General features: G+C 37.3%; 2 protein-coding genes across 2 annotated transcripts; one reads left to right on the top strand and one right to left on the bottom strand.

Moving 5' to 3' along the window:
• The first annotated feature begins 394 nt into the window (after positions 1-394).
• On the top strand, positions 395-4,958 carry LOC104160932 (centrosomal protein of 95 kDa-like). Its single transcript, XM_009699191.1, has 7 exons — positions 395-540; positions 1,699-1,859; positions 2,377-2,451; positions 2,984-3,136; positions 4,217-4,363; positions 4,459-4,530; positions 4,599-4,958. Exons 1-7 carry the CDS (start codon positions 432-434, stop codon positions 4,773-4,775), a joined length of 894 nt encoding a protein of 297 aa, XP_009697493.1. The 5' UTR covers positions 395-431; the 3' UTR covers positions 4,776-4,958.
• A 5,712-nt stretch (positions 4,959-10,670) lies between these two features.
• SMURF2 (SMAD specific E3 ubiquitin protein ligase 2) lies at positions 10,671-51,047 on the bottom strand. Its single transcript, XM_009699190.1, has 19 exons — positions 50,882-51,047; positions 45,330-45,368; positions 43,614-43,722; positions 35,388-35,521; positions 34,123-34,188; positions 30,226-30,310; positions 28,824-28,907; positions 27,232-27,434; positions 26,974-27,058; positions 24,062-24,220; positions 19,539-19,749; positions 17,907-18,010; positions 16,283-16,397; positions 15,638-15,816; positions 15,024-15,161; positions 14,672-14,792; positions 13,022-13,223; positions 11,081-11,156; positions 10,671-10,770 (listed from the first exon to the last, which is right to left on the bottom strand). Exons 1-19 carry the CDS (start codon positions 50,892-50,894, stop codon positions 10,671-10,673), a joined length of 2,223 nt encoding a protein of 740 aa, XP_009697492.1. The 5' UTR covers positions 50,895-51,047.
• Positions 51,048-71,319: the final 20,272 nt, after the last annotated feature.

Below are 71,319 nucleotides of genomic sequence, written 5' to 3'. Positions count from 1 at the left end.
TTTAACTACTCTAAAAGTTGGGTTTGTGTAAGTATCATTCTCTAATGTTATGAATATGGCAAAGGGTTTGTTGTTCTCTCAAATACTAGTGGAACAGCAAAGAACCTAAGCTCAAAAGCTCTGTCATACCATGTAGGCTGTCCATAGGCTGCTGCAGTAGTGTTAAGTGCTGCAAAACAGCTGAAGTTAGGCAACAGTGAGATTTAACCTTTATTTGAACCCTGACCTGCCTTTGGTAAATTCTGGCCTTCTAGAGAATCCAATGCACTATGTCCAAACTCTCATTCTAAAGTTTCAAAGACATTTAAGTTCTGATATCCAAACTATGTGATCTATCAGTCTTTCCCTTCTCATACCTGTTCTCCATCTGTTTTACATCTGCTCCTAAGGAACAAGAATACAAAGAAAACATCTTTAAAGAACCTCCAAAAATGCCTCAGCCAGTGAAAGTTTATTCTAGAAAAACCACACCTCGGAATCCCAAATACAGCCAGTGGATTCCAAAACGAGGGACTGTGAAGCCAAAGAAAGCATCTCCAAGTAAGAACTGCAAAACTATACTTGGTGGAAAACTGGCATCTTTTGAAAGCATGTGTTGAACTCCAAGAACAAAGGCATCAGTCCAACATATACCAGTCAGCTGTAGCATTTTCCCCTTCTTATGACCTCTATATGTCTGGATTTTTGTTAGGGAAGATAATGCTTTAAGTAAATGTAAACCACCAATGCACAATCAAAACTGTGACCCATTTGCTACCTCTTTAAAGTCCCTTGGATTATTTTCAAGGCTTATTTCCATTACTGCTACTCCTATGCTTGCTCTACTATAGTCTGAGCTCAGTCTTTTTTTTTCTGAGCATGTATCAGATTTAAAATTGGGCCTTTAGCTTGAGTGGGTAGGCACTGAGCCATGTACATGTAGTCGAGCAGAACCTGTCAGTTGCTATCGCCTTCCTTTCAAGGCCCTGCCATTGTGATGTTAACACTGCCATTAGTTTTGCTGAGCAAGTGATGCTCCAACAACAGCCAACGTGCAAATCGCAGGCTCAGGTTTGGTAAACAGCATTGTGCATCCTCATGTATAAGATCATGGTATAATCCCCTACATATCTGAATGTTGCTCAGGTATACTGCTTTTTAATTTTTTTTCAGTGTTTAAAGGGCATATACTTGGTTAACACCCATTTGTTTCATCTCCCCATCATCTCTTCCTGCCAGAAAGCCAAAGATATAATGGGAATGAGCTGATTGCAAACCAGTTTATTTTACACCCATTTACTTGACCTGGATCTGTCATTGCTACGGCTGTATTAGCATTATTTTAAGTTGCTGCAACCAGTGAGAGAGACAGATAAAGACATCACTGATTAGTGATGGGCAGAACCATTTGGAGAAAGCAGAGACTACCTGCTTTAATTGGATGTGGTAGTGGGAGGGAAATAATGCCTGAGCTATGAAAGTACTTCAGCAGAAAAAAAAAGACCCACCCAACAAAAACTTGGGATTACTTTCTCTGCTGCTGTACTGAGTGATGTTATGTCCTGCTAGGTTTAGCCTGACATCATAACAACAGCATGGTAGTTTCATATAGTGTTCAGTCTGAAGTATTTCATAACTTAGGCTGACACTGTCTGGAAGAGTTTACCACTAAATGTATTCTCCCAGAATTTATTGCTTACATCTTTCTTTACCTTGTAGTGAAAGTGAGAGATGATGACCTCCTATTTCAGCTACTGGAAGAGTTTCCCCACCTGCATATTTCCCACCATACTATGAATAAAATGTGGCAGAAGCAGCTTGCACATACTGAACAACTTAAGGCAGCTTCTGGCAGAACCAGACCAAAACTCCAAAATGAAGTAAGCATTCTTATTCTTACCTTCTAGGTATCAGCAGGGATAGTACCTCTGACAGAACAGTTAGCAGTCATCAGTGTGTATTGTGTAATAAAATAATAAAAAAATCATCCTGACTCTTTGTATGCAGCATAGATAGGGGACATGCACATCCAAAGCACAATATGAAAGGATGTATATCTGAGGTTGGTTAGTTAAACAGGGATGTACATATCTAGATATGTGGGTTCAACTTTTTAACAGCCCCTTGAATATAATGTTCATTTTTTACACTAGTTTATCTAGTACTGTCTAGGATTGCTATTGCTTTTTTAAAAGCATTTAATAGTTTTGAGTGCTAGTTCTGAACAGTCCTTTAGTTTAAAAGTTAGCTATGAGACACAAAAGTTGAATAACTTATGCATGGTAACTCTCAACATAAAAACCCCAAAACATAGCAGAGGGGCAATGTTTAAAACTCCTACACACAACTGCCTGTCCTGCAGAATGATGGAAGTAATTAGCTTTTTTAAACCTCCAGGTTCAACAAGCCCTGAAGAAGCATGAGCTTCTTGTTGCAATTATTAAAAAAGATCAAGACCATAACAAGAGACTGGTATGTTCCTTCAAGGATATTTGTTACACAATACAAAAATTTCGTGTTGAGCTACCTAGAATGCATATTCCCTGGTCCACAAAAGTTGCTTTTTATTTTATCACAATTTTATGCCTCGTGAGTAGCCATGGTCTCAAATGCCTGTGGTCCCAAACGCCATGTAATCTGTTTGCTGTGTGGCTACTGAGGTCATGGGAATAGAATATTAGTATTACACTGCACTGTTGCTTTAAAAGTGCAAACAAATTCTAAGAATGTGGAAGGAGGAGAAACTTCAGGCTCCTGGTGTTGATGGTAAAAACACCAGCTACCACAGCAATGCTGACTCCTTAATTATATGCACTCTGGATGGCACCACTTTGCTAAATCAGTGGTGACTAAAGCTTTAAACCATAATTGCAGTGTAAAATTGGGGTAGGAAGAAGGTCCTTAATGAAAGGGGCTCGCTTATATAGCAATGATTAACAAAGCTTTGCCTGCAGCAATATCTATTGGAAGCTCGGTGGTCTTACAGCTACTGTTCTCCATTTAGCAAGAATTTAAGCAACGTATCTGCCGACAGAAATGGGCTCAGAATAAAGTGAGAGAGAAACGCCAGCAAGTTGCTCGAGCCAAGAAATATTATGAAGATTACCGGGTTCAGTTGCGTGCCAAGATGATGCGGGCTAGGACACGGGAAGAAAGGGTAAGATGTTTTGCTCTGCAAGTGTGGAATTCCTTTTTTGTTTGGATCCCAGTGCTGAGGACCCACAGTATGGTAGTTCAAATAATGGTACACAAGTAGACAGAGAGCAGGTTAAGTGAACAAAGCATAGGAGCCAGGATTAAATGGTTGGTCAGTCAAGGCCACAGATGAAAAGGTTCCTTCTTTGGAAACACTGATACAATTTAGGGCAAACTGCTGTAAAACAAGAAAGGATGCTCTATGGGGTTAAGAGAAGGAGAGAAAGGGTGAAGTATCAGTATGGAAAAACAGGGCTGGTAACATGAGAAATTGGGGAAATGAGTTTTCAGAAACAGTAGGATTAAGAAGTTGTTCCTACAGTTACCATCCAAAGAAAACAATTACATCTTCAGTTAAGGAAATGGATCAAAAAGACAGCTTTTGTTATTCAGTTATGTTTGTTAAACAAAGTGGACTTTTTGACAGATATGATCTCTAATTAGAGCTGGACATCAGAGCTAAGGAAAGCAAGTAGAGTTATTACACTTGCAAGAGTCAATATGCGATTCTCACCTTTTAAAATAAAAGGCTAGAAGTTTAGTGCATAATCCACTATTAGTGATTTGAGAACTGTTTGCTTCAAGCTGCACTGTAGCTGGTAAGTGTTCTTTTGTATAAATGGAAAGCCTGAGTACAGGCTGGATTTCCTGCTGTTGGAAATCTGGATGAAGGTCCTGAAGTTAGACAACAGAATGCAGGGTGGGCTGTAAATTACAGTGCACATTCAAAGACCCTGGCTTACACTGTTGGGTTGTCTGAACTGATTTTTAAAATGTATATTACATTTGCTGTTCTAGCCCCTTCCTTAGTCATATGACTAAATTGATGTGAAAAATTTATTTTATCTATCAATTTAATACAAATACAGCTTAACTGTAACTGTACCACCATTACTTGATACATAACTGTACTTTTTCATGGGTAATGACTTGTCTTCATGTGATCACCATTCTGTCAGAAGATAAAGCAGCTGAAAAATGTAAATGTATACTTAAAAGTTTTTGGGAAACTTTTGTGTTTGCTTCTTTTAATTGATGGCAGATATTTAAAAACTTATTTGAAGAAGGCCTAGAAATTCAGAAGCAAAGACTGAAGGACATGAGAGCATATGCTCAAGAGAAGCGTGCTGAGCAAAGGAGAGAACATCAAAATGAATTGGAGTCTATGGAGAACTATTACAAAGATCAGGTAAAGCTTAATCTGCATCAAAGAGTTAATATTTTTTTACACTAGAAGTCTTTCCTTCCTTTAATTGGTTCAACTCAAACATGTGTTATGCTTAGTTTTCCATGCTAGCAGAAGCTTTATCTCAAGAACGCCAAGAAATCCAAACCAGAGAGAAAGCACAAGCACAAGTAAGTATTTAATTTTGTGTATGTCTTTTCTTTTTATTTGCTGTGTCTAATGTCTGTATTTGCTTTAGATGCTGCAGAAAACAAAAAAGGAATTGAGATCAAGGATGGAAAAGGAAATACAGCAACTGCAAGCAGCAATAATGCAAAGTGATGATGACACCTTTTTTCAAGAACTAGAAGCAGACAGACTAAAATCTAGGCTTCAGATGGCTTCCTTTCAGTATAGCAAAAGCTGTTTCTTGTAAGACTTAGGGTAAGCATCACTGCAGTTTTCTCTGGCTAAGACGATGAGAATCTTTGAAAGCTGCTAAAACAGGAAGATGGTGTGTGGCTGTTTCTCTCTAAAATATCTGGTCTGTCATTTTGACAGGTCAGAGGTGTAGCTGCTCTACAGCACTCTTATGATCACCAGTAAAGTTTCTGAACTACTTTATACCTTGCCAGCAAGGCTGAGATAATGTCAAGCTCCACATGAAGGAAGTGGGATCAAGTCAGTGTGCTTTAGTGAAGCTACCTCAGTCAAATAGTTGAATGTTAAGCCTCCTCTACGCCTGTGCTGGTTCTGTTGCTGAAGTGGAAAAGCCACACTGACACCATTAGCCAGAAATTACAGGATGGGAAAGCTCACAAAGAACAAGACGATCTTTAAAAGCACAGCAGTGGTTCAAGTTTCCTGTGAGAAGACAAGTTAGAGAATGCCTGCAATAAACCTGACATAAAAATCAGTAATTTTAAATATATTAACATGGGAGGGCTACTTATTCTACACAATGCTATATTTGAAATTCTGGTGTTGCTGGCTTGTTAATGGCAAAGCATATAAAGTACTACTTCCTATGGTACAAATGTATTGGAAAAAGTAGTTTGAAATAAAGAAAACAATAAATTATTCTAAAGCAGCAAAATATAAGCTTCTGCAGGAAATGTAGCCTGGGGAGCATTCCTAATTGTTTTCAACCGGAGTATACCAATAGGTGTATGCTCTGTAGGGATGTCAGTTGTTGGATCTCACATGGGGTTTTCAAAAGTATCAGCCCAGATGTAAACAACCAAAGTTTTGTTTCAATTGATCTGTTTCAGAAGGGAGTCATAGTAATGCTATATACAAATGGACAAGCAATAACAATCATGTTTGCTCTTAGAAGCAGGTTATTTGGACAGCAGTTTTGCAAGGGTACTTGTATATATATACACCCTGTTTTTTTAGGGAAAAGCAGAATAGTTCTAGTTCTGTTGGTGCGAAGCTAGCATAAACAGTGATTAAAAACTTCATCATTCAGCTTTTATCTTCAGGTTGTAAGGTCTGCTTCTAGGCAGAGCAGGAGCAGTCAATAGGCACTACACCTATCTTTGTAGAATCATCATGTGCTATAAACAATACACTGTTTACTAAATTCAAGTTTCAGCAGCCATGCAATATGGGCCCTATGAGATGTAAACACAGAGGGATGAATACTTAAACTGAGAACAGATTACATTAAACCAAGCTGATAATTAGTGAAGCCCACTACTGATATATTCTCTGCTGCTTGACAAAACTGCAATTTTTAAATAGTTTATCTTTGTAATGAGGATGAACTAAAGTGTAATTTTAAACAGGCTCTAGTAGAAGAGTTCTTGCTTAAAACTGCACGTGAGAAGTGACATAAAAAATAATGGAATTAATTGCATTGTATATACAATGTTTGAAGCTTGCCATGAGATGGTGTCTCTTATAGAATAGAAGTACACTCAGTGGATTAAGACTCATGCACTGGGAAGGAAAGCAAGCCCCTTTTTGAGGGAGGAGATGCTTCCTTTACAGATTGAACAAAACCGCTAGCAGTTACAGCATGATATACCTCACTTAAAAAAAAACTAAATCAAACCCCAAAAGTCTCCACAAAAACAGAAACCCACACCCTGACTTTCTTAACAACTATTTCCAGGAAGTTACTATAAGCCAGGCTAGTTTGAAGTCTTTATCTAAGGGACAATATTTATCGGCTAAGTTGATCAAATTTAACAAGTATTTACCAAGTTTATTTACCTTTTTTCCCCCTTAAGGAAGATGGTTTAGCTCTCGTGAATTTTGAAAGGAGACATCTGTTCACCAGTGCTGAGGTAAAGTCCTTGCCATGACACGTGTATGCCATTACATGAAAGCCAAAAGACCTTTTTTGTTTGACTGGAACATTTAGCACAATCCTTATTGTAGGTAACAGCATGTAGAAAGACACCAAGTTTTAAGTATTTTTGCCTGAAACAAAGTTGAGTTACTTAATTAAAAACAATAGGTATATTTTAAAGTAAATATTTAAGAAAAACTTAAAACTTTTAAAACCATTGATGCTGTGACAGTGCAAACAGCATACAATTTATTGCTCAACTTCTGCATGGGTACATACATTAAGTACTTAAAAACCATTTTATACAGATTTTTTTTTTTGTTAAAGCTCATGTAACAGCTGGGTGAAAATACAATGATACCAATGCTAAAACACTCTGTAATAAATACAAAGGAAATGATAAACTAAGAACTCTCAGTTTGTGGAGGAGTAATTACACTTGTATAAACTAATTACAACTACGGACAAAGCTCTGAGGTTGTGGTAGAGCCAGAAACCTACTACATAGTGTAAAGTACAACAAATGGCACCTGTTAACTATATGGTGCTGTTTAAAATCTGAAGCAATTGGAGCATGCTACATTAAGCTGTATGATGCATACTTATGATGTAGAAGCAAAGCTTTTACTTCCATCAATGCAGCCAGTTTAAACGCACCAGAAGTTCAATACAGATGTAGTGTTGTAGAACAAGAATTTAAAAACAGCTTGTGTGCTCTGGACTTTAGTACAACACAAAAATTTGGTACAAATAAATCAGTTTAGGGAAACTGAAACTATGTGCAAAAAAATTAGAATACATACTGTACAAAGCACCATTACAAAACTCTTTACACCAAGAAATTAAATCCTCTGAAACTCAACTGTGGACTGTATATTTGAAATCTACAAAAGTCACTGTTCATAATTAAACATTCATAATGAAAAGCAACAGCATAAAACCATGATGTGACATCTCTCTAAAACAACTAAAGACTGGATAAAGTAAAACCCAGTAAGAGGGACACATTGAAATAAATATTCACATTACTCATGGGGTGAAAGTCTAAGGTTAAAATGCAATATTAGGCTTAGCACCTTTTTGACGGGAAAGTGGCTGACATGATCTTGAAAAAAATTTTGCAAAGGAATCAACCCTTTAAACATTTTCAGATAAGCATCTGACTAGGTGATGAGGTGCTTTAGTTAAAGCTCTCAGTCATTATGAAGGTAGAAAGGCACTAAAAATACTTGGTATATTCATCCTCTTCTGTCAGCTATGGAAAGTCAAATGTAGATTTGTCTAGTTTTGCCTATAATATATTAAATTTACAATATTTATCTGTGGCAGTTAAAAAAAATTCTCTATGCCATACCAAAATGTTTGGTAGAACAAACAGATGTACTGCTAAGGCTGCTGTGAAAGTGAATGGTATTTATCAGCTGACCTAGAGTCTATATTCTGCAGAGCTCATCTCCTCCCTCCTTAAAAATGCTTTTATGACGTAAGGGTGGCCATAACTATGCATTCAATAAATTTACCAGCCTAAGTGGTCTGACAGGGAGAAGGTTCCTGGGAGGTGGGTGTAGATGATGTGGTCAGGAGACACTACAGAGACAGTCTTTAAATAGTGCTGAGGTGAGCTGTTTGGTGCAAAGGGAACAGCAGCATACCTTCCCCCTTGAATCACCTAACAGAGTCCTAACTTCTCCCTAAAGCTGGATCAAACTGGATTTTACACTTTTCATGTTTCATAACCAGGGAAGCTGCAGCCATAGCCTGAGCAAGAGCAGGGGGGGAGAAGGGAGAAGGAAAAAAAAAAAAGATCACTTACACAACACTGGAGTATCTAATCCTGTGAACAGTGGTTAAAAGAACCTGTCTCTGTAAAGTCTCTGTAAAGAGTAATTCACATCATACCTCATGACTTGCAGGGGGGTGAGAAGAGGTCTTTGGGAGTGTCTAAAGCAGTGGTCCCCAACCACAGGCAGCAGTACTGAGTAAGAAACACACTGGGCAACAACCTACTTTGCTCTCCCAAGCAACCTGGACAGATGTAGTGGTAGCTTCTCTGGTAACTGTTTTACCTGAAAGCTGTGAATTAGGGAACCCAACTGTAGATGCAAAAGTACCAGCCATTTTACATGAGTGCAATAATCCCTTGAAATGAAGAAACAAAGGGTCTGACACATTTCAAACCTGGCTGTCAAAGCAAGTTTCTTGGCTTTATGTTTACATCCCTAAGTAGCCTCATCTCTGCAGCCAGCCCAGAATGGGAAGCAAATCTCTTAGAACAAACCTTCCAGCAACAGCTGTACAAAAAAAAAAAAATAATCAAATGAACATGTGGATTTGGCTCACCAGATTCTTACCACAATTCTACAAAAGTAGTCCATTGCCCACTATTCTAATACACAACATCCAGTAGTAGTTTACTCAGTGTGGCAGTCAGATTTGGCAGAACAAAATTAAGTTCAAGCTCCGTAGAACAGACAGAAAGTTAGCTAGTTCACTGTGTGACTTACACTGCAAAAATCAAACAGCTGTTTACATCCCATTCTTTTAGCATTTTCAATACCCTTGACTTTCTTCTCATTGGCAGTGTAAAAATAGTGCAGATTTGATGATTAATTGTAACCGAAGTTACAAAAACACAACACTGATTAGAAAAAAACCACTACTTATTCCAAATATTCTCACTGCTGAGAGGAGAATGCCACCATCTTTTAAGCAGACTGATTTAGCTACACACCACAAGCAGGTCATACAGATCTTAACTGAGAATTTCCAGACTAACTTCAAAGTTCAGTTCCCTCTACTGGTAGTGCATTTTATTCCCCTTTGAAGAGATCAACCCATGTTATAATTCATATATATACTTACTTCCATCCCTACAATCAATAAATTATGTGCTTTTAAAACCTCATTTTCAAAGCACATTACACATATTTCAGTTAATACACCATTCTTCCTTAGTTGTAACTTAAACCCACATGTCATGAGCAGCTAGACAAAGATTACAACATGCTTTACCTGATAAATCTTTAGCATCAACAAATATATAATGTGGTTTGGCTGCATTCAAACAAACTTTGGTTGACTGGACAGGATGGGTTCTGAAACGAACTGCCGACAGGCTTCTGCTGTCAAGTATCACCTCATCAGCATGCTTAAAAAGTTAAAAAATGCATTGTTTAAATTTAAAGTCAAAAGCAACAAAAAATACTCTTGACAGACTTGTTAGAAAAATGCTGTTTTAAAAAATCAAAATGTCTACTGTTCATTAAAAAAGGTCTATTCCACATGTTAACACAAGTACTGCACCGAATACAGTGTATGTCACTCGCACTAGAAATTTTGTTTAAGGAATCTGACAAGTGATATAAATAGGACCCCAAAACATCGTATTTGTAATTCATGCTTGAAAAATATAAAAAAGCCCCCTGTGGTAACATTTACGTTTGAATTTACATTGCAGAATATAATGTTTTACTATAAGAAAATGCAGTTAACATGTAAGTGGCTTTAATTAAAAAGATTAAGGATTCTTTCAGCCAATTTTAGGCAAAGTTAGAATAATCCAAAATATTTTTTCCAAAAATAGCAGGTATAGATGCTGTTCAGTATCAGATATTTAAAACAGGCTGAAACGTGACTTGTACCGACTGCTGAAGTTGTGTCTTGGTATCTGAGAACAGAAATCAGGTAGGCAAATATAATAGATTACCTTTTACAAAAATAGTAGTAGTCTTTAAGTATAGAATACTGCTTAACTGTTGAAATGTAGGAAAAGTCAGCATTCTGTATGTTCAAGATATTAGTTTTTAATAGCAGCTGAATGATCCTGTGGCAGGAACCACAGAACCTATTTTCTTGAAAATAATAAAAAAAACCCAAATAAAAAAAATTCCAAAGTTGTCCTTTCCCTCCCAGTGTCCTAGTGTAGAAAAGGGAAAGTTTCCTGTATTTCAAGCATTTCTTGAGTCTTGGCTGAGGGAAGGGCTTTCTGGCTGACAGGAGTATAAATAGAGTCTCAGGTAAGCCTGTGAAGGGTCATTCCACAGCAAACCCGCATGTTTCTTCAATGGCAGTTAGCAGCTTCTCGTATAGCTTGTCATAGCTTTCGTAAGGAGGAATGTCTATTCGGTTAAAGCTGTGGAGAGAAGGCAGAAAAGTTTCAGCTATCTGGAACTTCACACATCAGCTAGCAACTGTTACACTTCATTTAACATACTTGAAACAATGACAAAGCAATACTTCATAAGGCCAACAGAAGCAACCAAGCAACAGTTTTCACACCTTTACTACTCTCTAATGGATAGCATTTATGATGTCAGAAAAGGAGGGCAAGGGAAAAAAAAAAACAAACAAAAAACACACCACACTGCTCAAAAGCTCAAAATACAGAGACAGCAAATTGGTCTTAATCTATATATCACAACAGACACCTGAAAAAGTCTTACCAGGTATGAGCTTTCGGCAAATTATTAGTGCTGGCATCAATCTGGTGTATTGTAAATAGTCGTGGGCCTGCAGCACCTGAAAATCCAGAAAAGATCTCTACTACTACAGTATTGCAACAATAGGAAATTCCTTTGTTGCACTGCAACAAAAAAGTAACTAAAACCACAAAAAAAAGAGAAGCTATGCACAAAACAAAATTGAAATCATAAACAGGCAGGGGAAAAAAACCCAAACTTAAACAAAACTCACACTGCCTATCAGACAGATTCCTCCCCTCCACCCACCCACGATAATCATGCAGTTATTTAAACCACTGAGAGATAAACAAGAACAAAGCACTGATAAAGGAGAATATAAAATACCTGTTTTACACAGTGCACTATATAACGCTAACAGTTTTTAATTTAACTTCTCTCACCCTTCCTAGAGAATGAAACTTAGGCAGCTGTATCCGTCCTCATTTCATAACAGGTCCTGAGTAGTGGCCAATTCCAATCAAATTCAATAAAGAAGTCACAATACCAACTTCTTATAATTTTGTTTAATTTATCTGACTATATAGAGATCCCCTTAATCTCTCTGCTAAAGAAAGAAGACTGCAGCACAGCACTCTCTTAGACTTGGTATACACTGAAGATTTCACAAAGGACAGAAGAGGTTACAAACACCCTAACCTTAGCAGAACTGGAATTCTTGCCTGAGTAGGCAGACAGTAAGGAATATAACCCACAAGGTCAGTCCTTCTCACGGGGACTCTTTGCTGTTAATAAGAATGTGAGCCTGTTGTGCTGTGTTCGTGCAACTCTGTCTAAAACCTGACAACCTTCATGTTTAAATCTGTAGGAAAGCAGGCTTCATTTGCTCACAAAAATATTTGGTTTACTAGTATAATCATACTAAAACTTGCAGTGCAGATGATGTTAAACTAGTTATTACTTCCATGACCATTCTCCAAATAGCTCACCCCACTACAGTAACAGCATGCACATCAATCATAGGGTTAATATTACTTGTAACTATGCTCATGGGGTTAACAGTTACAGTTTGCCACAAGCCCCTCCACCCTCTGCAATGTTATTCAAACACTTATCACTTAAAGTAACTAGGGTTTTAAAAATCTCAATATTCCTGAGCTTCTCGAGCTCCTGAACGTTTTGGAGCTCAGGACAGAGGAAAAAGAAAATGAGTACTTGTATCTGATAATGAAGGGTAAATGAAGAAGAAACAGATTTCTAGAGCAACTGGCTTTTGTCCGTGGAAGCTGTTACCATGGTATTTGTGTTCTGATGGAATCTTCTACCTGTTAAAATGGTTTATGATTGATGTTTCCCCCGGGCAGTTTTCTCTCATCTTGCGGGAGGGTAAAATAGGGTAACCATTGTGTTAAGAGAGCAGCATGGGCTGCAGCCAGAGCTGCTACAACAGAGACCCAGAGCTTCGACAGAAGTTCAGAAGACAGGCTGGTAACTAAGGTGATCCTTTCCGAGGCCTGGGCTGTGCCTGCGATTATGTCACTCTTACAATGAAAGCAGTCAGCACTACGAAGTGCCTCTGCTGTCAGAAGGGCAAGAACACTGCATGTTGGTGTTTTCTGCTCCCAGAGCTGTACAGGTGATGAGGGCTTGTAAAAGAAATTAAATAACACGCTTCTAGAAAAAACATAAGGAGAACCCCACTAAGATCTCCGCTGATCAGAACTTCTTGCCAGAGAAGGAAGTGCATAATTGAAACAAAAGCGCCATTTACAGCTGAATAACAAGGTAGTAAACAAACCCACCAAAAAGACTATTTGTGATTGTTATTCATCAGACCATTAAGAATCGCTCTTAAAGTCACAAAATCGCCAACCGGCCTCATTGTCAGCTAATGTTTCTGTGATGTGTCCTATTGCTTCCTCCAAGTACAGGCATTTGCAGTTACTTCTGGAGAAACCTCGTTACCTTGTAATGCCTTGAAGCCCTGCAGAGGCACTCGGGATGAGCCAGTCACAAACTGGAGAAGTCGCGCTCTCCTCTCTTCATCAAAAAACTCCACAGCTTTCCAGAACCATTTCACGATGTTGCTGTCTGGGGTACAGTGTTTTAACCTTGTATTTGCCTTCCAGTCATTAACATCAATTTTTCCCAGTCCACAAATGATGAGCTGTAAATTTAAAATATAATTAAATATTTAATCACTGATCAATGTAAGAAGGGGTTTGGAGCTAGCCAAATAATGAATAACTGATTTTGAAAAATCGACAGATTTTATACCAAAAGGCAAATTATAACCTCTCACTAATCTTAAGCAATGCAGAAATATAACTCTGCCTTTTTTTTTTAATCTTACCTTTGTACACAATCCATTTTTCAAATGGCCTCAATTCAAATTTAAAAGAAGAAATCAACCATTTCATAAGCTTACACAAAAGTGTCTTGACCTGTCAATTAAATAACAGAAGCACAGACTCCACCCATGTGTGAAAGTGCATGCCTAATTCACATTTGAACTCAGTTTTTCTGGAGCATAGCTAAGGGTGTACTTTGGCTGGTCCAACTCCAGACTCCCCAAAAGTAATCTTGTTCTTGTCATACCATACCGGTAATACAAAACAGACTTCTTTCCTGACAAAGGGCTTTCAGTGCTTCTAAAATGGAGATCCACAATGAATCAGTGTAAGCTCTATAGGGATATGATTATGAAGACATTTTCTTGTGACTAAGAACATTGGACCTTCCCCTTTCTTACTGTGCATCTGCAAAATGATTCTGGGTTAACAGTATGTCTGGCTTAGTGTTGCTGAATGAGAATATTCAGGATAAAACAACAGTTATCACTGACATTCTAGTACAGTGAACAGAAGAAAGCATGAATAATTTACCTTGTGCCATTTTATGTGGCAAAAACGTCAGCTCCACAGCTAACAGACTGTATATTAGATTTCAGTTTTAAAACTAGCTCGGGATCTATGGGATTTGCCTTGAGAGGATATTGTTTGGATGCTGATCTTGATGTTCTGTACCACATTTGTCGGTGACAGCACCAGACTGCACCTTTCTTTACACTGTATTTACAGGGCCAATTTAGTCTGGCATAACTCAGCTCTGCAAAACCACATAGCTGCCTGACACCAAAGTCAGTGCAGTGCTCTGGAAGGGCTGGGAGCAAATGGTGGGAGGTGGAAGGGAGTGACAGACTATTTTCCTGGCAGCACTGAATTTAATATTGTGAAACTAGACCGTGAGAAATATGCACCACCACCTCTGCCGGAGTAGCGCTCTCCGAAACAGTCTGAGATCACTGCAGATACTTCTCAGCAGGTTCAGCTGGGTTTTCAGGTACAGGAGAGGGTCTCCTCTTCTACCACTTCTGCAGTCGTTATGAAATGTCGCCTTGAGAAACACTCTCATAGCTCTCAGTGGGAAGGTATACGCAGTCTCAGTGACTGCCTGACCTGGTAACCTCTTATGCTAACTGTATTTCATGTGCTAGCGCACCTGCAAACCCCTGAAGCACTGGGGATACAACTTTGCACGTTACTCAGTCTCAGAAGAATGCCTCAGGCTTTTATTGTTACACTTGATGACATAACGTAACATTAGTGGACTGACCTCTAACTCTTTCTCATCAAATGTCTTCAGCAGATGTTGTGGGATTACTTCATTAAATCCCTTCTGTAGAGCCAGAAACTGAGCTTCAATTCCTCGTAAAAATCGCCAGTTTACATAAAGTCTGCAAGCAAGTGCAAATTGGTTTTGTGAAAGATGTATTCAAATACAATAAACCTGCAATTTATCCAGCCAAAAAAAAAAGGCCTTACTGACAGGAATACACACACCACCACCACTGCACTACAACTTCAAAAAAAAGCCAACAACGTAACACCGTCAATTACTTCAAATAAGTAAAAGTTCCTCTGCACCACAGAAAATACAAAAAACTTTGGAACAGATACTGATGTACCTGACATATTCCTTTTTGTTTTCTTCTGTCACGGGGATGCTTTTGCCATTTGGTTTCAGTTCATGTTGAATAATTTCCCCGTATGCATTGTGTTCCACACAAAATGTATGGTCCAAGACTCCTGTGATATCATTCTCACTGGTGGAAAGAAATAAGCGATTCAGTGAAAACATATTCTGCAACTATATTACAGCCATAATATATCTGACAGACATCACAATTTGGTTTTTCAATAGCATTTCAAATTACTGCTTGGAAGCAAAATGTGAACGTACATTTTTACTATGTTTATATTTTAAAACCATTACCAAAGTTTTAATGTTATATTTTAATAACACATTACTAATAGGCTAAATAAATAAATTAAGATTTATGAACTGAGCACTTTACAGCTCAGTAATCATTTATCTCCCCTCCGCCCTCCCAAATTTGAATACCTTGAGCACGTTAAGCCTTAAAGGAGCTGAATTGTGCAAGAAAGATGTTTCTTAAGTCTCCCTGAACAGAAGATCAAAATACACTTAATTTCTTTTCAAATGGATTTAGGAATATTATCACAGATGTTAGCCGAGACAGAATTCTAACACTGTCAAGATATAATACACAGTACATACAGTATCCAGACTAAGCTGTTATGGAGATCAGGGTCAACCAATTCCATATCATCCAAAGTAATTGGCTTCCCTAGTAACTGCTTATAGAAAGGCAACGTGAAGCCCCCATCAATATAGTGTCCGTGAAACACAGCCATCCCCATTATCCGGCCAACAAAATGGAAATATGATAAGTGTTCCTAGAATAGAAAGAAGAGACTAAGCCATTCAGCTAAATAAGACCTCCAGGTTATATCTGCTGAATATGAAATAAAATTTCAAAACAAAGAAAAGAAAAAACCCAAACAAACCAGAACAAAAACCACCAAAACAACCCCCCAAAACATATCCAGAGTTTTTTGTTTTGTTTTTATACACAGCACATTGAGTATATTGCTTCTAGTCCAGAAGTCTTACTACTAAGAATCAAAATAAACTTAATTTCTCCCAAAGGAAACATAAATCGACATCTTACAGAAAATTAAGAACACATTTGAGAAGTTTCTTTGATCAGTACTAAAAAAGAAATTATCATATTATTGCACAAATTCAGTCTCTAGCAATACTAATGTGAGAATTAGGTTCCTAAGTCTAGAACACTCTCCAGATGTATTTAATTTCTAGTCACTAAATGATCATTTACAGAACTCATGTTACCAGTCATACCGGGTTGACTGCAGAGTCTGGGTTGATTTGCAGTGTATAGATATCATCTCGAGAATATTGGAAGAGACCATAATATGGATTCAACATTTCATGTGACAACAGGTAGAGCCACTCCCTGAAGAAAATAAAACAATTTATTGTGTACTTTAGACAAATGCATTCCTACAGAGAATCTTTTCAAAATAGCATGATTTTTTAAAACTTACTGTTAAACATAAATGTGAAGGAAGTTACCTCTGAACATGCATAGATAAGGTGGAAATCAGAATTATTTTTACTGGGTCAGTAACTGCACAGCACCTGACAGCTGATGTATTTCCCAGCTTTCCAAGATTCTTCTCCAGGTTACTTATTTCCAAGACAGTTTCTCACTATGATTCTCTTTCATCCATTACACACTAAGACAAGACACTACGTATTCTATTGACTACACTAGAGATGTTAGAGTCAAACAAAATTGGTATCTTTAGTTAAAGTTTTAACTACATGTTCACAAATAAGAAAATGATGGTCTGAGAATTGGGAAAACTATAATGCTTTCTAGCTTGGTCTCCAGTATTCATATATGGAAAACGGCAAAGGCTCCATGGCATACAGGCTAGAAACAAAACCCATGCCAAAAAATACTAGCAAATACTTAGGAAAATAGTGCACAATAGCATCTCTAACTTCTTTATTTTAAACACTATTATTATTGTCAAACAATTAATAGTAATTGATTCAACAAGACTGTTTTACTAGTTATGGCTACTTAGCGTGTTAAAATATTTAGGAACGGAAGAAGTCAAAACCCTACTCGCCATTTGAAAACTCGTGAAGATAGACACAACGTAACAGCCTAGGTCCCAGAGGTTACTTCCCATACACCAACTACAGATGCAGAAGATGGGATGTTTGGGAGCATTGTCTGTACTTGGAAACGAATACTCATGGTAAAAAAATGCAATGCAATGCAAACAATGAATACTCCTAAATGAGTCAACACTCATTTAGAGACAGCAGATCCACAAGCCAGAGCTGAGGAATATTTTCAGTGAAGCAAACCAGCATCTGTGCAATTGGCCAATACAATTCCTAACACTGTTTTAAACCATGAAGAATATCTTCATACAATCAATAAATGTCACTTTTTATAAGCAAGTGAAAAAATAACCTCAGAGTATTGACAGACTTAAGTTGCCTAGTAACTGCTACTTTTTAACACTTTGCTTCAAACAGTAGTGACAATTTGCAATAAAGCATATTTTTTGATCAAAGTTCTGCCACAAAGCCAAGTATTTAGTGGTATAAATTCTCAGATACCCAAGCTTTACTAACCAAAGAAAAATACGCTAATTTCAATAGATACCAAAAGCGTGTCTCACATATATAATAGAAGTCTGATGTGATCTGTTACATGTATTTTGATTTATTTCCACTAAACGTTATTTTTTGATGCAGTTTTCCCTTTAAAAGACTATCTGAAAATATATATTCTTCTGACATACAATCTGTTACAGAAATAAAGATAAATGAGAATTTAAAAAGAAACAGGGCTGATACACAGCTGGTTTAGGATTTAAAGCACAGGTGTAGTTGGTGGGGTTGGGGTGTGGGGGAAAGAGACACAGAACCGACTGTTTACCTGGCAACACCTCCATAATCAAGGCCTTCCTCCCCGCGAAATTTTATCATTAATCGTTTCCACAGGTCTTTTGGCCTCATCTTCATGACTTGCCTGTAGGATTCCTGTAAACACACAATACTTCCTTTTATCAACTGCTGTTTACAGACAAGAAGCTACTACTGTTTATTAGAAATTAAGGGAGTCTTGGACTCCGAGTTCTAAGGGGATATTATTAAAGGGGATACTATTTTCCTAGATACTAACCAGTTTCTCAAATCACAGACTGTTACTTAGTTTTATTTGACAAGCGTTATCACATTTGAAGAAAACAGATATGTGAGAACCACCACCTTCTGTTAAATTTCCAGAGGTTTACAGTGATCAGAACATTCTCTCATTCTCACATAACTTCTAAAAAATTAAAATCTGTGTCAGTAAACTATTTTTGTTTTGCATAAAGGCTCACAATTTTTGCAGTCTGAAAAGCCAACAGTGGAGCTTCTACTCTGGGTATAACACATGTGCAAACCTTCGAGAAACATCTTAAGAACAGAAGCATCAATGCTATCCCAGTAAATCTACAGAATTATTCTTCTATCAAGAAAACACAAAAAGAAAGCTGAAAGAGGCAAATCAAATGCTGTTTTTTAAAAAGGAATTTTAAAAAGTCAAGTTTTTATTTACGTACAGTATTGGTGCCCCAATCTTTGGCTTTGCAGAACAGAAGAGGTAGGTGTGCCTGGGACCCAACTTACTCAACTTAGTTTTCAGAACAAGAACAGAATAATTTTCACTGCTGTACAGCAGCCTTTCTTCCCTTTCTTTTTCAGTTGATTATGAACTGATTTGACTGTCTCCAAAGGGAAGACCAACACAAGCCTTTCTTGGCTGGGAAAAACTATGACAACACAGTGGGGTTCTCAAGTTTGTGAGTGGGGTTAAAATGCAACAGAGATGGGCGGGATGGGTGACAAAAGTTCTCAAGACAACAGATAGTTCTCCAGAAAAAGCCAATCAATTATAACTGTGTTTAATCAGTTCAGCACAATTATTCTGCTGAATAATGTCACAAAATAAACTGCAGATATCCTGCTGTGGGCACCTCTGGTCATTCAGAAGCCTAGACAATTCATTAAATTGGTCTGATTTGGGGAGGAGGGAACCAACCAGAATTGGGATACATGCTAAGTAATCCAAACTCCAAATTATGAATGCTATTCAATAGTAATTTTACTTAAGTTACAATAGATCAAAGATAACTAATAATTTTTTTGTTTTCAATTTGTAACATTTCCTCTGTAACAGACATTAGTGTTCTTATATTCAAGGAAGAAGTGAAACAGTTTCTTCAAATACATGAAGTGGTTAGACTCTTTCCTCAGTCCCTGACACAGTCTGTACGTCTCCAGCCACAGGGAGAGCTTCCCTAGTTTTTCTTGTTCTCTACAGGGTAAATACATCTACTTTAAGTACACAACTGTTCTTTACATCCCCTTGAAATCCTTCCTCTTCCCATTCGCCACTGGTAAAATTCCAGCTTTAAGCCCAGACTTCAAGATTTCATCTAACTGAATGACTTCTTTAGACAGTTACGAAAAACCCTCCTCCCCTTCCCTCAATGTTAAGAAATGGGTCACATTCTCAAATTACCTCAAAAATCTCTTCCCTGGAGACCTCAATACGACAATGGCCAGCTTGAGGTTGCTGCTGTGACAGCTCTTGCCTCAGGATCTTGAGTTTCTGCACTAGGTCTCGCTTGTACCTTGGCACAGTCAGACACTCTGCCTCATCTGGAAGCTGACACAGGGACACTACCTGCTGCTGCTGCTGGTGTTGCTGATCTTTAAGTTGATTCTGGCGGCTAGAAACAAACACAGCTGTTTGCAGATATTCAAGTCATATGTCCCCTATCTTCTTCAGATGTTTCTTAAAGGTTAAGTCGTCGTAACTTTCAATTTACTATGATTATTACTGTGATCACACTAAAAATGTCCAGGTCCAGTAAAAAATAAATTCAGGGAGATTTTATCCTGACTAAAGACATATGCTGCTGTCTTTCTTGGCAACTACCAGTTGTTTTTAGGGTTTGTTATTTCTATTAGTACTACTCTACAAAGTATGTAAAAGGTTACAGCACTATATAGTAAGATATTATCCATACAATTTTACTACTAAGCTGCCGACACTGAATTTCTCAGATACCATTTCCATATTTCCTTTGCGTGTTTTGCCTTCCTCCATTTTAAAATTCAGGGATCTGCCAAACACTATGCCTCTAATCTACAGTCAATACCATAGTCTGTTTTAAATGGCTTGTCTGAAAAAGAGTAAGCTTACAAAAAGATGTTTGTACTGGCAGCTTGGCAAGGACCTTGTCCCTTGTACCTGGCCTAGTCTGGACCACAGGAATGTGGGAGTTCACATGTAACTAATTGGCGCAGATAAACAAGTATTTTTACTAGCAATTCTAAGAGATTTTGTAAATCTACCTTCTTACTAGGAAAAGTAATCGTGTTGCAGAGATGTCCTCTCTTGTGTCGTTTCTTGTACACAGTGAGTGAGTATTTTTATAGCTTTTTTGTATGGCATTTCCAAACACCACAGGATAAAAGCTGTATTTTACCTAAACTATGAGAAGAATATATCTGTGTGGAACACATAAGAATATTCTAAATTTACTGGATAAGTAAGAAATGCTACAATTCAGAATGTTTTCCAGTGGAATGTTAATAAATTGGTTTTTTCAACATCAAAGACCAAAAAATATTAGATGGAACCAAACAGTTTTAATATATTTTAAAACTTCAGCCTATTGGTCATTTTGAAACAAGGGCTACTAGAAAGCTCTCCTGGCCAACCAAAATTCACCTCCAGCAGGTTTTCACCACAGGAACATTCAGAATTGGCACTTAAAACAGGGTGGGGGTGTTCCCATTTGCCTTGTGGTTCTGAACAGCTATTCTGTTATTTGCAAACCTTCTATTTAAAGCAATTTTGCACAAACTACCCTCAAGGAAAACTAACACCAGGTGATCAGGAAATCTCTATCAGTAGTCTTACAAGCCTAACATTTAGAAACCGCTGCAAGAGCACACACTGTAGATCACTTCAGCAATAACTCAAAGCTTAATATTAATATCTCTCTACTCCTGGACTCTAAGGAAGGAATAACGCACAGAAATCTTACTTTGTTACTATGTCCTAGGATGCAGAACTTCAGAATTTAGCTTAATTGATGCTGTTAGTTTCACAGTGTTTTGTTATTTGCTTCTGTTATTTTTTTAAATAAGGCTACCTTAGCTTCATTTGCAAGCTGATCACATTGGTCTTACAATAAACTACAGTTATTTTAAGTCGTTTCTGAGAAACCAAGTCATTACAATAATTCAGAGACGCACACTCAATGTGGTTCCAAAATATGGCTCTATGTCATTTGTGCTATGTGCATGGTAATTTCTTTTCACTTGTGATTAGTTCTAAATATGAATCTCATTTAAACTGTATTTACTTGATACACAAATTAAAGCAAAATCATTGATCTATCTTCTGAACTTTCTAATTCCCTAAGGATGAGCATGTGAAAATACTCCTTGTATATGCCTACAGAGGTCATATTTATATACTAAAGTGAGCATACCTTCATACTACCTTTAAGAGTAAAAAAGACACGGTCCCCTGAACACAAAGCTAGTCAATGTCAGTCTTAAAGAAAATGCAGTCTCTGAAACGAGCATGAATTTAATATATATGCATCAAATTAAACCAATCTCAAATAGGGCAGTACTAGGAAGAGAAAAATAAAATGCCATCCTCCGTATTAGACTAAAAATAATTAGCACCGTATTAGCTAAACAATCTGCAGTGCTTAAAGTAATCAAATCTAATTTCTTTGTTTGTTTTCACAGCTGAATGACTATGCTTGATTCTGTACAGTGCTTTAAGGATTTAGCTAAGTACTTTTCAGGTGCCATAACTATCAAAATCTATCAAAGACTCTTGACCAATATTTTAAAACAAAACTGGGGCACAAGTTTTGATTATTTCCGTAACTTATAATGCCATCACTGGAAGAACAAACTGCTTTACTCAGCTTGATAGAAAAGTCAGTATCCCAGAGAGTAAACTTTTTACTATGCCTTTGAACCAAAACACTATCACACCCATCCCACCCAAATACTAAACTTATTTCTCAGATAATTTACAAAAGGACAGACCTAAGACAAACTACTTTTTTTTTTTCCCTATTTTTTTTTTAAAGAACAAATAAGGAGGTGGGCTTAAAGGGCGGGCGGGGGAAGCTTTCACATATCCTGTTTGGTGCATTAAAAGAATAAACACCAGAAAAGATTTATCAGGCAGCAGACTTTGCTGATGACACTGTTGGTTGAATTTCTGAAATCCTTTCCTAATGAAAGACAGATGTACAAATGAAAAACTTAAGCACACTGTAGTAGTACTTTAAGTTTAAAGAAATGCAAAATGGTTCTGTGATTCTGGAACTTGAAAGTCAAACCGGATTTTCCAGATAACAAAGCTAGCTCTGTATTTGTCCTCCACAACACATGTAGAACTAGTCAGTATGACCCTACTGCCATTTAAAAATGAACCTACATGTGAAAGACAGTTTTTCAAATACAGTCCAGTTAACTGAATTTTCTACAGTTTAAGAATTGCACTGTTGTAGCTAAGAGGGTCTGAAGTTTTTCTTCGGGTAAAAAAAAAATCTCTAAATCTGAATTAATTTAATGAACTTTTCTGTGTTTCAAACATGAACATCCTCCTCCACTGGTAAGTTGGGTTTTTTTTCAAGATCATGTTCATTTGAAACTACCAATCTAAATTCAGCTAAATTTAGTAGTGTTTGCTTTGCTTTAAATTAAAAAAAAAAAGAACCAAAAGTGCCTGGATGATGGAAGCTCACTAAAGTTCTGTAATATACATGTATATAACAATGATTTCTCTAACAAAATACGTATTTGTCAATATTTAGATCTTCTCCCTCCTGGGGGTGTTAAGTTCAAATGCATATTAGGCAGAGGAAAGCTAGCCAGCTTTTATGTATTACACAAAAGACATGTAGACCTCCTGGATATTACTTTCCATTCCTCGGTTTTGTCTTTTCAGTGCTTGTTCCCATTCTTCTTTCCTTCAGTCTTTCTTCCCAATGATTCACTTCCTTAAAATGACTATTCTTCCTACTTATTCCTTGCCCAGGGCTGCATGGCTTTCTCTCTAACCAACTATTCATTGTTTCTTCCACTTAACACCTACTCAATACTTGACAGGTGTTTCCCAAGAGTATTAAAAGGTGTTAGTTGGAGAAACAATAGAGTCAAACTCCCAAATAGTTTGGGCAAAGTGATAGCTGTGTCTACGCAAAAAAAAAAAAAAAAAAAGCACGCGCGCATGCTTGTTTTCTTTTTGGTTTCCAGTTTTAGTAGAAAATGCCCCAGTGTGAAATGAGTGCCCAGGGAATAAAAACAAGAGCTAGAATTCTTTTGAGTTTCCCCTTCTCTTTTTAAAAGTGCAATATGAAAATGTGATATCAAAACACTAAGGCAGAAAAAACCCAAACAGTTCCTATTTTATACTTTCTGTAAAAAATCCGAGTTAAATTATTGGGGTCTTATTTTGAGAACATCTCAACTAGTCTTACTCTAAAACTGAAGATATGAGCTGAATTATTTCTCCTCTATTCCAGCAGAATAGTTGGACACACGTGCACCCTTGCCTAACTCATCAGTATTTCATACCACTGGCTATTGAATGCAACATCGTATTTTAAAACGAGTTCTCCATAACTGAAAGGAGTATGAAGTATAAAGAAAAGGAAAGAAAGTGTTTCTCTTGCTGTTAGAAAAAATTCTATGGGCCAATCTTTTCCACCAGACAGCACTAGCTTCCGCCCCTGCTGCCCCCAACTCACTCCCGGCATCACAATAGCCACATTCTTGCCTAAATGCTGCTAGAATTATTTTTTTTCCCCAAGAACAATCAAACCTCTCCTCTTTGCTATGTAACAGAGTAAGTTGGTAGTGTGTTAAAGAATACTGCTACTATATTTTAAGTACTACTGAATGGCTGAATACATCTTGATATAAAATATAGCACCCCTCAAGAGTCACTTTCTTTCCTCTATTACACTCAACATATGCCAGAGACTTTAGACTTACTTTAAGACTAAATGCAAGTTAGCAGATAGCCGTGGATCTGTAAACTGCGTTGTCCTGTTGTTATGGTCAACAAAATAAACTCTGCCTGTTGCTGTATTTCGGATCTCCCATCCAGGAGGCAGTGGACCAAGCTCTTCACAATTGATGTTGCTAAGATCCCTGTGAAAACAAATATAAAATTAAAAATACCTCAGCATTTGGCCTCCGAGCCAAACAAGCGTAAATGTAACAGAACAATTCCATGAAGTCTGAGAAAATGTATTGTTTCAGAAACTCAATCTGTTCAGCTGGAATCTCCACTCCCAACGTGCAAGCCCACCAAAGAAAAAAAACACACGCCCCAGAACACATGCCGTGGGGAAAAAAATTCTTATCAAATAACCTTCATTTTTACAAACTAACTTCAGATGTTAAATTAATACAGGCTTAAAACAAAGACCATTGCCATATTTGCCAAAAAGGAATTGCAGCTCTATACCAATTCTGACAGAAAACATTTTTAAAACAACATTACTCATGTAAGGAACTCTGAATCACACTTTAAAAACTCCTACAAAACAAAACTATATTTCTGAAGAGTTATACTTTCCATGAAGAATTACGCATGGGATATGTGTGAATGGCAAAGGCAGTTTTGCCCCAAAACCCCAAGTGCTAGTGGGAAGCAAACATCTCTCTAACAAAATATTTCAAATAAAATATTATATGAACAATGACTCAGCTTTGCACTGAGCAATTCAGAGATAGCTTAACGGCTCTCAAGAAAATCCTGCTAAAATTAGGAAGATGTAGATTCATTCCAGAGGTTCACTGAAAACATACACTGGTCTCCAAAAATGTACACTTACTGATTTTTCATGTATATAAATCACATCTCAGATACACCTTTTAAAAGAGCTGCACTTGACAGTCTGAGGTAAGCCTTCAGATCTGCCAGTATCATGTGAGTCAAAGGGAGGAAAGAGCTGAGGGACAGAATGGCTAAAAAGACGCTGTCTGCAGGGACTCAACAGGCTGAGAAGCCACTAATGGAAATACAAGGCTCTGGGATTGAACTTTTGCTGGTATTACCGATATACACACTGCTGCTGAACTGTAGGTCTTTCTTTTATTAACTAAATGACTGTGTCATATTAGCATAAAAATACAATATTCCTTAGAAGTGACATAAAGTCTACCCTCATGCAAACAGCCAAATTTTGTTCTCAGAGACACTCATGCAGTTTGTGCTGCCACACCTGAGAGCAGTGCTAACTTAGATTGCATGCAAACTATTACACCACAAACTTAAGGATTAGATCTTAATATAATTTTTTTCAGAGAAGTCTAGTTTCTAGGTTTGTATAATACACAAGTCACTGACTTCCTAACGCACCACTACCAGCTGTATCGCTCCCTCAAGTCTACAGATAACGCATCAAGGCAAAGTATAATCTTGTAACATGAAAGCAGTAATAAAAACAAAACAATAATTCAAAAATGCAATGAAGTTATGGTCATAAGGTACTTCATCCTTCCTGGGATATCCATTTCCATGGGAATGAACACCAGCAGCAACTGACAAAGTTGAACGGTTCTGATAAATGCCAAGACTGGCTGCCAATTTCAAACCACACACGCTATTTTACAGACTTTAGGAGGCAATCATTTTCAACAGGATTTCTTGATTTTTTAAAGAAAAATCAGAAGCTGACAATAATTTCCGTTATCCTTCTTTCCTTTCAAACACATCAGAAATAATCACGTGTACAATCATGTACAATATGTACACTTGTGTATCATGTACACTTGTGTATCGTGTAAACAAGGACACTAAACTAAAAGGATGCTTCAGATTTATTTTCTCCTAAGTGTTGAGATAGCCGCAACAGAAATAGCAGTTTGAATACTTTAATCACAGGTCAGTCTCCCTCAGCTTCTCTACCCATTTGCCCCTCTCCCCCTTTTATATGCTAATGAGATGCTTGAAAGCATATATGATTGCTCTAGAAATATCCGTGTTAGAGGATTATAAAGACAATAAATATTAATTTCTGTTCTGTAACAGGAAACCTGCTGTAAAAAAAAAAAGCTTGTGCATTTTTTGATGTTTGCTACCATACTCAAATGTAAAAAACTTTTTTTTTCTTCTATTTTAAAAAACCAACCACAACATCCTGACACTTCAAACACAGCTCACCATTTCAGCTTCCAAGTTTTTTATGACCCAGTGTCTCCAATTATTTTCTTCAAAACGTACCAAGTTTCCCATTCCTTGAATAAATTACGTTTGGTAGTCTGAACATACGACAGTAATTCTCACAGACAAGTAAATTTAAGCTAATTCAATGATGAGACTGTAGTTCACTACAAACAGTGTGTCTAAACTTACAAGGGGCATTCATTGTATTTTCCAGGTTTTCCCCTTTGTCTGCTCCTCCACCAAAAATAATTGCATTTGTCTATCCTATTTGTCACAAAGTTTGTTCTTCATAAATATATACTGCCAATTTCTCAGATCTTGTTAACTTCCAAAGCCTGAATTAAAAACTGAAACCAACCCAGTTTTCACTGAAGCATCTTGATAAATCTAAATTTTTGGAAGTGCTCAGATCCTACTTTTTGTTTCATTATTCTGAAGAGTATTAAAACCTGGACTTGGCTATAATTCATATGCAAGATCTAGAATCAGTTAACTATATCTGTTTTCAAAATATCACTGTAATTTATTTCTTGATTTCCATCTTCGCATTAAAATAACAACTTGAAGAACTGAAGAATAGAGATTAATTTATTGTGATGAATGACTTGTTAAGATTATATATTAGGGGCCAAGAGTCAGAAATATAATAGTAGACAGAGAAAACTCTGAGAAGAGTACTACTTGAACTATTTTGATTTGACACCTTAAGGATACTTCCACTGTTTCTTACCTAGGTACTCTTGGATCATGCCACGTACTAACACCAGTCTGAGTATGCAGAAAATAGACCTGACCTTGCTGAGTCGTCCTTTGTTCTGTGAAATTGAGATAAATTAATAACTGTAAGAACAAAAAATGCAATACAAAACTCACAAAGACTGATTTCCCCAAACTAAGGAATCAAAAGATCTTACATACGAGGAGAAGACACAACCCATTTTCCCAGTTTCTTGGGAGACCTACAATTTAAAAATTTTCATTTGCATACCATATCCTTCAGGTAAATCAGGAGGAGTGTGCAAGTGTGTCCTGCTCATGTAATTTCTATGCCTCTGTGACCTGACTCTCCTCTCTGCCAGCCGGGGATCCGATGACTGCCCGCAGGTCGCACCGTTTGTTCCTGTAATTGGAGTGTTCTCATCCACAAAACAGCTCAGCGGTCTGCCTGGACTAGAATATTCAGATGCTGGCCTGTGGGGAAAAATGTCAAAATTGCATTGCTGACTGGACATGAGGCTACACAACACACTTTATGGAAGCTTCATCTAAGGGCTCTCAGAAAAATCTTTGTGGACAGCAGAACTGAGCAGTTGACTTGTTCAGCAAGATACCTCAACAACGTGCAGAAAGCTTCTGTTCTGCACTCACTGGTTCATCTCAGAGTAGTTAGTAAACCTCCTCACTTATCTTCAGGTCTGACCTGACACTTAATATACAATGCTCCAGGATCAAGATCACATCAAACGCTCACATGAGCAGTTCCCACCTTAAACAGAGTGCTGAGAGTAGAATTACTTTCTTTTGTTTTTAAAGAAGCAGCACACAGCCCAAAGTTTCTCACCTTGCCTTCATATGGCTGAGGAAGTGATCAGACCTTGTTATTCCTTCTAATTTTTAAGGAAGGTTATGAGCTGATGATGGTGAAAAAGAGCTAAGCAAGATAAAAGTTGCTTTTGAGAGCTCAAATGCAAGAAGGAACATTGAATTATGTGGTTTCATATCTCAATGCTGTTTTCGAAAGGATTTTAAATGGCCTAAAGGGGCATTGATAAGGATGCCGGAAATCCCTGAAACAAATATGTATTTTGCATTTATTTTTCTACTGTAAATGTGTCTAGAGCTTAGGATAGGTATTCTAACATACCAGGAAAAATACAGATAGGTAAATTAAAAAGTTGTTCAGTACTTTCACTCACTTGAAAACTGCAAATATATATCAAGAGCTGGCAGCGTTAACAGTATAGATTATTTTATGTCAAATATATCCATACAGAGACTAGAATAATATTTATTGAGGATGGAAAAGATGGTCTGCATGCACGGATGGTTTGCAGAAGAGTCTGAAAAATATGCAATGACACTGTCTACAATTCAGGTAACAGCAAAACTAGTTTGAGGAACAGCTTCACAACGCAGATCTACGGTTATTAGAAAAGGTGATCAAAATGATTTTGAAACATGCTCTGTAACAGTCAGCTTTAAAAGTTCTGGATTACACGGTCATAGTATATACATAGACAATGCCTGTCAGCTATTCATGATCTTTTTTCTTCATCCGTTACTATGTCTGCACATTGTAATGTCTAGTATTTATACAGCTCTACCATAGCAGCTCTACAAGAAAACAAAGATGCTAGTACTAGGGGAGGAAAAAAATCTAGTTAGAATGATTCTTCTGAGTTAAACATTAAGCATACTGAAGGAGTAGGATGTTAGAGAAGAAAAGCATACGGCATTTGTAGAGTTACTCAGATGAATGCCAAGTACCCCTGTTAGAGACACTTAGAATCGCTTGTGCTCAGCGCTTCTGGTCAGCAAGCAAACTTCATCATATGCACAGTCTCCTAAATAATTTCTTACCGTGTTGGTCGCTCCCACTGAGTTGTTCGTGTAATATGATTTAAATACTGGATCCTTCCAGAAGCAGTCCTCCGTTCCTCCCACCTAGAATTCAGACATTGAGAGATAAGGCAATGAGTGGTATTTCCAGGAAACCAGGGCACAAAATGTTTCCAACATAAATGCCAACTCAGGAAGACTTGCACTATTATGAATCGTGTTAGCTGAACAAGGTAACAGGAAACAACTGAAAGTTCAATTCAGAATTGATTTTACATATTGTTCCCTTGGAACCAGGCATATCATTAACAGTATTATACACCTTCATGTTCAATAACTATTTTCATTCTAATTAAATCCAAATAGCCATATAAAGAAACTTCTTGAAAACATCATGTTTTAATAATGCATTTAACTTCTTTTTGGCCACTGATTCCAGTAAGTGCTTTCACACTATCTTCATGCACTACTTGCTTTCATTAAAAAGTCACCTTCAGATAACATGACTTTTTAATTATTACTTTTGCACTCCAAAATACAGGAGGCTATAGAGTTAGCTTTGCAGTTGACCAATTAAGTAAGCAATATTTATACAAGGAACATTTTGAAACGAAAATTTAAAAGCATTTTCAAAAATGTTTTTGACTTCTCCAGACTCCAAATTAACAAAAGAATGCTGTTTAGGACTTAGATGATAATTTACATTTAAAAAATTCATCATCTGAAAAATCAGTTTCTCCTGTCTTCACCTGCCAAGAATCACATTCAGAAGGTCTGTGTTTGCTCTGAAGAAGTTGATGACTGCACCAGAACCGAAAACAGAGCATTTTTCTGTATTCACAAAACTGTTTTAGGTGTTAATGATGTCATTAACTCTCACAGGGACAAATCAAAATCCTAAACCCAGTCTTTGGCAGGTAAATACAGCAAGAACTCAGGCTCCATTACCTTTTCCAATCATGTTTTCTTCACTATGATTTACACAGAAGAAAAAACAAGCCATTTTTATAATAGTGTATACCTCTGCACAGCTCTGTAGAAGGCAGCCAGGTCTGTGTATTCACTACCTTGCTACAAAACTACTATATGGATGAAGTCACTTTGCTGGCTGTGATTTAACTTGACATTAGTTTACCAGTTCTGTAACTGGAAAGACGTAAGTTTTCTTAGACAAATATATTTTTAAATGCATTTACTCATATATGCCACTTCCCATTTTCCAAGAAGATAAAAGACAAGGGTCAAACTATTAACTATTCTGTGTATCTTAGCTGGCTTATCTCCCACTCCTAAATTCAAAACTGTAGAACTCTGAGTGCGAGAACAAAAATAAATTAACTTATTTGTACACTGACTTCTAACTTCTGCAAAAGTCTGTTGTATGAGCTGTATTTGTATTTACATCACAGTGATGTCAGCTTACCCATCTGGTAAATCATTATCAAATAACCGACTGCAATCCACAACTTGTCCTCCTGTGCCTATTCGGTCTCTGGACTGAAGACTTACTATTAAGATAATAAAAGAATTATTAAAGATATGACATCTGAATGCATATCACAGTTATATTTGCAAGAGAAATGGTACAACTTGGAGGACTAAGCTGAGCCATGTTCTGGATATTTTTTCCTTCAACAGTGTGTTTTAATACATATAATTCTCTACATCTTAGTCCACAAAAGTTAGCTTAAAGAATATGAATGCAAATTAAGGCAGAAAAAGAAGTTAACTCTGAAGCTATGATTAACTTTTCCTCCATATAAGATGGACTGTGACACTCATCTGGTGGCAGCAGGGTGGCTAACCTCACGCATGGCTGGGACGGCAAGCAGGACAGTGATAGTGCCACACTTGCACTGCTAATGGGAAAACTGTTAATAGAAAGAGCTAAAAAAAAGAAATTCCTTTATGTTTTTGACTCCTTCTTAAATATTTTGTGTGCACTTGGGATTCAACACACGCACGTACACACACACACAAAACCAGGCAAAATTTAACTGCTAGAAGCACTACATGTTTTGTTTATTGGTTACTTTCAAACACCAGTGGTAAGAAGTCAAATGCAATTCTCACACAAAGCAGTGCTTAGCACCCTGAAAAGCCCCTACTGCCCTCAGTAAAACTGTATTACTTTTTTTTTAATTAAAAAAAAATTTTTTTTTACATGTTTCATTGTAATGGATACTTATGTCTGAAGCTTTTGTACCACAACTATGAAAACAAATATTTTTTTAGGCAGCTTTTGTTCCCAATATCATAACTTGCAAGTGTCCAATCTGATAACTTATGACACCTGTGTTCCTGTGGGGTTGGTGTTTATTTTTTTTCTTTTATGTTTTGTTTCACCTTTAACAATAAAACCACTGCTTAAAAAGCTAATACGTGCTGTGGCACACGTTTCTTGAGGTGGCACTACTGTACTTCTGGACAATTGTCTTCAAGTCCTATTTATGTATGCAGTGAAATAAACTTACAGACCCTAACCTAGACACAACCAAACTTTTGTCAAGATCACAAAGTCAAAAAAGATGTAGTAGTACTGGCTGCTTTTACCAGAGATTCCAAATTTTCAACAAAAACAACATGTTCTGAAGCTTACAATTTTGGGCCTTCAAGAGACCAACCCAGGGAGCCCTGCTTTATTCCTAATCAATATTAGCTCCTAGTCTTCCATGAACACCAACGTTACAAAACAACTTCTTAGAGCAAAAGATACCTTAAATTTAACCAAATTTAAACAAAATCTTAGATGATGTATTTATTCTGCAACAAACCCACACATTACAAGTTCACATTGTTGCATGTAGGCAAGGTTTGGCAAGCAATACACACAGACAAAAATGAAACTAAACAAAGGCAATTACCTCCTCTTTGCCTATGTGAGGACCAAAATTTGTGCACGGCTTCATTTTGTAATGAGTAAGGACTCATTTTTTTCTGCACCGCCACATCAGAAATAAAATGGTGGCACAGAAGAGAGCTGCAAGATTAAGACACAGTTCAGGTGCCCTTTGCATCCACTACTCACAAGCGTCCCCTTTTCTTCCCCCCTTTGAAGATAACCCCAGATGTTTAAGATAAAGATCCCCTTGCTCCCTGTCCCAAATTACAAAGGCATACCCACTGTGTATTTGATTTGTAAGGTTACCATCTGCTGAAAGTATCAATTACATTTTAATAGTTTTCCAATCTTGCATAGCCTCTTAATTTAAGCCAGTTTATCATTAGAAGGACTGAGAGCATATTTATTAACTTAATCTATCTTCTTTCTTACTTTCAATCGAGATATTTCCACCATGTAACTACTGCAGCGGAATTACCTAGTTTTACTCAGGCCCATTCACCCATTCAACTGCATTAGTTAAGAAAGATTAAAATATAAGGAGATTAATAACAACAATTTAAATAAAAAAAAAGACAGGAGTCTCTGGAATCTTACCAAGCATGCATTAAAACACAGCCATGACTGAGAAAATCTGACCTTTCTGATGATAACAGTGGAAAGCAGTACATACAGATTTGTTCTCAGTCTCCGCTGTAACCTGACAAGCTGCGTTTTTTCTAGGTTCAGTGTATGATCCAGCAGCTCCTGCTAATTAGGGACAGCCTCAGCAGCATGCCGAAAGAGTCAATGCTGCTTTGGCTATACCACTTTTCATGATCACATCAGGCTAAGCCAACTGGTCAGTCTAGTTTATGCCCACGCTGCTGACTAGTTATCTCTGAAGTGTATTTGCCATGTCCACACTGCATGGTATTTGCCTCAGGCTTCCCATGAGGCATCCCAAAAGCATGGAGACCTTTCTGCTTTGAGGCGGGGTTTAGGTGTTCTGGTTTTTGGTTTGTTTTTTCTTGTTTAATTAATGCTAGCACTCTCAAGTCATGATGACAAGGATACATGTTGCATACTCTGGAGGGCAGCATGAGAGCACGTCACAGTGTGACGGTACAGTCCCTGCTAGTGTCATGTCTGAAGGACTGTTGTAGGCAGAGTGGATGTCTCTGCTGCTCAGAGCAGACCCTGACAAGCTCTCTTGTCAGCTGAGCTCAGTTTCTTCTTAAAAGGAACCCCACAAACAAAAATCGCATGCATACAGCATGGATGATCAGGGGACCAGTATACCGGAGCAAAACCAAAAAGCAAACCAAACTGACAAAACAATGCACCCTAGAAAAATGACTGTTTTATCCTTTACTCTTCTGTGCAAGCTCACATGGAAAATTTAATATTCAAGAATGGTCTGGAGCATTGGCAATGCACTTAGAATTCCACGTTTCTACTACCATTTGACTCTCCTGTGCCACCTCCCTCTCAATACTGTGCAAACACTTGTAGATCAGACGCTAGACAGATGGTTAAAGCCACACAAAGAGGTAAAGTCATAGGTATTATTCAACAGAGCACTTTGAGGAAAGCAAACAAATGCAGTGAAGCCCTTATTTGCTGACTGATATTTCAATAGTTTTCCCTGGCTGACAAAACAAGAACACTGCTTGGATATTATTTGAACTAGGAACTGAACATAAAACTGGACATGCAAATTCACTCTTCTTTTCCCCATGTCCAAATATTCTCATTAATATCTTGCCATAAAAATAAAGACCTCCTCATGCTGACCAACTTTTTTTTTTTTTTTTAAGTGACCTACTAGAAATGCTGCCTTCTGAAACAACTTAACAATGCAACAAAAAGACTGTTTATGAAGCTGTTTGTGGATACTTGATTTTCAATTTGCCAGCTTATTTTTAATTCTTAACTCATAAACCTTAAATAACTTAACAGAATGACAAAGCACAGTCACTGAGATTGGTGACAGACTTGTTAATAAACTGTAAAAACACAAAATGAATTGACCAAATCATCCCAGACAGCAGTTCACTCCTGTTACAGCAAGATGTTTTACCCTTTCACAAAACCTACAAGAAACACAGCTTTGCTGGAACTCTCAATGGACAAGAAATTTGTAGTCAGTTTTTCACAGGGAGTTCAGGCTCAAACTGTTACCATTCTTTACAGTGAAACTAAAAACTTTCTAAATAAATTTCACATTATCTATGGTCTTATCTGTCCCAACACTTATAATAATATCTAGGGGGTTTTGTCCTGGGTTTTTCTGGTGTGGTTTGAGTGTTTTAGGGTTGGGGTTTTTTTTTTTAATTCTCTACATAGACATTTCTACCTTGAAGTCCAAATGACTCTGGCAGTAGACACTGAATTTGGAAAAAAGAAACCTCAATACAGAAAACTGACATCTAGGAAGCATATTTCTACAGCTACGATTAAGGTCCAGGAGAACTAAAAGATAAAAACCTTACTTACCTACTATCTGTCCTCTAACAGTGTCATTGTCGTTTGGTCCAAGCTTGCACAGATCCAATCTCTGATCTGCAAAACAAGGACACAAAATGTGAATCATACAATATATTGCAGCCTTTGAAAGGGACATTGAAGTACCATTAGATCAAAATGCAGCCTACTGTAAGACAGATAAGACTTCAAGAGATGGGAGAAGGGAAGCAAAACTAAAAATCTTCAGCCAAGACTTCATTTTTCATAATTTTAAATCAGAAAACAAGACTAGAGTACTTTTGCTTTAACATTTTTCCTACTTCACAAAGCTCTTTTGACAAATAGGAAATGATGTTATCCTACACTGGATATCTAAAGTGATTGTAAGAAGTATTTTGAACTCTCTTCCCTTGTGAAGATCAGCCATTATCATAATGCACTCCCAGTTCAACTCTCATATTACTACAGCGCAGAGCCAACCTGCAGCATCAAACCACACATTCCGCACTAAATAGGTAGAACTTCATAAAACTGAGCAAAGCACAATGCACTGAAGCAATGATCTAGTGACAAATATTTAAAAATGAGAACTTCCATTATGTCTTTATCACCAAGGAACCTGTTATCGAAGGTAAAATCACAACGCTTCTCTACTAGCATGTCACTTTTTTTTTTTTTACATTATCTGTATTGTCAAGCACTACCTTTCCATCACAAACAGTGCACCAAATTTTGTTCAGAAGTAAACGGCACCCATTAGGCTAATGAGAAAACAGTATCTTACATGTTAATTAACTTTTGAAAAAGTAAATACGAAGTGCTCGAAGTGTTATAAAGCACTTAATATCTTATGACAAAATTTACTAATTAACGTTGAAAGTCCATTAATTTTTAAACTACAAATATGGCTTCAAGACAGATTTACCCTTTTGTTTACCCCTTCAGACTTGCATTTTTGAAGGCAATAAAAAGATAATTGGAAGGTAATTAGAATCTGTCTTCCTTTGGAATTCCAACACAGTTCGGTTTTGACAATCCACTACCAAACTGCAGCACTGAAGTTACTGCTGTCTGTGGTAACAGGGCAAAGGAGTTAAGGAACCAAAGGTATGTTATATTCTTTAACCTACTCATGCTATCCTCAGCCACAAAACACTGTTACAAACTACTAAATCAATTGGAATATACAAGCTTTATAAAAACCAACAAAAACGCAATTAACGGTCACTCTTCAAAAGTATGTGCATGACGGTTTGGTCTGAAAGGGGAGAAACTCCAGTCTGTAGCTTACTTACAACCAGTGTCTTTAAGGCGGTTGATTGCATTTGAAAGAAGTCTCACACAACCCAGAAAGCCAGCTCCCTGCTTTTTATGAATTTTCTTGTGATTCCACACACTGATTGTTATTGAATCCGACTTCCCAATATATCTGAAAAATGTGGAAAAACAGGTCTGTGAATGGCACTTACTGAATACTTTGAAGATGCTCCAGAGATCACCTTGGGGAAAAAAAGATTATCAACCATTACATTAAAGATTTAACACACACTGTGTTGGCAAGGGAGAGTAAGTCATCTTCAGATAAGATGTACATGTTATACTTTAATGAAAGCATGTCTTATGAAGGAGTTTACTTGAATACAAACTAATCTAAAATCCTGATTCTGGAAGAAGGCATTCATGTGAATCCAAAGTCTACCGAAATCTGTTTAAAACAGCAACATGAACAGGCTGTGGGCTGGACCGGTGACCACATCTCTTCAAGCAGCTACAAACATGCTTAGATACCTGCCTATGCTCAGCCCAACTGAAGAGAATAGCAATGCTCGTGGCTGCATGTGTGTGAGCAGCACTAGCAGGCAGAGCAGTTCAAATACCAAGACAGAAACTATCAGTTTAGCATCCTTTTGCAGCCCTTCATCTGCCGCTGCTTTTCAGGCTACTCTTCCAACCACCAGCAATGCAAGTCACCCTCATTTAGAGCTCTTCTGACCACTCAGGGAAAATATAACGCAAACCTAGTTACACATTTGCAGTTAACAAATCTTTGGGCAGCTACTTCACTAGTAAGAAACCTTCAGAAAGGGCCTGTTTATAACATACATTACATATTATGAATGTGAGCCATTACAAAAAGTTCATACAGTATTTTAGTTGAGATGTGCCACATTCCCCTCCTGCCCCCTGCTCACACGTGGACTGCCTCCTCGCAGCATTACCATGGAAATGCTTTGCAAAACCTAGATCTGCATTTCACTGACTTGGGGAAATCTGGACACTATAGGCTATTTTATTTTTGCTTTTTTGTTTGAAGCTTTGTTCTTCAGAAGCAATTAACTTTGTGAGCTAGTTTTTGTTTTCAAAACTTTCAGAGGACAATTTCAAAACACCTAAGATAAATCAGCTATCGGTGATACCGAATTATTATAGTTTTTTCAAACAGAGGAAAATTAATTTGTAACTATGGCATAGATCCCAATGTATATGCTCATACATCTCCCTTCCCAGACCACAAATTCTGGCCTTCTGCAGCTTAGTTCCAAGTGCTTTTTTGTTTATTTTTTGAAGGGAAACTGATCAAATTCAATGGATGTCTAAATACATCCCCCCCATTGACTGAGACTGTATCTGCTTTAAAACATCTTAATTTTTTCATAAAGATAGAAATGATACTGTCAAGGTTGGCAAACCAAACAATTGAACTAACTGTCATGGCTTAAAATTGCAACTGTGATCAGGTAACTTCTCAATTCACACTTCTCCCATTTTTCCTTGTCCAAAAAGCAGAACTTTGACAACTTCTTTTTCCCACCTGCAGACAGGGACTGACCCAAAGAAGGAGAAGACTGAAAAGCCCAACTGTAGGCACATACCCATGAGCATGGTTTAAAATAACCAGCGCATATTCTAAAAAAACCAAACAAAACACAAACTTAAAAAAAAAAACCACTAAGTTTTTTGAATAGTAAACTGATTGCGTAACATAAGTCAGATTTTTGGCCTTACAACCTTGACAATGCCAATTTTGCATAAAGAAACGAGAGATGAAGATGGGCATTCACGTGCACAGTTGCAGTCTACAATGTTTCATGTACTTAAAATAAATTCTCATGAGAACAAGTTAGGTGCACTTAAAAATAAAGACTTATCATGACCTGTCTTGAATTTTCCAGTTTTCCTTGTTGCTTTAAAAAAGTCAAAGGTATATGGTTAAACACAATTTCATAACAGAACAGTTTGAATAATACGTAGAACAGCTGAATACACAACACAGTTTCCAAGAATTACTGTAACATTTCAGGGTGAGGTTCTCATGGTTAAGATGCAGACAGTAAGCCATCCATACCAAACAGGTGAGGACTTCTATATTGCTACTATAACCTACTCTGATTTTTGCACCAGAAAACTTGGCTGACTCACACATTTAAAGGAAATAAGCAAGACAAGTTGCATTTTCCAAATAAAAATGTTGTCTTTTTTTTTTTTTTCTCCAAAGGAAGAAAAGAAATAGTTTCGTAAGTGCTAGCTGGCTTCATAGCAGAATGTTTCATCTATATTTCTGCATAATTTCAGGCATGAAAAGACATGGTTGTATTTAGAAAGTGACGGTAGGACAAGTTGACATTCCCAATTCATTTGGTGGATAAGTTACATTTGTTTTACATCATCTGGCAATAAAGTTCCAACATAGAAGCCTGAGTTAGGAATTTTATTTGTTATTAAAAAAGAATGTTCCAAAAAATAAAGTTTAAAAAAAAAAAAAACCCAAACCAAAACAGAAACAAAAACCACCAAACCCCCATTTTGTTGGATGCCTCTCTCTTCCTCCTCATAATTAAAGTTCTTGGAGCTTTTTTTTTCTTCTTCTTTCTTTTACTCTATCCTATCAGCAAGATCTATATTGCACAGCTTCAGTACTTCAACAGAGATAACAGGACTAGTATTAATGAAGTGAAAACCTGGAAATTCAACTTCCATATACATTTTGTTAACTCCCATATTTCCTGAATCTGTAAAATCAGGACTCTGGATAAGAATTGCATGTTCGGAAATTTTAAGAAAAATGCCTACTCTTAGTACTTCCACTTCTAAACAAAAATCAAGTACGTGCCATACTGGAAACCTCTAAAATATTTTAATCAAATCCTAAACCACAGGGACAGTTGTTACTTTGTCTAAATAAAATTATCTTTGCCAAGGTGGTATTTCCTTCTGAGCCAATATACCACTCTGGAAGGTTTGGTATCAAGTGACTTTTCATCCCCATGGCATTATATATACTTTCCCTGAAGAGTTCAGCTTGGTAGAGAAAAGCAAGATGAAGAAAGCGGGAGAAAAATAAAAAATTCCTGAAAGAACACACCTCTTGCTGACCACAAGCCAGATGTACTCCCTCCAGAAAGAAAGAAAAATGCAAGATCAAGTGGTACGAACTCAGACTTGGAAGCCAGGAATTCCCTATTTCTAATCCATGCTGTCACACAGACTCTTTTTATGAGCTGGACAAATTACTTGGTTTGTTTCTCGACTTTCCCATTTCTGAAATTTTTCTGATATAATGGTAGTGTTATGCTTCGAGATATCAGCTGTTTTCAGATTGGCAGAGAAGAGGGTGCGAAGAGACATAATGAAACATCACCCCAATTTTTTCTCTTCGCTTCTCTCTTCCTTCACCCTGACATTGCTCTCATCTCTGGTGGCAACTGAAGGCTGTTTGAGCCTCTGGGATGGTCAGAAGAGAACCAGCCAGAGGTGGTGGTTTAGACAGGAACACAGCATAGACACATGGCACTGACTGGCTGCTCCTTTCTCTTCCCCAGTGCTACCCAGACCAATGTTGAGCTGAGCCTACAAGACACTGTAAAAGCAGCTGCACCAAGCAAACAGCAAGCAAAGTGGGCTTCTACTCCAGATGTTCCTAACAGACCCACCTAAGAAGTTCAGCAAAGACCTGTACGCCTGACGTGCTTGAGCTGGAATGACCAGATCTGCCAATATGGGCCAAACACAATCTAGAAATGCTTTCACCCCCTAAAACGCAAAGGGCAGCAGCTTCATCAGACTGGTGTAAACAACCATGTCAAGAAGGCAAAGCTCTTGCAAGGCGCTGTTTGATGCCTCTTTAGGAGTCTAATTTAGAATGGGGTTGTCTACACCAGCACTAAACAGAGCTGTTGCCTTCTCTCCCCTAGGAAAATCCAGAATCACTAGCAATAACTAGGCAAAGTAGAGTTGGAGGGTTGAGGGGGAAAGGCAATTCTGCCAGAGTAGCGCAGGGGCTTGAGAATGTGAAGGCACCAAACAGCACTAGAACCCACAGTGAGGAGATTCTGGGAAGAGGAGGAGTTGCAGGAGCTGGGTGAGGTTACATTGGAAAGGTACAATGAAGAAGGGGAGCAACAAGTTCATGCTACAGCCTGGGGGTGCAGATTCAAAGGGCATAGAGTAAAGATGGGAGCAGGACTAGGTTTCAGTGGAGATCATGGTACAAGTATCTTTAAGGGATAAATAGACCATATGAATTGCTATGCCTTAAGAGTGGAGGCTGCTGGGGAGGGCTGGAGCAGGCTAGAGGGCACAGGTGAGCATGGGAAGGCTGTAGGAGGGATCTAGACTGTCACAGAACAGAAGGAAGGGGAAGGAAGAGAAAAATATTTGTTAAGTTTCAGAACTGCTGGGTTAGGTGTGTGAGAAAGTCTGTAAATATGTGAGTCTGGTTATTCAAAGCTTTGAGGAAAGGCCTGAACAATAGGGGAAACATAAACAAGACTGAAAATAAGGACGAGGAATACATCCAGGGCAAGCATGGTATTTTACTGGCATTAAACTGCATCCAGACAGCAACTATTTGGCAATTTCTTTCTGGAAAGCCTCCCAGATTCCCCCCCGCCCCCTACACACACACCCATCTAGGCTGAAGAATCTAAGCAACTAACTAATTCGACTGCTTCCTTTCACATGAAGATCTGAATTAAGAACCACATAAGGGAAAAGCAAAACCTTTTTTGTCCTTTGTAATACTGCGGAAATCTTTTCCAAAAAATCTTATACAACAGAATACCTATTATGCTGAATCAGGTTAGCAAGCCACAAAATTCCCTTGGAATTAGCAACTTAATTCAGACATTATTGCATAAACATATCACAACAGATCCATCTTACTGTGCCATTTGCACATGCCATCACATGATACACGAGACTGTTAATTACCAGCAGTGTTAACCTGTTATAAAAATTCCAGGCCAGGGACACTTCAATCAGCTCAACACAAGCCAAGAGACAGTTTTACTGCACGTAAGCCTATTACAGTTATTTAAAAAACAACAGAAATCTTCAGGGGGGACGGGAAGCAGGATTTTTTATTTTAAAAATTCTCCATACTGCATCTTCCTCTGGTTGATTTCTTACACAGCGTGGTGGCAGGAGCAGGCAAGCTGCCACTGAGACTCCATCTGTTATGCTTGGTGTGCAAAGCATTTCCTGTAACAGTGGAAGCATCATAAGGCAGAGACCAGCCATCCCATGCAATGGTGTGTTGTTAGGGCAAACATCAGGAAGTTTAAAAAAAACTATTATTTTCAAAGGATGAGAAGAAAGATTAAGTTCTGTAATCTATGAGGTTTGCCATCAGATGCTTAGCAGTAGGATTTTGGGAAAAAAAAAAGAAGTTATTTATCTCAATATCTGGTGCAGATGAAAAGCTGAGACCTGACACCAGGTATATTACAGTAAAAAGCTACCTCAAGATAAAAGCCAGGCAGTGAGTTGTTGTATCAAAGAGATCTAATCTTCCACTGCTGACTGAATCAAAGACTAGGTGATTGATGTTTATAAATGGAAATAGATTTCCATACGGTAAGGAATAACAGGCAAGACAATAAAAGGGGTTAAATGATTATGAGGAAAATTTCGAGAGGGAAAGGATTATTTTCAAATTACAAGGCCTGACATAATGTTAAATTTTTCTTTGGATTAGAAATGCTGTGTATACTTCTGTCATCAGGGAATTCAACTGCTAGAATCGAGCAAAGTAGTTTTCCCTATAGGACAAGTAATTTATATTGAAAATAGTATCCTAACAAAACAAAAGCTAGTATTTTTAGGGATCTTCTTCCCAAAAAAGAAAAAAAAACACAGACTACCCATAACCACCCCCAAAAAATATTTCACACAATATTTCACTCCTTAGGACAATCCAGAAAGAGATGCCCCAAATCAGCCTGAACAAAATATTCTGCTAGAAATCCCATTTCTGTCTCTGCTTTTCACAATACGTTGTGGACTGCAATCACAATCTTGCTTCAAAGCTGAGACAACCACAGTATCCAGACACAAACCATGACTTGTTCTATAAAAAAACGTAAAAATACCTTCTCTTCATCCTTCCTGGAAAATTATAACCAGAAAGGAATTTTTTCTAAAGATTTTACTATTTTTTTTTCCATTATTCTCACTGCATATTAACATCCTCCCTCGTTTCCCATGTCCTCTGCTCCTTCTTTTCTCCAAAAGGGAACGAAGTGTCCAAGTCATTAGCCTATGGAGCACTTAGCATCCCTTATAACTCATTCCTGTCAACTGCTTATTTACATCATCGCCATAGCACTTCAAACGCCAAGACACCACTGGCAGATACTGGGGAAGACTCAGTGAACCACTGACATTTTCAACACCGATTTTAGCAGCAGGTAACTGCCAAATAATCGCCCACCATTCCTTCTTCAAAGGTATCCCTTCCCTAGCTGTACAAAAGTTGCAGAGAGGCTTTACACTCAGCCATGCTGGCAGCATTTTCCACCTTACTCTCCTTTTATCCCTGTAAAGCTATGCATTAATGCTCATTGATGGACCCACCTAACTAAAAACCAGACTTTTGTCTGTGCTCGCAACTCATTTAATCGGCAAAGAATTACACACATTTTTCCCCCTATCCAGCTACCTTCCTGTGGGTTAAGCGAATTGAATCCATTCACCCGGAAGCCAGATGGAGCCAGTGCAAGAGAAGCAGCATGAACACATGCAGTTAAGTTGGGAAAAGGGTTGAAACTGGAGAGAAAGGGGGCTTTCCATTTTGGTGGCAGCAAGCTGCAGTATCAGTATTTCATCTACTCTCGAATTTCACCATTAGGATGTTGCATGGAGTATTAATTGCTGTAGAAAAAACAAAATGTTCAAGCTAGATCTTCACAAACAGACGGTTAACCTCAGAGAGGACACAGAAGGGCAGAGGTCTGAAATCCACATTCTATATGAATCAACATTTTGATAGGTTTAATAACATAAAAAAAATCAATTTAACTTAGAATTCTTTAAATATGAAAAAGAGCCATTCCTTCTACATGAACTTAAACTTGGTTTATATCCATTTTTCTACTGAATATGAATTACAGTCTCACATGCAGAATCTAAGCTTGGACTGAGTTTGAATAACAAAACTATAATGCTATAGCTTTCCTTAGAGAAAGTGCTATTACTTAACTAAACTGCCAATGATATTTTGTTAAATAGTAGTGAAAGTGTTTCGTATACTGCACTAAAACGTTATGAACAATGACTTCACATATTTAAATCTTGGCTATTCAAATAAAGAGTAAGTCAAGACATCACTTTAAACCAGGTCTTCTACATTCTGCTGAAAGACCTATCAAGCTGCCTTTCTTCACTGGGAAAAAGGGGGACAAGAAATTCTCTGTGTACTAATACTTGATTTGCTCTAGGTTTGCTGATGGCCAAAACTAATGTAGACACACTCAAACAATTTCTAATAATACAGATAGGCAATGGAGCCATGGGGAAAAAAAAAGTTAGAGACCAGAAAAATGCCTTAGAAAGAAAGAATACAATGAGGCAAAACTGTTCACTTCTCTTCCTCATCTTCCATCCCAAGGAAAAAGATAAAGAATAAAAGGATAATAGACAGGGAAAATAAAGCATGCACAAACACAAAGAAACCTATATAAAAAAATAAAGGTTTTAATAACAGATATTACACAGAATATTCTATGCTTTAGAAAGACAGAGGAAAAACATGACATATACAAGCCACACCAATTATATTGCTCAAAAGCACTGAAAGATGCTCAAGTGATAACAACATAACAATTTATAGTGAGAAGAACATTTGAGACAGAAAATGACATAAAGAGAAAACTGAACAAGAGGCACATGGAAGAAAAGACACTGTAGCACTGCAAGAGACAAAAATAGCATGAAGAGTAGTTTGAGGGAAATATTGTCAATTATTTGCTTCACTTTACAGAAATGTTAACATGAAAATATTACAATAATGCTACAGTACATGTAAAGCATGCTGCAGACATCATCACTAGAAAACCAAGTACAGTGTTTAGATTGAGGGAAATGAGAAAACAGTATCTTGACACATATACTTTTCACTCAAACTAATAAACTCTGGGATATTTTCCAAGCTGTAAATAGGACAGTATTATGAACATCTGACAATGTCTGTGTACTTTAGAGGATTTCACTTCAAACCTTTGGTTATCACTGTTACCACCTACAGGTCATAATGCTGATTCCATTTTGGATCAAGTGTATTCTTCACAGTATCTGTAGAATGGCATTGGCCAGATCCGTCCACCACAACCTTAGCAAATGGATCAGGAAGCCCTAAGAGGAGGAAAAGAAAAAAAAAACCTAGCAAATGGATCAGGATGCTTTAACGTCCTGTATCATTGCACAATTTTACTTGAAGTTGCCTTTTATTCATAAATGAGAGCCATATTTAATGAATAGGAACAACGTGACATATTAAGCACAATAAATGGCTAAAGTAGCAATTTATTTCACTGATAGAGATGAAGAAACAATTGTGTAGGTCAAACATGTTGGGGAAAAAAAAAAATTCTGAACACCTTAATCTTCCTAATTCAGGACTGAGTAAATTCTCAGTACACAAAGAATTCAGTAAAAGGCAGCGAAAACAGATTTACATTCTTCCTATTTTTAAGATTAATTACAATTACTATTTTGGTTGTTATAAGTATTACAGAACATGACCTAGAACAGGTTATTCTTCCTTTTGAGGTCCACTTTGTTTTCTGCTAGCTTTCTACTTCATTTTCTGCCAGCTTAGTACCTTGGAAACACTGAACACAGATTCAGCTGACCAACAAAAATCAGTGCAAAAATGGTGCTGAACTACACACCTGACGATGGGAAAGAGCCGGAGCAGAACAGCCTACAATTAGCTCTCTTGCAACTGCTATTCTAGCTGACCTACTAACTGGCATCAAAAGGGATGGTCCCACCACTAATGCCCCTAAGTCATGCGGTCCTATCCCTTTTTCCCCTCGTACTAATTCCTCCCCTCATCTGAGTGCCCAGTGAGTCAGCTGAAGGAACTAAGGCGGTGCAACATTATTCACATTTTCTGTAGCGCAAGTTTTGTACCAGTTCCGCTTCCTCAGGTGACTCACGATGGAGCCAGTCAAGCAGAAGAGTGGCCCAAGACAAGTGTCAGAGAAAGCACACAGGAATCAAGGCAAAGCACGTGGGGAAGTGGAGGACAGGACCTTGTGAGATTTATGCTTCTGTACAGAAGTGCATCAGAGATTTCAAATCTTGAGGGCTTTTTTTTAGGTGTTATTAAACTGTTAAACACCTGAAAACTTGTAATCAATACAAAAATCCAGATATAAAGCAAGTTTTAGAAGTATTACAAATTACAATATAATTCTGTATCACCCCTTCTTCAAGTTCTTTTTAAAGTTCAGGTCTGATCTTTCCAATTCTTCCTACCGTCAACTGGGAGGCAGCAGGCAGGTGATCTGCGCCTGCATGCCTACACAGCCAGTAACATTCCTTTCTGCCTCCTTCATCCACCGCTTAGCGCTTCTTTTGAAACATTATTAATATTAAACTATAATTTCAGAGTATGTACATATTATGACATGATTATTTATTAAGATGTACATCTGTCTGCTGGACAAAAAGTTCTTACACGAAAAACATTTTAATAAATATGTGGCACTAACTGAAAAACACATAATTTGCCTGAGACTGTAAATTTGTTTCCCACTCCCATCAAAAACAGAGTGTGTGTCAGTGTTTTAATTATTATTACGAATCTGTGATGAGTGTCACCTAAGAAAAAAATAGAAACCCCAAAATAAAATGGTGTGAAATCATCAAAGCCCCCAGCTCCCTTAATGCAAATATCTTAATACAATGATCATGTGCAAATATAAACGTATAAAACTTTAACAGCTACTTACGGAAAAAATCCTTTTTCACCAAGTTTTTTGCACACAGTACTGTAAGAAAAACAGAAATACAAAATTAAGTTACTGATTCCAACTTAAAAAAAAAATTACTCTACCTGTCCAGCATTCCAGAAAATCCTGCTCAAAATAAAATGAATGAACATAAACAAATTGTGCTCCTACATCATTTATATTGTCACGTAAAATAATTCCTGAAAGTTGCCCAAAGTTGACACTTCTGGCTCAATCTACCTTTAGGTAAATTATGGTGGAAGTGATATGGTAGTGGTTTCCTCAGGCAATAGTTTCACATGCAATTTTTTTTTATCCCCCTCAATTGTTTTGCCAACTCTGTGTTTACCCAGTGAGGGAACAGGACTATTTCTAACTAGCTCACCACATGGTGGCACAAACAATTGTGCCAGCAAAATTAGTGGTGATACACAAGCAGGATCTTACATTCAGTTCTACAGACCAGCAAAAGCTTCCTTGACCATAAAAAAATCGTGCATTAGGCAGTCTAGGCTTTGCTGTTATCCTGCGTGGTAATTAAATAAGAGTTTTTACCTGAAAAACATTTGGGTGGAGTAGACTAACTTCTAATGCCGGAGTTCTGATGGCTCCAAAGATATGTTTTATTTGTAGAAGCTGATAATTGTTTCAGGCTTTTTTGTTTACATTAAAATGGAGGAACATTTGCATTTGTCAACTAAAAATACCAAGGGGAAAACAATCTCATATGAGAATAGAGTAAATACATTTTAAAAAATTTGAAATAAATAAAAGGTCAAAGGGAACAACTTTCATATAAAGATGCCAAGGTACACACAGAAGGCTTCTCCTCACAAAATGCACCACTGTTCAACTACGTATGCTTATCTATTATCACAGGTTTAGTAAGCAGGAAATATTAGACTCCCCTGCGAAACATTAAAATATTTACTGATAACACAAAAGGATTCTTGGCTATTCATTGAAAGCGTGAATTCCCACAGCTAGTACAAAAAAGAAAAAAAAAAGAGGTATTTGGTTGGAACCAATGCTGCCACAAGACTTCTCAGTATATGATAGCTTTGGCTATTTTTTGTATGAGATCACCAATATTTAGTATTAGCAGGAAATGCAAACACAGAAAAGCGCATCTAATAATTGCATCCCACAAAAACCACCTAAAACTACAAAATTGGTCATGCTTTCCCCCACAGAATATCCTCAAACTGATCCTACAAGGCTAGTGATTCTCTTTTACAGTATCTGCCCAAATACAAGTAAGTGGAGGTAGTCCATGAGCACTCTCATGGAGATTTCCACGGTCAGGGCAGAGAAGCACCACCCTGAAGAGTTCTGCATGCCAGCATAGTCAAAGTTACATATTATTCTAAATCAATGGAATTAATGTTTTCCCAATTTTTATGTTCATAAAGATGTTGATTGTAGTGAAACTGCTTTCCACAGCAATTCAGCACTGTAAAATCTAGCTAAAACTCTGCTCAGGTCTAATGAGTTTTGGTCCTCCACAGAACAGAAGAGGACATCTATTAAGGACTACAGGTAGTCATAAACCAATCCTTTGCACATTGTCATACACCACAGGAAAGGTGTGTGTATATATAAGCTCCCAGGGAAGTTTCAGCATATTAGTTTGATGAAAGGGGGTGCTAATAACAATAGTGTTAACCTGAAAAAGAATTGCCTGGTTCCAGGTTGTTACTAGTTGGTTTTTTTAAAAGATGATAAAGGAAAATAAATTATTTCTCTCCATTCAAAGACATAATGGTAATCCTAAAGCAGAGCTCTATTTAAGGGATTTTCACCCAATAATCCACTGTAAACAGTCAACAGTAGTAAAATACTAACAGAGCGCCAAACATTTTAGGTATTTCTGATACCTGGAGTTCAAGCACATATAGGAAACAGACCATCACATCACTGTCTGCTCCACAAAACATTCAAATAAAATCCTTAGGACTGTGTAATAAAAACCCACAGTTACTAAAGACTTCCACATGCCCAGCAAGTTAGTCTACTCTAGCCATACAATTGATAACTTAAAAGACAGTTAAAGAAACAGATAATAAGCCAAACTTAGAGAAATGCTTCTGCAGTTCCTTAAGATTTTATTACACCAAGAATATCCTCAGCCTGAGCTGTCAACAGACACCACTCGCCCAAGAACTGGAATAGGTTACCGCTCACCAGCCACCTCTCATCGAGTGGTGAAAAACTTCAAGTAGAATACATGCTTCTACAGATGGCCACTTTTTTAAATATCTCAAGAAGATAAAATTGTTTGCACAGTTTCACCCATTACAAGAAACAGGAAGTGTCAAGTGAAGGTGAAGACTTTAAATCCAATAGTTAGGTCAAGATTCATCTATAGCACAGTGAGCCATACAGTATGTTCCTGAAATTGTACAATGTCCAAAATAAAAGAGGCTTGACTAATCTTTTGAGAGAGAAATTGCAAGGTTAATTAATTATAAGCACTTCTTTTCAAAATATTAAGCAAGCCTGTTAGTGCAATTTAACCAAAGTCTCATTTTTATAAGATTGGGCACACAGACAACGTACAGACTAATAACCGTTTCCCCAACAATTAGCCATGAGTGAACAAATTAATATTTTTGGCTCAAAATTTCCCTCTCTAGTAACCACATTTAAGGAAAGTCAGATGTCAACCCACTCCGGCTTTGTCAGGTTAACAAAACAGGAGAGATGCCGAGAAATCTTCCATTAACAACATCCTCTCTGCCAGGTATTTCTAGGTGAAAAAGCCTAGGTCCCAGGAGCACCAGCTCAATTCTAAGTGAAACAATCTTCATCCACGCACAGAGCTCTCATCTCTCTCTGGACTTTTTTTTGGACAAAATTTTTCCCACTGGTGGGAAAAGTACCAGAGTTTATGCTCCACTTTCCTAACAGTTTCAACACTATATTAAAACCTACTCTGAATATTCTGATAACCAACTGATTAATAGTTCCTTGAGAATAAAAACTAAGGAAGTTTGGTTTCCTATGGATTTATGTTTTATGGTTGACTGAAAGCTATAGCTGAGGCTTTTCCCACCGGCAGGGCATTTAGACAGACATTCTCCCACGCAGACTTTCCAGTGGTCTCACAACACAGGATCTCTCGCTGCAGCTTTTTCCTCTCATTTCAGGTCACTGCTAGGGTCTCCTCTTTAGCCAGGCAACAATTCTCATAAAACTCATGGGACTTAATTATCTTTGAGACCTCTATCCTATGTCAAGTTTGAGCTAAAGATTCAAAAATCAGAAACAAACACAGCAAGATTTATTTTCCTTGACAAAGCCAAGCTAAAATGCTGACGGTTCTGGACCCAAACCCACATCATTATCAGATCTATTCAGCTGCACCATTAATAGATCCTCTAAAGGCACAAGGGCATTGAAGAAGGTTATTTGTTATTTGCATGTGCTTGTTTTAAAACTTTTTTATTAAAATTATTTTTAAACAAAAAAGTTCAGCTATTTAAACTTGCACTGAAGGTTTTCAGAAAGTAGAATACAAACCAACGCCTGTATATATTGACACTGGTTTGGGGAAAAAAAAAAAAAAGGAGGGAGGCATTGTGCCATAAGTGCATCATCACAAAGACATTAATGGCTTCTAGCACACATATGTAGACAAAGTATTTATTATGAAGTCACAATGAGTCAGTGTACAGCTATGTTTTGTATTTATTACAGACTTCCTGGGTAGTCTACAGAAAAGAGAACATTAATATTCCAATATGAAGGAACAATATATACGTGCCAAGACAAACACACACATACTACACGTTCATTAAATATCTTTTTATCGCACCTTATGATCTCATTCTAACATATGCTACCCAGGTCAGTTCACAGAAACATGCAAAGAGAGTAATATCATAAGCTAGTCTCCTTCCATGACAGCTTTGCTATGCGTAGTTCTCAAATACTCAAAAATAGGAATTAAATTAATCACGTTTCCCAATTTCCTTTTTCTGATTTATTACTTCAGTGACTGACAAAGAATGGTTTATTGAAAAATAAGTTAACTATTGCAAGTAAATGCAAAATATTTAATATCCCCAGACTCCTGTTATCTAATTTATGTGTTAGTTAATTTACACGCAATTATAGAGGGGGATGAAATAATCGGTTGAACTCACAAAAAAATTGAAAGGAACTATGATCATTGAAAATGTGAATTTTACATAACGGTAAGTATTTCTCTCATTTTCTGAACTCTTCTTACTCTTTCTGCTAGCTATTGAAGAATTCTTGTTACAACTGCTTTAGAATCATTTTTAGAGAAAAATCAAACTTCTTACGACCTCAAACTGTTGTTATGGAAGGTATCCTATGTCATACATTACCACTATTTTATATGGAAGGTATCCTATGTCATACATTACCACTATTTTATATAAGTATTAAAAAGGATGTTTATTTCAGAATAGTAAGTAAGTCTCCATACTTAAAGGGAAGAAGAACATGAAGAACATGAAGTGGAGAGTGCCATCACAGGAAGCTTGCAATGAAAAAAAAAGTAAAAAGTGACAAAGATCTACAAGATTTCACAGAATCACCACATCTTAGATACGACTCTATTCACCTTCAGTGGGTGGGTAACAGACCTAGGACGAGTGTTCAGGAAGCCAATACCAAGAAAGAAAATGTTACTTGAATTTAAGGAACTGGGACATTTAAGGGTAGTGATCTTGTAGTCAACTCTCACAGGCATTTCCAACCTACATCAAACTGTTTATGCAATCTATATCAAACTGTTTATAGCCAATTTGTTCACTATATTCCTTCATATCTGCAAAACAGGAATACTACTACTTCACCTCACAGGTGCATTTTCGTGTTATGTTACCTGTATGTTTGTACACTCTCATCTATCTGTTATAACGTGTCTCTTGATTTATGACAAATTACCAGGCTCAAATGTGTTTCTGCCCAGCAACATGAGGTATGAGTACCTCAGGGCTACAGTTACAGATGATCACAATAGAAATACATTGGTTTTGAATTTTCTATGTTAAAAAATAATATTGCTTAAGTGATTTTCTTAAGTAAATAATTTATAAATATGTATATTGGAGAGACATCAATACTGTAAGTGAAAGACACAGGAAGACAGGTAAGAAAATAAAAAGTAATCATAAATGTCCATGGAAGCGAGCACACCAGCTGAAGGCGCAGACGGAAACACACAATCAACACATTTAAAACTCAGTATGTGACTTAGTAAGAACATCCCCCCATCTCATGTCAGACATCCATAAGCAACCAATACTGTGTCAATAGACTGCCCCCAGTTTACAGGGGGAAGAAAAGGACTGAGTCCAAAGCTAAGATTATGTTTACTAATCTTCTGGCTTTTCATGTGTCATCACCATAGAAGAACTGGTTCAGCCTTCTGAATCCAACCAACAGTTTTAACATTGTAATTCCTATTGGGTTTTTTCTTTCCCCGAGGGTTTTTCTCCCAGAAAAAGTGCTTGTTCCAGAACATATGTAACACATGGGATAGCAAGGAAAAGGATATGCCGCCTATCAATTTTTACCACAATAGTTCATTTTGAAGACAAGTCTCTCTTCCCCCTACAGAAACATCATCTTTTAATGAAAGCCATTAGCACTGCTTTTTGTGCTCAGATCCCAGTTGTTTGCATGTAATACACAGTGCAATACAATCACTAAAATAAGTCCCAGCTGTAGAAACACAATGCTATGCTGTTGCTAATGTGTGTTGTACTGATAATGAATGGTCGTCTATGCTTTAATCTGAATAAAGCTCCCAACTGCTCTGCCTCTCCTTGCCAAAAATTCCCCTTCCTCCTCCAGACTGTGGTTGCATTCCAATTACACTGCTGATTGGAATGAGCCTGCTTGGGGGAGGGAGAAGGAGGGAGACAAATGAAGGCGCACACACACCGCTCCTCGCCTTCGGAGGGCGGCCCCTGGGACCCAGAAATTGTTTGGGGTGTTTGAACCTACGGCTGACATGATGTGCTTTTCTCCATGTTGTACAAAACTCTTTGTAAATTTATTTACTTATTTTAGAAAAACATTTGTGATGGGCAAACAGCACACAGTGCACAGGTTCCAGCAGAACAGCTCAAGACTTTAAACATTTCTAACAAATTCCTACGGTTTTCTTCCATTGTTGGCACACTACTGAGAAACTTACATTTTTCTGCTTGCATTCCCTCCTTGGACCTGCCTAAATTCCCACATGGGAAGATATAAAACAGGAGGTCTTCAACTATTCGTCAAACAAAGAGCTGTAAATAACGCCATACAGATTTGCAAATACAGCTGTTGGGCTAATAACTTCCTCGATTAAGGTTTTGAAAGAAAATTGTTTATCCCTACTACTCACATTAAATTTCATTTTACAATTAATCTCCAAGGATTTTTTTTAAGCTTTCATTTCCTCTAAATTTTCATTTCCTTTGAAAGGTGTTTTTGCTGCAGATGAACAAACTAAGTGACAAAACATGATCATAAACTAAGAATTTCAGTTAATGAAATTCATGAATTTTAGAAGATCGCAATCGATTATCATCAAGAAGCGACACACAAAGATAGGTGAATCTAACAAATATGTTTTACAGGTGTGCAGGGGTTTTGAGTAAAGAAGGTACTGAAACATGAAATGGGTAAGAATGCAGCAGCTGACCATTACTCTAAACATGATCACTGATCAAGGCGAGCTGGAAGGTTTCATATTGCACCTAACAATAAAGAGGGCTGCAGCTGTTTCTCTCTCAAATCAGGTCTAGCAATCATATGGATGCAAGGTAGATCAGGAACCTGAACTGGCTTAACAGAAAATTAACCTTCTGGGGAGATGGATTAGTTGGCTCCAAGAGCTGCGTTGACTTACACTGCAGTCACGCCATCCACAGATCTAATGCAAAAGTAGTGGCAGAAGCACATGGCTGCAAAGGAGGGCGGATTAACCAGACTACCTTTCTGATGGCAACTTGCAGTTGCACTGGAAAAGTGCACTCCATACCTGGGAGTTTTTCAGCTCTAAAACCAAAATACACTCCCCTGATATTTTCATTTTAATGCAGACAGCTAGTTTTCCTCCTGTCTCTGTTTTTCAGTTCCAGACATTTATTTTACCAAAAAAAAAGTTAAAAAGCAGATTTTGCCATCAGGATATGAAAATAACTAGCTAACACTCTTCAGGTTTTCAAAGACACAATCTTAACTGTAAAGATTCGGATGGAGTTTTATTTTCTATTTCCCAGAAGATTCCTTTTTCTGTTTCCTAGGAATTATTATGTTAAAACTGTTGGCTGGATTCAGAAGCACAGAATTAAAACATTGGAAAAAGCATTTCTTTTGCAAGTATACACACAACTGCTTTCAGGCTGCTCTATTTTACTTATTGACAGCTGCTTTTTCCAAGTCTCACAAAGCACTAAAAATTTAGAATAACCTAAGGAGCTCTAAACTGGAGTCAGTACAAAACATGTACACACACAGAGGCTGGCATGCCCTTACAAAGGTTTAATTATTTTCCCCAATATTTTATGTTGAAATTCAGTGCTACCCAAATTAAAATTCCACGCACCATCCTCTTCTGGGACCAGTATAGAGGCAGCACATGCTGGGATGAAGGTGCCATTTGACATTCATAGTTCACCCAAGGACACTGGACAAACTGATGCTGATTTCAGACATGCTTTGCTTGATTAGATTAAATGTAAACACTCTCCATCACCCCCTAGATCCATGGTTCTGCAGCAGGAAAGAGCTGCAGCATAAGCAGTGTAAGCACTACCTTCTGGAGCAGCCAGGTAAACCTCAAACCATCACCAGCTGTTTCATCTAGATACCTTTTTCTGATGCGAATTAGGAAATGCATAACATGATCCCTTCCGCCCCCAGAGCCATGGGAGCCAGGACAACTTGGAAAGGATCATAACTTCCTCAACAGGCACAGCTATCTTACCATGTACATTTACAGTTCATACTTGTAGGAAATTAGTTTCAAATCTTTTTCAGAATTATAAATCTAGTTTAAATCTAATGCAAATTTAGAACCATGTACGAATTCTAACTGTCTTACTAGGAATATATGTTAGAACGACACAGAAGTATTAATGAATTTTTAAAGTGCTATTAAATACCAACCTGCCATGTTGGGGAAAAAAAATTCAACGCTAGTTAAGTGACCTATAAAAGCATTATTGCTAGGCTGATATCCAAACACAAGGTAGACAGCTTTAAAATAAACTCTTCTAAAATACATATTAGGATAACCGTAGTACTAGAAAAACACTTTTAACAAGAATTTCCTTTAATAATTGTTGAAATTCTAAATTGTCCCATAAACACATTTCTGCAAGTTCAACTTCAACACAAGCCAGATGCTAAATCCTTAATATACTGCACATAAAATGAAACCCATTTCAAAGGATCACATGCACCTGCTCATAAGCATTGTCCGTTACAAATCTGCGTCTCAACAAATCAGAATTATTCCTCTGGGACTAAACAAACAAAACCACAATAACTTGCATTCAAACACCAAAAACAGTGAAAAATGTCCCAATAATGCAATATACTTTAAATCACTGCAAAATATGCCAGAAACTAACATAGTAACAGTACATTTTTCTTTCCAACAGATTCACTGTATTAAATTCTGCCTGTAAGAGTAGGCTGTGCTTTGACTGGATTTAGAATTCAAGACCCATATTACTTGCATGTAATACAACTCATGGAGATTAAAATCCAAAATGAAAACATCACTTGTGATATCATGGAAGAAACATTAATAAAGATGCATTGCATCACTGAATATAAACATTTAAGGCAATAAATCATTCACCTCGTGCAATAATAAAATTCTGGGACAGACCCTCCAAGGCTATTTAAAATTCCCGTAAGGGGAGGACAACAGGACAGCGACTCATGACTTCAGCAGTCTGTGCCGGGGATGTCTGAATGACTTGTGGACATGGCCAGATGGAGTCTGGCTAGATTTGCCGTGTTTAGACTCCTGTTTTAACATCATGATGTCTACTTCACAGTATTGTTTTACTGTAAACAAAAGGCTTCCTCTTCCATTTCTCCTCCCTTATTCCATTCAAGCCAAAAGTAAAACAAAACACAAAACCCCCCACACCATTGAATTCTTCCTTCAAGCAACTAATGCATTCACATTTCCTAGATTCATTCAGTGATGGGCTTACTGCCACACACGTCACCAGCTCTATTCATGTGTCCAGTTTATTTGATACGCCTGTCAAGAGGTAAAGGAAAGAAATTATGCTGCTACTTTTGCAATGAAGGTAGCAACCCTCCCTAAGCATTTCAAATCTTACCATGAAGGTTTACAAGTCTCTTTTATGGAGATTCATGTTTGAACCAGTGAAACTGAACATGTAGGTGCAAAACCTTAAGTTGTTTTTGTTTTGCCTTTTTTTTAGCTATATATCAAATATGCAAATTAAATCTGAATGATACAGGACTAAACCATCCCCATCAGGGCTCTGTGTAAGCTAGGGCTTCAGCCACAGCTCAAACAGTGAAAAAGAAGCAGAATTAACATGTGGGAAACTTTAAGAAAACAAAGGCTATTGCGAATATTTGCATTTCCTGGTTTAGTGTGGATGGAGCCTCTCAGACCAGCCAGGATGTTTCTAATGCATAACTTTCATACACTAGAAATTCCACTTCACTTCTCCACCCTACTCCAAAATGGCCTAACCCTCACATCTTGTCCATTTTTCAACATCTGAAAAACGACTACTGTACCATGAAGTCATCATAAATACACTACTTACAAAGACTGAATACTATGCAGGGGGTGGAATGAGGAAACAACATAGCTTTAAATTAACAGCTATTAGAATACTTAAAGAAAAAAAGTCAGTAGTCAAAGATCAATTTCAGACCAATTTCAAAGTTCTCTCTTCTGTTTCTCATATTTGTAGTAAGTATAAAATTGTATCCTAGTAAACAAAATCAGAGTGGGAAACAGAATTCCAGTAAAGAGAAATAAGCCCACCACCTTTGTTGTTGCATTTGCTGTATGAGCCTCTCAAATATTTTTTATTTTTTTATCTTCCAGCAGTATTAAAAACATAATTACCATTTAAAAAAACTTTTAATGTAAAGTAACATTACCAATATTAACTAATCTTAAACCTGCAGAGGTCGTTATTATATGCAAGTGTGAGTGAAGTAAACTCTATTACGAGCATTAACTCAATTATCCTAGAAATACAGGAATAAAATAGTATTTAAGAGCTCAAGCAAAGAGAAGGGGGTACTCTTATCTCAAACTCTTAAAAATCATTGTGCTAAAATCTTACCTGAATCCTTAAAAGACTTGTTTGAAATCCCAGCAGCTAGTTTTTAACCAAGGCCCAGTTTAGACAGAAGTGATTAGTCCAAAATTACTAACTCACAAAATACTTAGAGAGCACAGGATTCTTCCTCTGAGGATGGGTAAATAAAAAAGGTAACATGGAAATTTACCCGTATATTTCTCAGCTTGTTTTCATAGGAACAGAGGTGGGGGGAAAAAAAAACTAACACAAGAAACAAATTATAGCTCTGTTCTGTCTCATGTATTTCATGCACCTCAAAACATGCTGGGGGAAAAACACACTAACAAGAAGCAGAGCCCTCGGATTTGTTTCACTGCAGTAAAACTCTCCACCCTCTGAATGATCTATAGTAGAGGCAACAACAAAAGAAATTCATGATCTAATTACCAACCAGACAAAAATGCCCTGAATATTAAAAAGGGCTTCAGACAAGAGGCACCTGCAACTAACCCAGACTCCTGGGTTTCAGGAATTGTAGCTACCAGCAGCTTTCCAGACTGCAGGACCGCTGCCATCTCTGTCAGGACACAGTCACACGCTTGATTTAAACAGGAAGTCTCAAAATCCTGTCTCCGCTACAGACATGATCCTAGGAGGACACTGCTATGCTGGGGCTCTTCTGGGAAGAGGCAAAAGGAAAAGAACCACAAGGAAAAAAAAAAAAAAAAAAGACACACCAAAAGCATGCATATAATTTCATTCTCATGCCATTCTTCAGCAAAATGCTGTAAATATTAATTCTATCAACACTAACAAAAGGATTGTCAGCTGCTTTATAAGAAACAATTCCTCAAACACAACAGCTAAGGTGACAACTTTTGGTGGGGGGGGTGGTGGTGTCAATTCCAGCATTTCAAATATATACCTTGAAATATTTGAGTACTTTCTAAAAAAATCATTCCCTTATAAATAAAATAATGTTAAAGAGTTCATGAGGATCATGATTTTGAAACTATCACTAGCAAAAATCACTAGTTAAGCATCCACCCTTAGTTCAGCACAATTTTGTTTTACTTCTACACTTGATGTACTGAAATCATATTATATAGAGGAATACAGATGAGGGATGCACTCTTTACATCCTCCTGCATTATCATCAATATCCACAACTTCAGACATGGATTCTGATCTATCTCCCTGATATTATATGGATCCTGCCTCTTCCTCTTTTAATACAGTTGAAATATTTAAGCACAATGTCCCTATATTTACTTTTGGGGGGAATATTGGTTTTAGTGGAATGCTTTCAACTCTGGAAACTGTCTCACTCTCTGGAACTTGACAGTTTGGCTTCTGCCAAGAAAAAACCCCAGGCTCAGCAGAAAGATGTGTGGACTATATACACACCTTTACCTGGTTAGTAAGCTTATGCCCCTGATTACATATTTCCATCTCTACTTGCAGAAATGCAATACCACGTAAGTGGGGAAAATGTCAGCTGCTTAAAGAAAGTACATATGGAAAACCAAGACAACAGCACCATTTATACCTTATTAAAATTCTCATGTACCTCAGTCCAGTCTTCTTCCCCCATCAGATAACGATGAAGCCTTATCTCCAGGAGATAATTATATCAATAGACTATATAATTTATAAACTGATTTAGTCAAATTATTGCAGTCCTTTAACACGAACAGTTTCAGCTTAGTTTTTCCTGTGTAAACAAATGTGTTCTACAGAACAAACCCGAACAGTTTAAGAAGCTGCTGCTGTCAAACAGAGATGAGCTAATTGGACAAGCAATCCCATTTATTTCAACAAAAGTAAAGCAACTTAGAGTAAAGCCTCGTTTTTCCTGTTTTGCTTTGTTTTTACACAAGTTCCTTAAATTACTTAGTCAAATCAGGTAACAAATAATATAAAAGATATTTTAAAGAAACAGAACACCAATACATTCAGATGAAATAGCTTGCCAATAGGTGAACACAAAGAATCTCGCCCAAAAAAGCTTACCACGCAATTTAAACTACAACTTCAGAAATCTTTGGAGAAGATGCCCTGTTCAAGCGGTGAAATGACAAGAATTTTTGTGAGAAAGAGGAGCACATGGTAAAAGATAATAAGCAGTAGACAGTGAAGACTAAGGAGCATGCAGGTATTTCTGTTGGTCTCAAACACCAGTTATGAACCTCAGAAAGCCTGAGTGGACATGATGGGGATTTTGAGGGGACACAGAAATTTCACTCTAGAAACCCTCAGCCTCTTGCAGTTCCACTCACAAAGCACTGTACTAAGTGTTACTGCTCTCGATTTCTACCATTTCTTATATAGTTGCACACACAAGGTAAGAGCAGACCCAGTCTTCCAGAGGAACCTTTGCATTCATTTCCTAGGCACACTGCACCTTGGATATCTCAACTGCTAATTGAGTGCTATCTCAGCCCCTACCCAAATACATTTGCTAAACGATATATTAACTTACCAAGTAAAATCATGTTTCCTCTCACAACTATCTTCTTACATCTCAATTATTTAATACTAAACCCCAATGACCTAATTCCTTTAGTTGCTCTGTCACCTACGTATCTTGGAGCCAATACAATTCATATTAAAACAAGACCAGAGACATGCTAAACTCTGATCAGCTATATGAACAATGAAGGAACAAAGAGGGCACAAGCCTTTTGCCCCTTTACATTCCTTCAACTAGCTTTGTAAACTGTACCTCCTTTCTGCATTAATTAACTCAATTTAGGAATTCACAAATATATTTCCTGTTTATCTCTGTGCATTGTAGACCATGAATGGCATTGTCAATGTCCAACAGATACAAGTTTTTAAAACACTAAAAATCAAAATGCAGTGATCACCTCAGAACTGGCATGCTACATTAAACAACATCTCCAGCTAATCATGTATTTTCACTAAATATAAGCAAATAAACTACACTAAGTCAGTTCACCAAGTTCTTCCAGCGTCACTCGTGTCATGCTTGCATTCCAGACACGTAACAGCCCTCGCTAAAAGGTGATATTGCCAAAGGGTCACAGGATGGGAGAGCTTGTAGGATGCACACAAACATTTTGTGATTTAGCTAAAAATCAAAAAAGTACCTAAACACATTCAATCTTACAAAAGAGAAATTAGAACAAACAAGTGAGTCTCATAGATTTTGATCCTAAATATAGACTGCTGTTCAGGAGACAATAAAAAACACAGGATTGGAGAAGATAAAGTGTTAATCACATATTTGGTGGTTTATGAGCCAAAGCAGTCTGAGGTTTAAACTGCTTCTGCTCATCCCATTCAGAGACGATGAATCATTTCCCATTTGGCAACACTTCTGCCTACAAGGCTGTCTTCTGTGAGATTTCTCCTGTATCCTTGTAATAGATTTGCTAATTTAGTACACCTGACTTTGAGCAAAAGCTATTGTTGCCAGCTGTCAGACTAGACCTCGTCCTGTTTATCAGACACATCTAAACCATCCTGTTCTGCCCCAGCCATAGAAACAGAACAGTCTTTACTAATCCCGGTGCAGTAAATTACTTTCTAATATCCTTGTTTTTCTTACTCTGCCAAAATACCAACACATCATAGATTAAAAGAACAGCAAAATCAATTTATCCACGGCAGCTGAGCTCATACCAGTTTCTCCAATAACCACATTTTTTTAAAGTCATATTTGCTGCTCTAGTCATTCTGTCCATGAATTCCTGAGTTTCAGCAATAGAGGTTTGACTATTTTAGACAAAGGTAATATAAGCTCACAGGGAGTGTATTCTAGTTTTTTAGGCTGGCCTCCACAACTCTTTGAAAGATAAATCAGAGCAAAACAAAGTATTAAATGCCGCACACACGCTAAAACATTTCCTCATTTTCCCCAGGGCTTTGTGCATGCAAAAGAAACTGCATTACTTTTCTGTTTATAAATATTTGTCTGGACAGCAGCTGAAAAGGGTGGGGAGTTTTTTGCTTTGTTGTTTGTGGTTTGTTTTTTTTTTTTTCCCCTTTTAAATTTACCTACATAGAATCTGGGAAACATATGAAAAAACAATTTGTGTATGACATTTTTACTCCTAAACAAAATCTACCAGAACTTAAATCTTTACATTCTAGATTACATAAATCAGTTATACAGATGCAAAAAAGTAGACTCACTCTTTTCAGGTTTTATACACCACCCAGAATTCCTATTGCACTTTAAAAAGGTCACTGTGTTCACTGAAACATACCCACACATTAGATGCTCTTTTGATACTTTTACTCTTCCAAATATTTTAAAACTCAGTATAATCAACAAAAATATGAGAATGCATCCACATCACTAACAAAAAAAATATGGAGTATTTACATTCCTCTCTTCCCTTTTCAGGGGGCTGTGGAGCTGCTTACTCATTTCTAGCATTCAAATCTGATTCTGTTAACTCACGCTGAGCAGTCGAGGAAGCGCACCTGGACTCTTCCACCTGGGGCTGACTGGGAAGGCCAGTCAGAAACCGCAATTCAACATGCAAAGGCCATTTACTGTGAGCAGGTTCCACATCACCCTATGGTTATCTTCTGCTGTGTTTGTTGCCAAAATTAAATTTCACTGTATTTGCCTACTCGTAGGCTAGCAGAGGATCCCTGCTAATGTCTTTCTTCATGACAGTATCAATACAACATTCAAAACAGGCTGATGCCTTGACTGGTTTCAGATAGGAAAAAAATAAAATAATTGTAAAATAAATAAGAGAAATCGAGAGCACAAATTCCACACAGGAAAGTGTTGGAGGCTGTTTATACTATAGGTAGCACAGATTGCTTCTTGAATATAGACACAGGGAGGACTGCATGAAAGGGCACAAACAGGACTGCTAATACATTGTACAAATGAGGAAAGTTGTAGCAAGTTCCTAGAACAAGAAGCAGCAAAACATAAGAAATTTATGGGTGCAGGGAAAAAACTATTTAGAGCGGTTGATAGTGATGTAGCAAACCTACATGAGAAGATTGTTACGATGCAGTTACATACAGGGCGCGCTTATCTACAGGCAACTGGAGCAACTCTGGGGGTTTGCGGAACATCCTCTCCCCATGCCATGCCAGTAACTGCTTATCTACCGCAACCAGCCTGCCCTTGCAAAGGGGACACGGATCTGGAATCACCTGGTGCAACCTCAGCTGCAGAGCCAGTACCTGTTCTTCCAGGTGGGGCAGAGGAAAGGAACCTGGGAAACAGAACAAGATCTTGGGATTTTAGGAAATGGAGATGCAGTCAGAACAAATAACATAATTGAGAAGCAGTATTATTTCATTGCCCTATGACAGCTACATAGCTAGTCTAGTCCCCTGTAAAGGCGTTGTTCTCACAACTAAAAGGAAAAAGACCTATATATTTTCACAAGGTTTTTCATTGTAACATTTGAAATGATGAATCAGATACTGTATTTCCAGTATTATTCAGCTGCACAATTTAAGCTAGCCCTGAGTAATCATTAAAGAAAAATATTTGCCAGGAAAAAATAACTCAGAATATATGATTCATTCACTTCTGAAACAATAAAACAGTTCAGTAAACCAAAAATAACTATATTGTAAATACTTCAATTAAAAAGTTAAAAAAACAGCCAAATACAATGAAGAAAGCATGCCTTTAAAAAAAAAAAGCCACCAAACATGCATATTGTGTGCAAATAACAACAAAATCTTGTTAGAAAAAGGTAATTCCATGAAATACAGTCAACATCATATCTGATGGAAATTGTACTCTTATACTTTAGCTATTTAAGTTAAGAAGTCTCCATAGGAGCAGACTTTCAGCCTTGTATCAAACATGGGGGGGAAAGAGAAGCACTATTAGGCATCAATGAATAACACTGTACAAATATGAAAACAGTTTAAAAAGCTTATTTTTCTTCATGGTTAGACAATATTAAGTGTAGGTTTACTCAAAAATGAAATCTTGCAGTTTCATATTGTATTAGTTCATAACTAAAAAAGAAAAAATCATACATCTGATAGCACTCATGACTTCTCCTCACTTTGTATATAGCCATTTACCGAATAGGCCTCTACAAGAAACTTCAAGTAGAACATGATGCCTTTCTCTTGCTGGAGATACACCTGCCCACTACATGTAATTTCTGATTTGTTTCTTCACTGTTTAAACTCTTTTGCAGACTCATATATGTGTGTGTTTAATATATAGAGTGAAGATCAAGGTTTTTCACAGCACAGGCAACTCACTATAAACAAAGCACAGTATACTGGATCAATCCACTAACACAGTAAGCTGTTCTGTACAAATCCAGTGATGACAAACTGTGTAAAATTAGATGACTCCCCCCTTCTATAGAGAAATCTTTACATACAATGCAAGATCCATCAGAGTAGACAAATGACAACTGCCATAGCTTTCTCTGTCCATTTGATATTTAACATATTTGTATTGACTAACTAAAAAAGGTCAAATCTTTCATGCAACTAATTCATCAATAGCAGATAACACTTAGCTAAAAAAAATTATTAATTGTAACTCCAAAATCTTTGTGAATAGATGGCATGTAAATTAGCCAAGGAAACATTTAAAACTACATCATTCAATTATTATCACATATTATTACCTGACCCTTTTAAAGCAAGAAAATATTAGCATTAATGAAGCGACCAAGACATCACATCATTTCTTAGAATCAAGGATTTAAAAAAAAAATAATTCTCAAGTTTGCTAAAAGCCGAAGAATTCCTTTTGTTCTACATGTCAGGAGTAATCCTAATCTTATCTGCAAGCTCTTCTCTGAGTTGTGTTACAAATCATGGCCACTTAGAAGCCAGCCCTTACTCCCTGTTTCTTCTATATAGGATCAAGGTGATGAACATGTGGAGCAAAGGAACAGATGGAAGAAATTTTGAGGTGGGTGTTTTTTCCTGTTTGTTTTTAAACTTCTGTCCTCTAGGGAGTCTCCTCCTCTGGAGATATTCAAAACTCACCTGGACACAATCCTGTGCAACTTGCTGTAGGTGAACCTGCTTTGGCAGGGGGGTTGGACTGGATGATCTCCAGAGGTCCCTTCCAACCCAACCATTCTGTGATTCTGGAAGATTCTATCCAACTGTAACCGTTTACATTCTTTGCATTTGTTATACATCTTAAGTTCTTATAAAGCACCTCTGCTGTAGATGAGAACTTCTTCCAAGTAACATACTCAAATCACTAACAATAACATAGCACATGCAGCAACAGCATTCCCCAGTTACAAAGCCAAGCGTTAAAAAGTTTGGAAACATGAGAATCCAGGCTGCCCCTGTGACCCTGTGTCACATCCATTGCTACAACACTACAGTCCAGGCACCAAAAGATCCCCAGCACCTTGTCCTGCCAAAAATCGGTCTCCACCACCCGCCCATTTGTCCCGGACAGTTCCTTGTTCCAGGTCACTCCCTCCTTCTCCACCCTCATCCAACTTTTGAACCCCCTGCATTCTACTTAATGCCTCTTTTCACACCAGGAGCACACTGCCGAGTTTAGCATTAACAGGAGGAGCTCAACTCTTGTCCCCAGCCATTTGTTAAACCATGCACTAATTCCTACTTGGCTGATACAGAGACATCTGTCTATTACCAAGTCCCTGTTTGATAGTGTTCCTGCCCAAGAATAAAAGGTTTACAAGAACAAAGGGTTTTTAAAAGTTGTGCAACCTAATTTTAATCTTCTTCTTGAAATTAGTTGAATTTTAACAGGATCTTACCAAAAGAAATTCAGCCCAATTTAGCTACTCAGCATGAAAAATTTCAGTGTTAGCAGGCTGCGTAACAGCAACTGAAAAGACAGTCTTATAATAGGAAGCACTAACTATAGTTGGCATTATGAGCTCCAACTTGGTATTACCAGTTCAACTATAGTTATAAATTCCACTGTCAGCAAATAAAAAGCAAAGATCTTCAGACAGACAAAGTAATTCAAAATTACATTCAAATTACATGAAGTAGAAGCAACTGCAGGAACCAGTGCTCCTACTCACCATGCTGCTGAAGTCTGAATATGACATTCAAAAGGGTCAGGCTGACCAGGGACAATTTTTCTTTTCATTTACTGCTACTCCACCACAATGATGCAAGGTGGGTGCAGAACAAGTGCATCTCCAGTCTTGGACCATGCTAGGAAGAACTGTTTAAATGTGGAGAGTGAAGTTTCTAAATTTCAATAAACTTAGAAAAAAAAATAAAATAAAGTTTTTGAATGTCTCCAAAGTACTATCCGGCATAGATTAAGTTACATTATGCTGATACACAGGAAATAGCTGACTTATTCTACAGGATGAACAATTCACTAGAGGAAAGGAACTTTCAGGAAAAATGATAAATATTGTAATGAGGAAATCCGAGGCACGTATTCACAATGCCACATTCAGATTTCACAAATGAACAGAAATTTCTTCGTGATCTCTTGGCCACAGAAGCAAATGAGACGTAGATAAATATCAATATATTCTGCCTGGGTAGGTACTATAACTGCTTGCTGTTAGGGAGGGGAACCAAAAACTTTATTGTCTATCCTTGTAGATGGGACTACAGAAATTTTAACCTCCTTTCACCACCCCCTTGTAAGACAGGTATTGAGAGAACATTATGAACTGTGGGAACTGCTCAAGGAAGGGAGAGAAGACTACACAAATATTTTATTTTATGACAAGCCAGGCACAATGCATGTACTACTGAAAGTTACTGTAAATATTTTTTTCCTTAAAGGCCTTCTCTTTTCCTGTTGCAGAAGAAAGCAGGAACCAACAACATTTTAAATGATCCTCCTGCCCAGTTCTTAAGTAGAAATCCCAAATATGAAAGATGTTCACAAAAGGGATACCACATTCCATGACATCACAACTTCAAGCTAAGTCTTGGCCATCCCTGCCTTAGTACAATCACAAAGATTTAAACCCTTTAACTTTTTGACAAAAAGCGCATATCCAGCTATTCCAGGCAAACTGGAATTATTGCATGGCATCTTGAATTTACAGATAGCATTTGCTTCTGTAAGAACACAGTGGCGTCTCCCCTGTGCAGCAGAACTAATTAGCTTGAACAGAGGTCAATGGCAATTTTTCCCTATTGCACATATTCATACTTGGATCAACACTTTATTATAATAATGTGTGATACATACATTTGAACATTCTGTTCACCAACACCTTGTGCTTTACCAAACATCCAGAATTGCTAGTTAGACATTTAGAAGCACCATATATATGACCTATTTGAAATTATGAAAGATGGTCCTTAAAATTTTTACAGTTGTTCACAGGCTTCAATTACCAAGAAGCTTCTGCAATAGCAGTATAAAACATTTCTGAACTTTCTACTAGAATCCTTTAAAAAAAAAAATTCTAGAAAATTTCCGCTTTAACATGCATTATACCCTTCTTTAAAGCTTGGTCAATTAATGTGTCATACACTGTGAACCCAGGCTTAAAGAAGTCAGTCATTTTTAATTTCATGATTAGTAATGCTGAGCAAGTGCTGTCCAGCATATGTGAGGACAAGGTCCTTCATGTCCATTTAAATGGAGTACTTGGCAACACATATATTTTGTGTCTCTTAAAATATATGTATTAATATTAGCAAGAGGAATAGAAACGCTCAGTATCTTCAGATTTCCACACCGAAAATGTAATTATTACTATTTGGCTAAGAGCAGTATTGTCATCAGCAGCATGAAACACAGGAGAGCTTTCCGTATGTTTTAGCCCAAGTACAGGAACCTGCTTTTGTTTTCTGCTTCCATTATAAAGTGACACAAAACCTGGTACACCTATAGTCCCTCCACATCCCTCTCTCAGCTCTGCTCCTCTTCCAGCTCTTGAACACTTTTGCCCCACTCTATCCTGTTCCACCTTTACAAATGACCTCTTTTGCCTCCGAATGACAAAACCTGCCTATACCAGCTCCATCTTACAAGGTTTATTATATCACATCTGCTATCACCTTTTATAAATTAAGACAAAAGTACTTATTCTGCTGCTAAACAAAAAAGAGGATACTCTAATATTACTACATCCAAGCACAATGCTACTACTCCCTTAGTCCTGCATACAGTCTTCTATACAGAGTTATAAACCATTATTTTAATAAATCCATCATGGAAAATAGTGAGAGCTTTTCCTCTGAAAATAAATATTTATACACATCATAAATTACTCATTTCAGAACAATACAAGGTGAAAATTTTCTGTTAAGAGTTGAACTGAAGAATTATTTGTCATAAGGAAATCTAAATGCCTGGCATAATTAATGCTATGAATTTCTAATCCAGGGCAGTTAAGCATGAATGTAATTCTATGCATTTTATGTGGACACATTCAGTTCCTTTGCACGTTTAAGGATTTTTAAATATTTTTTAATGAGCCACGTTTATAAGTACTGTAAGCGAGACACAACTTACTTTCCCCACCAAGAATAAAAGAGGATTTATTTTAGTACATTTACATGTTTTCCATGAAAAATACCTGCATGTAGTAGCCTACCCTGTACTAAAGTGAAACAGGAAACTTTTATTGAGTTCACTCCATCTACTTTCCTCATGCCTTATGATACGCACAAAGCAGCAGTTTTACCATATGCAGTTTTAGAAGTGCATAGCCTGGTCTTTATTTATATTATAAAGAAATCACCAAGTTGGCTCAAGTTTTCAGAAAACACCTCTAGTATTACCGATGCAAATTCTCACCTTCAATTAAATACAAGCACAACTGCATCTATAATTGAATTTATGAATGTATCTATATATAAATCCCAAATCAAATAGATAGGTATGTTAAAAAGAAGTATCATTACAGATATAATTAGTCATGACTCCATTTAACTCCATCAGTAATATTAAAATCTGGGTCAAGGGAGAACAAAAATGAGTGTATGTCACTTGTTTGAAACTATTTCATGTGATCAGCCAAGATACGCGCCCGATCCCACAAACAGCCTGCTGTTCTGCAAACACCTGGCTGACTTAAGCCACCACTCACACACACACAAGCCAACCCACAACAGTCCTCCTCTATACCCAGTTAAAAAGAAAAAGGGGGATGACAGGAAGAGGTTGACTTTAACTTGGATGTATTCCTCAGCCCACCCTATCTGACAGCACAGGATGGAGCAGAGGGATGCGTGCATCCCGAAAAACGGCGCTGCAGGTTGGAGAGCTTTACTATGGCATTGTCACTCCAATGTTTGCGGCAAGATGGCATTACACATGCTAATTTAAGCATGAATGGTAGAATCTATGTACTTATTTTTACTGTGATCTGTAAATTACATAGTCTGTACATGCTCTGCATATTTGAAACAACTTCAATGAATTAATTACAGAAAGGACACATTGAACCAGTTTACACTGACAATACCAAATTCATGGTTGGAGTGACTCTCCCTTTCTGCAAGAAAATAATCCTTGTAAGTTGTGTTAAATACATACTGGCCAAAAGTCATTCCCCAAAATTAACAACAGGATACAGCCACATAAACTCACATACTGCTACTTTTTCTTTCACTTTCACAATTTTGAAAAAGTGAATAACACTTCATCTAAGCAACATTTTTTACTCACTTTTGGGGATATCACATCCTCCTAGACTAATTTGCGTGAGCAACGGCAAAAAAAGTATTTTGAAGTAGGAAAAAAGTAATTGCCAAGAATCTGCAGGATGCTGAAATACAGCTGATAGTGCAACACATAGTATATAAGAGAGAAATTAACCTCGATCACCCCAAATGCATAGTCTCAGAAAGCCCAAAAGAGAACCATGTTTTCTGTGATTTAAACTCAAGAGAACCAATGTCCATGTGCAGCAAGTCAAAAGACAGTGGCTTCAAATCCCATCTTTACCTGGTTTATCCTTTTTATGATCTTGAGCATGCCTATTCTCCATTCTGTATCAGTCTCCCCACTTAAACTCAGATTATAATGCTTAGCCAATTTTGTCCTGAGCTTTGTTTCCTACAAATGAAGATTTCTTTAAAGTTACAAGTATTCTTATCTATGCTTTCATTGAAAGTATTTAAAGTTTAAGTAGCAAGCAAAAGTCCACAGTTTGCTTCCTTGAATATGTTGTTACGAAAGATCCCTCAAGATTTTGATCCTCTTTCCCAAATAGGAAATGTGCTTTGCTAATAGCAGACATGGACTGTAGCTACTTTTATATGCAGTGTCTAACATTATTGAGATTAATCTTTATCAGCCTCTCAGAAGTCATTGGAATGATCTCGGACATTGCACATGTCATGAGCGTTTACATTTTATATATTAAAGCACACACGTAATAGCCTGCGTAGTAATGTACTCACGCCATCAAGCCAAGTCAGAAGTCAGGTCATCTCATTATTGTAATGAGAGGAGTGAAGACGCAGAAAGAAATCATCCACCTTTTTAAACACCCGCAAGAAAGGTCTGGCCCAATGGTGAGATGTCATTTTCAGTAAGATGGCAAAGCAAGGACACGCTTCAAAGACCATGAGATAAAACAGAACAAAACATTAAAAGCCATCTTCTTTTAGGGATCAACCCATTCACCTTAAGGACGTAAAGACAAAATGTCTTCATCTGGGGCCTGATTAGATTTTCAGTGTGATTAACAAACAAAAAAAGAAAAAAAAGAAAAAATAAAATAATTTGTCACCACTAGCAGAATTACTCAGCTAAGTTCAACTATGCAGATTCAACTATGCAGACAGACATTACAGCTTAAACTCTTTAAATGTAACTGAAAAGTACAATTCTAAAAATTACTCGCTATTTTTCCACTCCTAGGATTTCTCTTCTATTTTTTTTCACCAACAGCTTTATTTTTTTTAAACATTAACATTAGGATTGTCTGCAGATTTCCCATACGTCTCCTACATATGTCCCATATGTTACCTACAGACGTAAATCCTCTACTAGCTTCTACTCGATGAATGAATACCGGTCCTTTTTGCTCTTTTAATTGGAGCTCCTGTAGAACTGTTTTCCTACCACGATTTCCTCCCCTAAATCCTTTCTGATGTTTGTTTTCCTTGCCACGATACCCCATTACGTTTCCTTGAACACAGATATCTAATTTGATACCCAGATGAATAAAACTTTGTCATATAAGCTGATCTGTTGAAACAAGCAGTTGAGACTGCCCCATGCAGCTGCCTAGTTGTCTATTACAATTCTTTGGTGTCTGTGCGATCCACAACTGATTTATACATATATAAATGTCTATAACTATACACTGTATATGTAAAAAGCATATATATATATACATACACTTCATACTTCGATGAAAATACTAAGGGCCAGGCATCCATCAAACCCTATGCAATCTGACTAGACACATGCCTATTGACTTTGTTATGACTGCACCAGTTTAATCCACCTACTATGTAATTTATTGATTCTGATTTCTTAAGTACTAGTTTTCAGTAAGTCATGTGTCATTAAGTCAAATACACCTTACATGAAGGAACCCCATTGTTTTATTGTTGACCAAAGCCTATCTAACTATAGGTTGCTGGTAAAGGAGGCAGTCCTGCCCTCTTTTCAGCTTCTTGTGTGCATCCCTCTCCTTCAACGCAAAAACACCTTTTTTTTTTTTTCTTGGTACCATTAGCTTTCAGCTCATCACACAGCTACACAGTTGCTGTAGTCAACACAAGGGAGGGCCCAGAAAAGTGAAGCCAGGGACTACAAAGAGAAAAAAGAAACAGCACTCAGATTTTAAACTGACCTAAAAATGCACTACGATTTAAGTGAACTATGAAACCGTAGCCTTGCTTCTTGAAAATTATAGGTAGCTACTTTATCAATCAATCAATCAGTAATGCTGTTCCTACCATGAGGCTCCACCATCCACAGACTTCAGTCCAGCTTCCAACAACACTAATAAGAATTTAGAATTTAGGTTAACCACTGTTTTCAGTTGTATTAATTTAACTGTTAGATTTATCCACTGCAAAAAACAGGTTTGGAGATTCCACATTATTTTGCAAAATTCAAGAATATTCCAGCTTTTTCTAAATAATATGTATCTTTAGAAATATTATTAGCATCACAACAAGAGTTTCTATGAACTGATAAAAAAAAAGTAGCATTTCCTTCCTTCAACACTACAACCTTATAGTACAGTACCACCTTTGTACTGTAAGGACTGACTAGACAGTAAAATCAACAAGAGAGAGAGTAGGACAGAAGATGAGATGCTGTCCATTTTCTACAACACAAGACCCAGTGCTTTTATTTCCCTAATTAGCAAACCCTGCTAGGAAACCTGAAAGCCTACAATAAGGAGGAGGAAAACCAGATCTAACGACTCTTCAGGCCTACCTCTGATTCTTTACCAACAAAACTCTTCCAACTCATTCCAGTTTTATCCGTGGGATATCTTTTACCGCCTTTTACAGTACAGTGTAACTGTGCTTTATGGCTCTCAAAGTATGTTTACTTGGTAACTATTCTGACACAAACACCAGCTGTAACACATGAACTAAACAAACGTATGTGCTAACCTTTAATTCAACTCAATATATTCTAGTGCTCCTGTAGTTTTGCAGACTTCAAACTGATTTTAAAAAGTATCTTTCTCCTTGATAAAAACAGCCTTATGGACTTCTTTCAGATAACTGTTGTTGATATTGTAAGTGAAAGCAGTCAAATATAACTATTTTAACATTAGATAATTTACAGATTAGGACATAATATATTTACTGAGAAACTGAAAGCAATGGTCATTTCTCAATTTTCTGAAGAATTTAAGATCAATGCAATTCAACGTGAGGGCTGGAAGAAAGAATAGTACATTCTGTCTGAGACTATAGTGTATTTACAAATCCACAAATTCAACACAACACTGAGAAAAATCACAGTAAGAATGGGAGGAGATGACTGCACTTGCAGCTCTTGCAGAACTCAGATGTACGCAGGATAGGACTAGATAAAATGGTGGTAAAAATGTAAGGAAAATTTCTTCAACTCTGACATTACAGCTTCCTTGAACAATGTTATTACAAGCTGCTAAGATAAATTTTGCAGAAGACTAGTGTAATTCTAGACTTTAGCTAATTTAAATTACACTGCCTACATTTTAATCAGAAACAAGCATTTACACCTCATACTAGAAGTGAAGTACCATCAGAAGGCATGATCTTTGGATTTTAATAATTATCCAGTGATTGTCTCGCTCGAGATTGTGCAAAATGCATTGACATACGTATCACTAAAGATTCAAGTGGTATTTACGACAGGCAACTAAACCTAGGAGCAAAAGAATAACCTTTTATAAGAAATGTATAACACAGATGCACTGCAAACTAAACAAAAACTTACTAGAAGTATGACACCACTGCGGTTTTTCTCTGTTATGGAACCCAGACCTAAATAAACTGTTAAACACTTAGTGTAAAGGTATGCCAAACATTTCTCAGAACTTTCTTAAGGTCCCAACAAAGAATCAACCTTTTTTGCAAAATGAGGCCTAGGTTAAATATTTTATTTGGCTCCTCAAGATGGACTGAGAAGTTGGGCACTAGCTCCAGATCAGTTCTTGGACTCACATCAAACATTACCCTGTCATTTATCCAGTCAGTCAAAACAATGTTTTCCATCTAAACTTTTAATGTTTATGTCCTGAAAAACTGCTAATTGAATCCAGTTCTTGAAATCCATTTTTTAATCTATACCATCTAATTTAGAGATAATGAACAGAAAAGAT

Source organism: Cariama cristata, unplaced genomic scaffold (assembly GCF_000690535.1).
Source record: "Cariama cristata isolate BGI_N322 unplaced genomic scaffold, ASM69053v1 scaffold25084, whole genome shotgun sequence".
NCBI classification, from domain to species: Eukaryota; Metazoa; Chordata; class Aves; order Cariamiformes; family Cariamidae; genus Cariama; species Cariama cristata.
Note: the sequence above shows the minus strand (reverse complement) of the source record. Positions and strands in the feature narration are given on the sequence as shown.

Excerpts from the sequence above, each read along its gene's own strand:
- LOC104160932 (XM_009699191.1), top strand. The coding sequence starts at position 432 with ATGCCTCAGCCAGTGAAAGTTTATTCTAGAAAAACCACACCTCGGAAT. Across the intron at positions 1,860-2,376 it reads GACCAAAACTCCAAAATGAA|GTTCAACAAGCCCTGAAGAA; the intron begins GTAAGCATTCTT and ends TTAAACCTCCAG. Across the intron at positions 2,452-2,983 it reads AAGACCATAACAAGAGACTG|CAAGAATTTAAGCAACGTAT; the intron begins GTATGTTCCTTC and ends TTCTCCATTTAG.
- SMURF2 (XM_009699190.1), bottom strand. Across the intron at positions 28,908-30,225 it reads GATAATGATTTACCAGATGG|GTGGGAGGAACGGAGGACTG; the intron begins GTAAGCTGACAT and ends TCTGAATTCTAG. Across the intron at positions 24,221-26,973 it reads CATGATCCAAGAGTACCTAG|GGATCTTAGCAACATCAATT; the intron begins GTAAGAAACAGT and ends TTGTTTTCACAG.